Source organism: Theobroma cacao, chromosome 2 (genome assembly GCF_053813885.1).
Source record: "Theobroma cacao isolate CCN51 chromosome 2, ASM5381388v1, whole genome shotgun sequence".
NCBI classification, from domain to species: domain Eukaryota; kingdom Viridiplantae; phylum Streptophyta; class Magnoliopsida; order Malvales; family Malvaceae; genus Theobroma; species Theobroma cacao.
This window is the reverse complement of record NC_142640.1, coordinates 40,351,082-40,423,170: the sequence shown is the minus strand read 5'-3', so window position 1 is coordinate 40,423,170 and position 72,089 is coordinate 40,351,082. Positions and strand designations below refer to the sequence as shown.

Genomic DNA, 72,089 nt, shown 5'->3' with positions numbered 1-72,089 from the left:
AAGGTCTTGAAAAGATCTTTCTAATGGTTTTTATATCATTTTATTCAATTTTATGGTTAAGGGGATATGAGTTTTTGAATTTGGATGGGAAACCCATTTTTAACAATTTTGATGACCAACTTTGGATCACTAGAACTCTACATTCTGATAACATTTTGAGACGATTTTTTAAGGGCTTTTGTAGTATGAAATGTGATTTTTAATTTGGTGCCAATGAGTTTGTTAGGGGCTTTTTTTGTTAAGAGAATCGAAGGCTCAAAGTTGGTTCATTAATACTGAAAACCCAAAAATCTAGGTATGTCTATGATATTTTACTAAATTTTGGCTTCTGTAACATGTAAATTGTTCAATCTTGAGTTTAGTATAACAAATTCTAATCTTATAGTATGATATGAATACTTCAAATTGGTCTTGAGTTTATCACTAGAAATAATATAGGTTAAGACTTACAAAAGCTCAAAGTAGGCCAAATGGTCACCTAGATTCAAGAAATTTCAAAAATTATAAATTTCTTTTTAATTTTTCCAAAATTAGATTTAATTAATGTTTGATAAATTTTGCTGTAAAGTTTCATAAAATTTTGGATATGTGATTTCTATTGTACTTTATATCAAAAGATATATATTTTATAAATTTATTTCTCTTGTTAGTAGATTTTGTTAAAATATCAAAATTAAGGAAAAATTTACAAATATGATTTTTACATGAAATTAATATTAGATTTCTATCAGAAATTAAAAATGTTACTAATTTGATAATTTAAGTTTAATTCTCAATTTTACTTGATTTTATTATCTCTTTGATCAGAACGAAAATTGTTTTATTAAATGGAAATGTTCCTCAACTGCAATAGAGACTGATACACACCTTAAGTGCTTAGGATGGTCAGTGGAAAGTCGCTTTGTTGAATCTGTTTGTAAATTTAGTTATGATTTTTGTATATATTTCTTGAAATATTAGGCAACTAGGAGAATTTTCTTTTTTGGAAGACAACTAAGAGAATTTTCTAATTTATTACTTGAAAGTGAACTTGGCAAACCAAGTAAGTGATTAATATCCCTTCGGTGTTTTTACACCTTAAAAATTAGCCTCAAAGTGAATTTATACTTGGTATATGATATTTAGTCTTATGATTTTTATTTTGGTTTTTGGAATACAATCTCGAATTTGGTTTTGGAATGTGATTTTTATTCAATGTATGCATATATGTTTTAGTGAATACAAACATAACATATTTGGTTTAAAACGAATGTGCTTTTGATGTATTTTGAGAAAGTGAATATACTGTTTGTGAAATTGGGTAATCTAAAAATATGTTTTTGTTTTGTCTCCTAATATGGCTATGCTTTGACTCTTCCAACGGAGGTTAAATGTTGGCCATGTCGATATATATTTTGCGATTAAAGATCCATCTCCAAACCACACAGTCAATTACAAAATAGTGGTATTCGTGATATTTGCCACACCACCGATTATAAAATAGTGGTATTTGTGATATTTGTTCAGTGCGGCCAATGGTTACTTCCAATATATTTTTAACCTATGCCACAAAGGTTAAGTATGGTTGTAGCATGTTACAAGAGACTAATCAAATTTGTTATATTGGTCAAATTATGTTTTGCTCTGGTATATAAAAATGAAGTTTTGGAATGCTATGATTTTTAATGAGATTACCCAAAATTTAGTTTTGATACTTATATAAGTATTAGTAATTTTAGCCTAAATGTTTTAAGCATGCTTAATTCGACTAAAAGGATGTTAGTTACTTGTTGAGTCATTGTACTCACTCATTCTTTCATATTTTTATAGGTTGTGATTTAGTCAACCCAACGAGAATTTCAAAGAATGATGTTTCATAATCTAGTATATGAATTTGGATTGCTTTAGGATTGTTTAAATATTAAGAACTTTGAACTATCTTAAATTAGTTATTTAGACCATTATCTCGCCATGTTATGTAACACCCAACCCTAAATTATCTGTGATATATCATTCACATGCTTTGGATAACATGTTTGTATATTGAATTGCCCCGAAAAACAAGTTAAATGACTGTATTGCCCCTAATGGTACAGTTCAGTTAAATAAGTCTTGAACTAGTTTAAACAGAGAATCGATGATGAATTTGAGAAAACTAAAACCCATGGGTTGATTTAAAATGAGGATTCAGAGTTTGAGGTCCGATATGGAGTTAATCCGGACTTTAAGTATTATACGGGTGAAATGGTAATTTGCCACTTGAGGACGAATATGGAATTTTTTTAATCCCGTTTGATTAAGATTGATTATATTAAACTTATTGGAGTATAATTTGAGGGTTTGGCAGTGAAAAAGGTTAATTTCGGTTATTTCTGGAGTGTAGGGGCAAAATCATAATTTTTCCACCTACGGACAAAATTTGAGATTTTGAGAGAATTTAGATCAAATTTGACAAATTGGAGAATGGTATGAGTATAAGGGATGAAAAATATGTCAATGGGCAATTTTTCAGTTTTTGGGACAAAAATGTAATTTTTGACTTTACGGGGGTAAAAGTGTAAATTTCAAAAATTACTCCACTAAGACTTTGGATAAGTCTGAGAATTTTATCTAAGCTATGGATATGTGGGACAAGTGTATGGTGAAAATTTGGAAATAAATGGATGGCTAGAATTTAAGAAATTAATAAAACAAAAAAATGAATAAAATAATATTATATTATTTTAGCCTTTAAAAATGTCAAAATTCCAGAATTATCATCTTCTTCAGCTGTCCAAACCAGGAGAGAAAAAGGGGGAAAAGAAATAAGAACCCTAGCTGAAAAAAATTTGGGAAAAATCAAGAGAAATCAAGCATTAAAAAGGTAAATTTCATTGATTTTCCTTGTGATTTTCACTACCCATGCATTTTTTTCTCATTTCCATGCAAAATTAGAAAGTGGGTATGGACACCCATGCTGGCCAAACCTCCATGGATGAGTTTTGAGCTTGAGTTTTGGTTGATTTTAATTGAATTAAGTGATTTTAGTTAGGTTATATTGTAATATAGCAAAAATAAGCTAGATAAATAATTTTCTCCCATTGAAACCCATTATGCTGAATTTTTTAGGGGAATATTGGCTTCTGATCTTGATGTTTATTTGAGGAATTATGATGAATAATGATGAATTATGAGCCTAGAAAAATAATGAGAATTTTCAGAGCAAAAATACGAATTTTTACCCACTAGGGGTATTTTCATAATTTGCTACCAGGACTGATAATTTGTACCACACTGAGGAACATTAAGTCAATTTGGGTGCAATTGAGGTATAGAAACTGAAAAAAAATTAATTTGGAGTTTAAACGGACGCGTATATCGATTTATCGAGTAAAAGATCGAAATAGGTTAACATCTCGTTTAGGCAAAATTTAGACATTTTGCACTTCATATCATGCATTAGTAGTATAAATTAGTTTATTTTGGTTTAGTACTAAAGTAGTAAACCTCTTAATTGTACAATTTGTCAAGGTGGTGAATCCTCTAGTAAGGGCAAAGAAATCGCACCCGAGGAGTAATAGTTAGAGTACCCAAATTTAGTTTTCAGAAACTATGAGTAAACTTATTATCGTCTTAATTATCTAGAGTAGTTTTATACAATTGTGTGATTTTATGAAAAATTGGTTTAAATGGTAAATTGCTATGTTTTAAAAGAAATTGTGATTTTATAAAATGATTTTATAAATTTTCTGGAAAATCGAATACTGGTTTTGAAAATAGAGTAATTGGAGACTGCCTGCTTGTGTTGTAAATTTATAATTTTAAATTGAATGGCTTATGACAATAAATGAGCATGAATGGCTAAACTGATTTTGGTGTTAGAATTATTTGTACTGTGTATTTAGCCTTGAGAGGCTAGGTTGCGATAAATTGTCATGTCATGTAGAAAAAAATTTTATAAATCAGGTGGTAGATAAAAGATTAGCTACTGCAGTGGTGGGGGGTTCCGTGGGCCAGCCTATTAGAGGGGCACGGTAAACTCCTTTATATTCTCACCTCGATCGTAGAGGCGCGTAGGGTATCTCTTGAGGTGGGCTTTTTGAGTGCACTTCACGTGGACCACCGCGTGAGAGTGAGACTCAGCCAAGGCCAAGGAACGACTATGTTTCAAAATAAAAATATGATTTTTGCGAAATATGAATTTTTAATAGCCTTGGCGAACTCGATTGGATACCCTTGGTCCAGGTGTCCTCTAGTACAGGATTTGGCATGAGCCAAGTTTTGAGTAATTCACGAGCCATATTGATTATTTGGTTGAAATGAATATTTGTGATGTGAAAAATTTACTGAAATTAATTATTTTTAATTATCTCAATTTACTCGCCTTTAGATAGTTTAGATGGTGTCTGTTTATTCACTGGGATTTTATAATCTCACCACCCTCAATTCTCCACATTTCAGGATCAGGATAGCCGGTAGATAGCCGATTGCATCAAGGATTTCAGTTAGCCTTGCATTGTCAAAATTATAGGTCCACAAACTCGCATCTTATTGGTTAGTTGGGGGCCCACGTGTCATTGCAAAAGTAATTTTATATTTTCGTTATCTGATTTAAAATATGTATGAACATATTTAGCTTTTACACCATGTTTTTGGCGAGTTTCGATGTTATTGAAGAAAAATGACAAAAATGCCTTTGTGAGCCAAAAAATAATATTTTATTATTTTGTTTTGGAAACGACTTACGATTTTTTGAAATGTAAGATTTAATAACTGTCGCTCACTGGGGAGATGCGAAAGCTGATGCTAAGCCTTGCGGGGTTCCGATTGGCATTCGGGGTAATGAGTGCCTATCAGGACGTCGCGACGGTTGTCACGGGCCCGATGGGAGTTCCGGGTCGTAATATGTTAACTTCAAAGTATTGAAAACTTAATTTTTTAACATTATCGATATTGACCTTTTGAATTCTGTTACCAATTCTAGCGTTTATGAACTATTACATTTTTTAAAAATAATGGTCCTTTTAGTTAATTATATAGGATATGTGTACTTGAGCCTTTAGCGTTTATCTTACAAGTGTGCAATGTCTGTTGTGCCTCGAGTTTGGGGCGTTACAAATTTAGTGGTATCGTAGTCGGGTTAGGCATAATTACGTAATCAACTATTTGACACTTATTGATAACTCTATGATATAAAGTTATTTGAGCTTAATTTCAATAATAATTTGGCTAGGTTCTTATAGTAATGCGTAGAAATTAGTAGGTTTTATTTAATTATTTTAAATTAGTTATTTTAGGTGAGTCAATCTAATTTTCGTTAATTTTATGCTTAATTTGGTGTTAATATGATTAAGATAGGTTGCTATTGATTTATTTGTGCTTTTGTAGGTGTGATGAAAGAAGAATTTTAATGGAAGAAGGAGAGTAATTTCGAGGTGCAGACTTTCAATGTATATGCTTCGGTATTTTGCTCATAACTTTCTCTACAGAGCTCCAAATAAAGCGATTCTTGGACCATTGGAAAGCTAAGAAAAGATCTACAACTTTATGGTTACCACTTTACCCAGTTCAGTTTTTAGGATGGTCAAAAATCTTGTCAAATTTAATGCACTGCAGCAGTCCTATAGCAATTACGATTTCTGTTAATTAATTTGGCAAACTTTCAACTTACATAGTCTGATAAGGAAATCCCAACTAAAATTGACTTCTTTCTTCACCCAACTTGGCTTGACTAAAGCTTATAAAAATAACCTTTCAGAGGACTTAAGAGAAGAGAAGAAGAAAAACACCAGATTAATAGCTGAGACTCAAGCTACAGAGTCATTGAAGGAATTTGAAGAATTCAAGGAGATTTGGAGATCAAGAATACATTCCTTGGTTTTTTCTATCTTTTTGTTATTCTTTTATTCCCTTGGTTTTAATGTTTAAATTTTATTCAATGATGATGTATAACTTGATGAGGAACTAAATTTCTAATCTAAGATTATGATTAAACTCGATATATAGTCTAAATTTTTTATCTCTCGTTTACTTATGTTTGATAGATTTAAGTTGTTTATTTTATTTTTTTCTTAATGCTTCTAATTGCTTGATCATCAATTAGATTGAATTGGAAACCTAGGTTAAACCTTAACGAAGGAGATTTAGGTAGACCTTGAATAAAATAACGTATGATCGAATACACTTGGTTGATTAGGTGGTTTGATTTGCATATAGGGTAGACATACACTTATAAGCCATATGTAGCCAAGATTAAAGCATAAACTTAATGAATCTTTCTTTAATTTAATTTGCATAGACATATAGTAAATTAATTGGGAGAGGTATTTTTATAAGAAACTTGACAGAGACTTGTAAATAATTTAGAACTCTAGGTTAGTAATTTAATCCATTAAACTGAGTTAAGAGAGAGAGAGACAATAATCAGATGAAGTATTGAGGGATATTATAATCTTAGGTCTGGTAGTTAAGTGAGATTTATTTAATATTTAATTTTAATTTTAGTTTATTAGTTTTAATTTTTTTTAATTGTTTGGACAAAATTAGGATGTTATAATTTTAGTAGTTAATAGTAAGAATTAAACAATTCTCCGTGGGAACGATACTCTACTTCATTACTATATTACTTGTTAACGATACGTGTACTTGCGTGAGTAGAAAATTCAACAACAAGTTTTTAGCGTCGTTGCTAGGGAATTGATTTTTAATTCTTTTTTGTTAATATTAATACCAAGCATTCTTAATTTTAATCTAGACTTTTCTTTTCTTTAATTTTATTTTTTTTAGGTACTTTTGGTCGTTGTATGCGAAGAGCCCAAAATTTAGAAATTGTTCCTTTTGATCCAGAAATTGAAAAGACTTTTCGAAGACTTCGGAAGAAAAATAAAAAAGGTTTATGCTCCAAGTAAAACAATGGCTTATCAACAAGAGGAAGAGACCAAGTCTTTGAGGGATTATGCAGTCCCACAAGTACAAAATCTCCACTCTAGTATCCGAAGACCTCCTATTCAAGCCAAGAATTTTGAAATTAAGCCATCAATTATTCAGATGATTCAAACTGTTGTTTAGTTTGGGGGTTTACCTAATGATGATCCGAATGCTCATATAATAAATTTTCTGGAAATCTGCGATACATTCAAGGCTAATGGTGTTACTGATGATGCCATAAGATTGAGGCTTTTTACTTTTTCATTGAGAGATAAAGTAAAGAGTTGGTTAAATTCGCTTCCTGTTGGTTCCATTAATACTTGAGATGATTTGGCTCAAAAATTCTTAGCAAAATTTTTCCCACCTGCAAAGTCAGCAAAAATGCGGAATGATATTACTTCTTTTATGCAATTTGATTCTGAATCACTATATGAAGCTTGGGAAAGGTATAAGGATTTGATGAGAAGATGTCCTCACCATGGATTACCTAAGTGGCTGCAAGTTCAGACTTTTTATAATGGTTTGTTGGGACCTTTTAGAACTACCATTGATGCTGCCACTGAAGGTGCACTTATGAATAAATCCATTGATGAGGCTTATGATTTGTTCGAAGAGATAGCGTCTAATAATTATCAATGGCCATCTGAAAGATTGGGTAGAAGAAAAATTGTTGGAATTCATGAATTAGATGTGATAAACACTGTCTCTACACACTTGGCCTCTCTCGCAAAGAAAATAGATAAACTAAGTATTAATGTTGTTCAGAACTCCTTTTATGACATGTGAATTTTGTGGGGAAGGACATTCAAATGAAAATTGTCCCATCTATTCTGAGTCTTGTCAATTTGTTGGAAATATGCAACAGAACAATCCCTATTCCAACACTTATAATCCTGGTTGGAGGAATCATCCTAATTTTTCATGGAATAACAACCAAGGGTCCTCATCAATGGCTAAGTCAAACTTTCCCCTTGGATTTCCATCTAAAGCCCCTATGCTAGAGAAAAAGCCTTCAATGGAGGATATGTTCATGCAATTCATGACAAAGACTGATGCATTCATAACAAAGACTGACGCATTTATGATAAGGACTGATGCCTCCATTCAAAATCAAGCAGCTTTAATTAGAAATCTTGAGATACAAGTAGGCCAACTTGCTAGTGCTTTAAATACTAGACCTCTAGGTACCTTACCAAGTGATATTGAACCTATCCCAAGAAGAGAAAGTAAGGAACATTGCATGGCAATCACTCTCTACAATGGAAAAGAGGTACATAAAAAGGTAAGTAATCAAGCATTAAATCCTAAGATTTCAATTCAATCTGATGAGAAAGAAATTGAAAAAGATGCTAAAAAAGAAATTATGGTTGAAAACTCTGCTGAAAATTCAAAAGAAAAATCACAATCTGCCCCCATACCTCCACTACTTTTTCCTTAACATTTTCAAAAGCAAAAACTTGACAAACAATTCCAAAGATTTCTTGAGGTATTTAAAAAACTGCACATTAATATTCCTTTTGCTGAAGCTTTAGAACAAATGCCAAGTTATCTTAAATTCTTGAAAAACATCTTGACCAAAAAGAAGAAATTGGAAGAGTTTGAGACAGTTGCACTTACTGAAGAGTGCAGTGCCATAATCCAGAATAAGCTTCCACCAAAGCTTAAAGATTCGAGGAGTTTTTCTATTCCATGCATTATTGATAGTTTTAAAATTTCTAAAGCTTTATGTGATTTAAGTGCTAGTGTTTCAATAATCTATTGCCAGGAAACTTAGATTTCAAGCGATACAACCTATTACAGTTACCTTGCAATTAGCAGACAGAACAATCAAGCACCCAGTTGGGATCATAGAGGATGTTTTGCTTAAAGTTGGGCATTTATACATTCCGGTAGACTTCATTGTGCTCGAGATTGGAGATGATGTTGAAATTCTTCTTATTTTAGGAAGACCATTCTTAGCTACAACTGAAGCACTTATTGATGTGACGAATGGCAAAATAACTTTTAGAGTTAGAGAGGAGGAAGTGGCATTTAATTTGTTCCATGCAACTCAATATCCCTATATAGATAGTTGCTATAAAGTGGATTTAGTCAATGAAGGTAAAGGTAAGCCTATTCCACCACCTTCAATAGAGCAGGCACCAATTCTTGAGACAAAACCACCACCACTTTCTAGCTATCTTGATTTTGTGATTGGACAGCGAATAGTACTTTCTGATTCACAACCCCATCTTTTGTCATGGAATGTTAGACCATATTGGGGGAACAAGTTTACAGTAAAAAAAATCCATCCCTATGATGTTGTCGAGATTTATAGTGGACTTATCGGAGCAGTCAAGGTCAATCAAGAAAATCTCGAGCCGTACAAAGTAATGCAGAATGGGGTACCACAGTTAAACTAGTGACTATAAAGAAGCGCTTCTTAGGAGGTAACCCAAGCACTCTAACTTACTTTCTTTTATATTTTTTCTATTATTTATTTTTTATTTATTTAATTATTAAATTTTAACACTTTTTTTATTTTGTGCAGGTTCATAAAAAAATTTTAAAATTTTAAAAAAAAAATTCAAAAAAATAAAATAATTAAAAAAATGGTAAGCTACGGCTTCGCCGAGTGAAGCAACGTGAGCCGTGGCTCCGAAAAAAAAAAACACATGCAAGATCCAAGAAATGGGTAGAATAAAAAAAGATTGAGACATTTTCTATCAATTCATGTTTTATATTGTTTTATAATTGCTTTATATTTGTGTTTGATGGAAAAAAATACTAATGGTAATTTTTCTTGTTATGAACAACCAATATGCCTGCTTGTTTAGACCACTAGCCTAAACTTATCGAACTTATGGCTAGTGTTAGAGTTCTTGATGTTTGGGGGTCTTGCTTTGAGAGACTTCAAAATCCTCTAAACCAAAATCAAGATGATGTTAAGACATCAAATGTTCAACTACTATTAGAAGTAACTAACCTTCTGCCAACCCAATTGAAGGGACACAAGGTGTTGTCACGACTCGATACTCTCTTCGAGCCCGTGACAACAGTCGCGATGTCTCGATAGACATTTATTACCCAGAATGTCAACCAAAATCTCGCAAGGCTCTTGCATCAATTTTATGTTTCCCATGTGAGCAACAGTTACTAAATATGATGTTTTGAAACAATATAGACTATTTTCAAATCAAAACGATCAAAAAGTAATTTCTACTACACAGGGGTATTTTGGTCATTTTACCCAAAAATTTCGAAACCTGTTAAAAATATAATATATAAATGAAAAATATACATTTCATATCTAAAAATAAGTTTAGTTATCTAAATCATCCATTTAAAATAAATTTTTGGCTAATCAAACTAAATAAAAATATTAAATAAAATATTTTATTTTCTTATAAAATAATATTTATAGAACTCTGCGTAAATAATTTTTGTAACATAAAAACAAAATAAATTCATATATATAATAGCACACTAAACCAGGTATACAAAAATATTCTACAATGACATGTGGGCCCTCAAAATAACCGAAAACATACAAGACTGTAGACCTTCAATTTCTAAGGATGCAAATCCAAAAGCAACCCTCGACAAAATCGATTGTCTACAGACTATCCTGAGCCTGAAATGGGTAAAAAAAAGGGGTGAGTTTTTATAAACCTAGTGAGTAAGCAAAATTCATCTATAACATCTAAAGCCGAGTAAATGGAGACAGTTAAATCATCCTATCATAATATAGTTCATTACAATCAAAACTCATTTCAATCCAAGTAAAACAATTACATTTCATCAAAACAATCAGCAAGGCTTATGACTTTCTTAAAACTTAGCTCGTGCCAAAACTCGTACTCAATGACACCTTGGCCCTGGCATCCAATTGAGTCCGTCAAGGTTGTTAAAATGATATATACACATAAAACAAGTTTTTACGTTTTACAAACATAGTTGTTCCTTGGCGTTGGCTGAGTTTCACCTTCACGTGGTGGTTCGACGTGAAGTGAACTCTAACTTTACCATAGGAGATACCCTCCGCACCTCTTGTACCGAGGTAAAATATAACGGGTTTACCGTGCCCCTCTAATAGGCTGGTCTACGAAAACCTGCCCACTGCAGTAAGCTAATCAAATAACCCACCAATTCAATAAAATTTTCGACAGCATGACATGGCTAATATAATATTACCAGCCTGTCAAGGCAAAGCAAAACAGTTCATATATTCCACACAAACACAAATCCAGCCATGCTTGCCATCACATTGTCATAAGCCATCAATTCAAACCATATGTCAAAACATATATATATATATATATATATATATATATATATATATATATAACGAATGTATAGCCTCCACTTACTCTATTTCAAAAATCAACATTTAGTTTCAAAATAATTTATAAATCTCATTTATTTAACCAACATTTAAAATGCAAAACATAATAATTTGCAAATTAAGTGCCTTATTCTTTAAAATATTAAAACAAGTATAAACCACTTTAGATAATTAAGATGAACATTTGATTACTCACAATAGTAGGAGTTTGGAGTACTCCTTTTCTTGGACCTCAAGCACAATATCTTTACCCTTATCCGAGGGCTCACCACCTATACATAATACATGACATGTAATTTAATATATTTTGTGCCAAACTGTTATAAAACTATTTCAGGCTCTATATGAATGCATGACATTGAATGAGAATTGTCCGAATAATCACTTAAAGACGGTGTTCTACATGGGTTCAATTATGATCAGACTGAATTGGCATTCGACCTAACTCGCACTATGCCTTGTTTAATTAGCCAAAACATCCAATTATCTTCATTACACTTTCAATATTCCAAATACACCAAAGTACCTCAATGAGCTTAATTGTGACTTAATTCACCGTAATTGAAATTCATTCATATTTCGATATCCGATGCCATAAATCATCAATTCCTAGCTAAATAACATGATTTACAACCAAATCCATCATCAACATGCCCTATAGAAAATTTGGCCAAATGAGGGTGGTTAAAGAACATGTGATTTTCTTACTTGTTTTTCCTTCCAAACATCACAAAATGACTAAAAACACTAAGATATTATAAAATCTAGCAAAATTCATCACCAAAACTTCTCTCTCTAGATTTGGCCAGCAAAGGTTCCCTCTTGAAAACTTGAATTTCAGCCATAGAGAATGAAAAAGAATGCATGAGAAAGGTAGATCACAGGCTAAAATTAAAAAATCTTACCTTTACTTGCTTGATTCCTTGAAATCCAATAATTTCTCTTGAATTTTTCCTTTCTAGGTTTGTTCTTCTCTTTTTCTTTTTGTTCCCTTGCTTGGCCGGCCATAAAAGTGAAATGGGAGAAGCTTAAGTCGGTTTATAAAGGAAAATCATAAAAATATTAAAGCTTGACACATGTCACCACTTGATTGGTCCATGATTAAAAACTTAACCATTAAGCAATTTCTCAACACCACATGTAATCCCATAATTATCCAAAGTATAAAGTGATAATAGCTGAAATTCATGGGCTTGACAAGTGTCATGGTGGTGTAAAATTTCAATTACATCCTCATGGATACGTGAAATGACCGTGTTGCCCTTTTACTCGAAAAATGTCGAAATTGAAATTTTTTACTCCACAATTTCAAATTATGCTCCAAATAGTCAAAATTGGTCAAAAATCTCATCCAATATTCCAATTTTGCCTTTGAGTGGCAAAATGACCATTTTGCCCCTACGTTATGAAAATTCTTGACTAAACTCCAAATCAACCCTCGAACTCTAAATCACCATATTAAGATATTTTAAGGTTCAATAACTCTTAAATGCATCTTAAAATCTCTATTTGGACTAGTTCGAGGTTCTAATCAACTTAATTGTACCACTAGGTACAGTACTGACTTTTAACGATTTTTCAATACATTTACTTATGCAAACATTCTATCAAGCACATGAATGACATGACAAGTATATAATAGAGTAGGGCTTGATAGGTGTTGTGGTTGAAAATGATGACAAAGTGTTGAATTTGATCCATAAAGTAGCTGGTTTGGTTAGGGAGCAACGACAATGTTTGCAACTGGCCCAACAAGTTGATAAGTTTATTGAGTGGTAAACGTTGGGTGAGTTTAAGAAGCTAGCACCTCTTCTTTTTAAGGGTTTCATAAACCTAGATGATGCTAAATTATGAATTAAGTTGGAAAAAGCTTTTGATGCCATGTGTTCTAATGATCAGGATACGATTAGACATGCATTTTATCTGTTGCAAGGAAGTGTACACAATTGGTGAAAAAAAGTAGCACGCATTCATGAAAATGATCCTGTTTCAATTGGAGAAATTTTTGCACCACCTATTATACAAAATATTTTCCTTAAAGCAAGTTATTATAGTTGGAGAATGAGTTCCTTACTCTGGTTTAAGGCAATATGGCAGTTGATGACTATGAGGCTAAGTTTAATAGGTTGTCAAAGTTTGTCATTTATCTTGCTTTTGATTATGAAAGTAGGGCTAGGAGATTTGAAAACGACTTGAATGCTCACATTTGCAAAGCCTTAGCTCCATTGCATTTGGCCAGCTACGATGAATTAGTTGGGAGAGGTGAAATCCTTAGATTTTGTATGGAGGGAGACCTTGGAGATAATGTGGGATTTTCAGAAAAAAAAAAGGTAAAGATTCAAACTTTCGAAGTAAGAGGATTTTTAATAGCATTTCTAAATTTCAACCTACTAAAAAGTGTCAAGCTTCTAATACTTTTAAGGATAGACTACCTTCTTAGGAAACTTAATTGTACCATGGCAAAACGTCCTAACAAAGGAAGTGTTCAGTGTATGGTGGAGGACATCAAGTTACTGAATGTAAGTGCATTACTAGTGCTTGCTTTGGATGTGGCCAACAGGGCCATCATATTGCTGATTGTCTTTTCATCCCTCAAGAATCTCAATCAGTGCAGAGGGCACAAAATTCTCAAACTTTTGAAACTACAGTGTAAAGAACTTAACCCACTCATGCTATTCAGACTACACCGACACCTTCTACTAGACATCAAAATGTGGGAAAACTTCACACCCAAAGGCGTACTTATGCTATCACTTAATTGGATGCAGAGGCATCTAACACTGTGTGTTAGGAATATTGCCAGTTGCCTCTATTTATGCTCATGTATTGTTTGATACTAGTACATCTCATTTTTTTTGTTTCGTTTATATTTGTTCGAAAGTCTGCCTTGACTTATATGCTTTTGGGTTATGAACTATGTGTAGAAACTCCAATTAAGGATGTCAACGAGTACCGACTTGGTTATACCAAGTTAGAATACTCAATAAACGGGTTCAAGTATCACTTTTTGGGTACCCGTTACCTGAACCTGATTATTTTATATTCGGGTTTCGTAGGTACCCAGCCTGAAGCCAATTATAATACCCATTTAAATAATTGAATAAAATTGATCCAAAATGATTCGAACCCAAGAAAGGAAAGCACTCAAAGTCTGTACCATCTTGACAAACAATTTCTTTTGTTAAATGTTGACAAATATATTAAAAATATAGTTACTCAAATTATTAATGTAATGACATTAATATATATAAATAAAAAAATATTAGATTATTAATTATGTTTAAATAATATGAATATCATATCATATTACAAAGGAATATAATTACTCTTATATACATTTTTAATATAAATCTATTTACTTTTTATTTTGTGTTAAGATTAAAAAAATTATAACTTATAATATACATGCTTAAAGAGAGTCTTTGAGTTTAAAATAGTTTTGGAATCTAACTATTTTTTTAATTTCATGTAATTAAAGACAAACTCATATAGTTAATTAAATTAATTCATTAAACTATAATTATTAATTAACTTGGAATGTTCTTAAATATATATACATTATATATATTGAGTTCATTTATAAGAAATATAATTACTATATTATATATATACTAATACTTTTAGTATATATATACTTTAAATATAATATATTTATTTTTTATTTTATGTTAACATTATAAAAATTATAACTTATAAAATTATTAATTGTAATATATATATATATATATATATATATATATATATATATATATATACATTTTATAGTATATAACTTGTAATGTCTTTTAGCACATACACTTTATATTATATATTATGTTCATTTATAAAGAATATAATTACTATTATATAAATTAATTACTAAATAATATATATACCTTTGTTTATATAAATTTATAATATATAAACTTAATTATCTAAAAAGAAGTTGTGATATTAGAATAGTTTTGAAACTTAGCTATTTTTTTTAAATTTCATGTAACTAAGGACAAATTCATATAATTAATTAAATTAATTAATGAAATTATGATTATAAATTAAATTGTAATGTCTTTTAATATCTATACTTTATATACATTGGGTTCATTTATAAAGAATATAATTACTATTTTGTATATACACTATAATACTTTAAATATAGATCTTTATTTTTTATTTTGTGTTAACATTATAAAAATTATAACTTATATAAATTATAATTTTGGTTATTTAAGTTTATATTATTTGTTTGGATCTTTGTGTTTAGTTATTTAAGTTTATGTTGTTATTTGGATATTTATGTATAGTTATTTAAGTTTATATCGTTGTATCGATATTTATTTTTAGTTATTTAAGTTTATGTTTAAGATCTTTGTTTTTTATTATTTAAATTTAAGTTTTATTATTTTTGTTTTTATTAATTTAATTAGTAGTTAATTTTATGAAATACGTAGAGAAATATTATTGTATATGTATACGGGTTTAGGTTATTAGGTACCTATGAAGAAAATTTTAATAATTTTTTAATCTAATCGGGTTTTTAAAGGGGTTAGGGTAATTATAGGGTAGTAAAAATGTAATAGGGTTAGGGTTAGGGTAGTAATTTTTAAAATTATTTGGGTAGTTAATAGGGCCAAGGTAGTTGACTTTTTATAGGGTTAGGGTTCGAGTACCTCAAAATTAATGGGTACCCTAACTCCAATTAGAGGTGAAATTGTCTCAAACTAGATTTGTAAAATGTGTGTGGTAAAGATTGAAGGTAAAGAATTAGTTTTGCATATTTTAGATATGTAAGTTTTTGATGTAATTCTGGGAATGGATTGGTTATTTGAAAATTTTGCTAAAGCTGATTATCAAGGAAAAAAGGTTGATCTTGAAATTCCTAGAAAAACACTTTTTGTTTTCGTGGAAGTGGTACTTATACTCCTTTGCGAGTTATCTCTGCTTTGAAAGCTAGGCGATTGCTTTGTAAGGGTTGTAGAGGATATTTGGCTTTTGTTTTAGACACTGGAAAGAAAGAATTAAGGATTGAAGAAATTCCTATTGTTAGGTAATTTTTTGATGTTTTATTGAGGATCTACTTGGTTTAACTTTTGATAAGGAGATTGATTTTTCTATTGATTTAGTTTTAGGAAGGCCCTATTTTTAAAGCTTTTTATAAAATGGCTCTTATAGAATTAAAGAGTTGAATGAACAATTACAAGAACTTTTTTATAAGGGTTTATTAGAGCTAATGTATCTTCGTGACGAGCGTCAATGCTATTTGTAAAGAAGAAAGGTGGCAATATAAGATTATGCATTGATTACCGAGAGTTGAATAAGGTAACTGTGAATAATAGGTATCCTTTCTACGAATAGATGATTTATTTGATCAACTAAAAGGCACTCATGTGTTTTCCAAAATTGATTTTCGGTTTGGTTACCACTAGTTTAAAGTGAGAATTGAAGATGTACCTAAAATTATTTTTCGTACCTGCTATGGGCATTATGAGTTCCTTTTTGTGCCTTTTGGGTTGACAAATGCTCCAGCTGCTTTTATGGATTTGATGAATAGATTTTTTAAACCTTATATGGATAAGTTGGTGGTTTTTTTTATCGATGATATTTTGGTGTATTCCCTTAGCTCAACAAATCATGAAGAACATCTAAGAATTGTTTTGGAGATCATGTATTCATGCGAGTTTCCCCTACTAGAAGAATAATTCGATTAGGATTCCATCGAAAGGCTGCTAACCATTATTCTGGGTGGATCTTGCAACAATACCCTTTGCTTAGTCTTTATAGCCAATCCCTGGTTATAGATCTTTTTTAACTAATTCCACTAGGATATAATAAGGCTCTAAGCAAACCATTAAGAACCCTATAGCCCTGGCAGCAAGGCAACTAACCCATCACTTTCTCATTATTCAACCATGTCACTTTTTATTTTAATTTAATTATTAATATATTTTTTTCTTTTGTAAAGACAATGAGAAACTACTTATAATTATAATAAAAGTAAAAAGCTAGAATCTGAGATGACAAGACCCCCTAAGAGTGTCTTGTAAACCAATTATTCGATCTAGAGATCTTGGGGAAAGTTCGTGGTCCAAGGAAATCAAAAGTCTGCATCCTTGATTTCTTCTATATCAAATCTTAATAACATAATAGCTTAAATATTTATGATTTTCTTTAAGTGCACTGAGTTTTTCTTTCTTTCTCATTTTTCGGATCTGATTGGAACAATGGAGATGTAGGAAGACTTTATCGATTCCATAATGGGTATTTAAAATATCTATGTCTCAAAACAACAAATTTGAATAATAAAAACATAAGGATGAGTCAATGACCATAAGTGACATAATAATTTTCCTAATCAACTACTTATCATCATAATGAACATTTTACTTTAAAACTTAAAAAAAAAATGACTCACCAGGTGGTTACCTTTTTTTCATATCTATATTTTCTACTGAAAAAGAAAATGAAAACTAAGACAAAAGTTTCGTAGAACATAGAAAAGCCTTTTTTTTATCGAATTTGAACCGATGACTCACGCCTATTTCTTAAGGCGTTTAAAAAGTGCAACTCTATCGCTTAGTTAAAAGGCCAATTCGATTCAATTCATGAATTAGCCCACTATGAGTTTACTGCATTTATGTTTATAAAGATATATTTTATTATAATAATATAGTATATTGAACTATTAGATGAAGTAGCTCCTGCTTGGAGACCTTTTGGTTCAATTCCTCTCTTGAAAACTTAGTCCTCGTTATGTGGGTCTATTTGAGATTTTGGATAGGGTCGGGGATGTGGCTTATAAACTAACACTTCCACCTGCTTTATTTGGAGCGCATAACATGTTTCATGTTCCTTTGTTCAAGAAATATGTTCAAGATCCTAGTCATGTGGTGGAGTTAGCTCCTTTAAGACTTAAAAAGGATTTGTCTTATGATGAGCATCTTATACTTATTGTGGATAGAAAATAGCAAGTTCCTAAAAGGTGGACTATTCTTTATATTAAGGTCTAGTGAAGCAATCACACAGAATGATAAGTGACTAGGGATTTAGAAGAAAATTTCAAAGAGAAATATCCTTACCTTTTTGAAGACTAAGATAAAAGTTTGAGGATTAAACTCCTTTTAAGAAGGGGATGATGTAATTACCCTCACAAAAAAATATTATACTTAATTATGATAAAAAAAATTTATATTTATTAAGTTATAGTTTTATAAAATATCATGTAATTTTATAATTGCAGTTATAACCTTGGGTTTATTAATAAAGAGAGAAAAGAAGAAAGAACCTTTTAGTCAATAGAGTAGTTTTATTCTAGTTGGTGTCCAATAAAATATCACGTTGAAAAAGAAAAGCAGTCAGTTTTACCTTATCACGTTTAAGGACAACAATCACTTTTATCTTATCTTGTTGTAAAAAGCAAAACAGTCAATTTTATCTTAACACATTTAAAAGAAAAGCAATCAGTTGAAAGAGCAATTAGAAGAAATTAACAATAGTTTTATATCATCGGGCTTAAGCAATAGGCAATAAGAAGAACTTAACCCTAGAAAAGAAGAAGAAAAACAAAGAAAGGGGAAAAATATTAAACGAAGTGCTGATTAAGGTATGGTCATGTTTTGTATTTTTCATAGTTTGGGCACAAAAGTCTTAAGTTATTTTATATTTTTTCAATTTTTATTCAAATCCAGTACTGTTCTAGTGACTTTGGGTTGGCATGATAGGTACCAATGAAAAGGTCTTAAAAAAATCTTTCAAATGGTTTTTGTAGTATCTCATTCAATTTTGTGGTTAGGGGGATATGATTTTTTGAAATTGGTTGGGAAACCCATTTTTAACAATTTTGATGACCTAACTTTGGGTTACTAAAACTCCAAATTTCGGTAACATTTTGAGTCGATTCTTTAAGGGTTTTATAGTATGAAATGTGATCTTTAATTTGGTGTTAATGGCTTTGTTCGGGCTTTTTTTGTTAAGAGAATCAAAGGCTCAGAGTTGGTTTGTTAATACTGAAAACTTAGAAATCTAGGTATGTCTATGATAATTTTCAAACTTTTGGCTACTGTAACTTGTGAATTTTTCAATCTTTTTCATCTAAATAAATTCAAATGTTATAGTATGATATGAATGATACAAATTAGTCTTGAGTTTATCATTGGAAATAATTTGGCTTAAGAGTTACAAGAGCTTAAAGTAAGCCAAATGGGCGTCCAGATTTTGAAATTTTCAAAAATTAGAAAATCTTTTTTTAAAAAACTTTCCAAAATTAGATTTTAATTAATGTTTGATAAATTTTGTGATACAATTTCATAAAATTTTGGATATGTGATTTCTATTGTACTTTCATATCAAAAGATATATATTTTGTAAATTTATTTCTCATGTTAATAGATTTTGTTAAAATATTGAAATTAAGAAAAATTTTACAAAAATGATTTTTACATGAAATTAATATTAGATTTCTATCATAAATTAAATATGTTATGATTTTATAATTTAAGTTTTATTCTCAACTTTACTTGATTTTATTATCTCTTTGATAAAAAGGAAGATTGCTTTATTAATTGGAAATGTTTCTTAAATGCAATAGATGTTAGTACGAACCCTAAGTGCTTAGGATGGTTAACAAAAAGTCACCTTGTTGAATCTTTTTGTAAATTCAGTTCTATTTTTTGTATATATTTTCTTGAAGTATTAGGCAACTAGGATAATTTTTTGATTTGTTGCTTGAAAATAAACTTGGCAAACTAGGTAAGTAACTGATATCTCTTCAATGTTTTCACACCTTAAAAATTAGCTTCAATGTGAATTTGTACTTGGTATATGATATGTAGTCATATGGTTTGTTAAACTGGATGAGCATGCTAATATATGTAAGTAAATATGATATTTGTTCTGTTTTTTGGAATATGATTTTGATTTTGGTTTTAGAATGTGATTTTTATTCAATGTATGCATATATGTTTTTTTGAATACCAACATAAAACATTTAGCCTGAACCGAATGTCCTTTTGATGTGCATAAGTTGTGTTTTAGGAAAGTGAATATACTATTTTGTGAAACTGGGTAATCTAAAAATTTTTTTTTTTGTCTACTTGTATGGCTATGCTTTGACCTTGCCAATGAAGGTTAAATGTTGGCCATGTTCACATATATTTTGTGATTAAAGATCAATCTCCAAACTACACCATCAGTTACAAATAGTGATATTTGTATTATCTACCACATTATTGATTACAAAATAGTGATATTTGTAATATCTATCGCACTATCAATTACAAAATAATGGTATTTGTGATGTTTGCTTACACAATTGATTACAAAATAGTGGTATTTATGATATTTGTTCAATGCAGCCAATGATTGCTTTTAATATATTTCTAACCTATGCCCCAAAGGTTAAGTGTGGTCTTAACATGTTACAAGAGACCAATAAAATTTATTATATTGGTCAAATTATGTTTTGCTTCGCCATATGAAAACGAAGTTTTGGAATGATATGATTTTGAATGAGATTATCCAAAATTCAGTTTTGATACCTATACGAGTATTAGTAATTTTGGCTTAAATGTTTTGAGTATGCTTAATCCAACTGAAGGGATGTTAGTTATCTGCTGAGTCATTATACTCATATTCATTTTTTCAATTTTTACAAGTTGCGATTTAGTCAACCACGCGAGAATTCCAAAAAGTGACGTTTCATAATCTAGTATATGAATTTGGATTGCCTTAGGGTTGTTTAAATGTTATGAACTTTGAACTATCTTAAATTAGTTATTCAAGCCATTATCTCGACATGTTAACTTCAAAGTATTAGAAACTTAATTTCGAATATTGTTGAATTATGACTCTTTGAATTTTGTTGACAACTTTAGCTTTATGAATAATTATATTCTTTAAATATATTGACCTTTTTGGTTAGTTATATAGGATATATGTATTTGAGCCTTGCATGTTTGTAAGATTATATCTTACAAGTGTGTGGTGTCTTTGTGCCTCTAATCTGTGGCGTTACATTTCAACAAAGCATATATTAATTGCTCATCCGTAACTCATTCAATGTGTGGAATTATCATCACATACATATGACAATTGAGCATACTTATGTATTATATACACAATTCTTTGAAGGGAGATTTTGGGTTTAAAATGATTGAAAGGATTTGTCCTCCTTTGTTGAAAACTAATATGTAGTAGAATATTTACTTACATATATAGACAGAAAAGTCTTTTCAAAAGATGGGTTCATCACAAACACATGTACGCTTATAAAATAGTGATAAGAAAACATATTCATCAACAAACCATCAAACCATGTCTTAGCTTTACATATTAAAATAGTTTTGAAAATGGTGTATCCACTCATCTTGACAAAAGTGTGCTTCTAAGCCTTGCTTCATCAAACCTTGCTCGTTCTACAATGCTTGAGCTCAACATAACATATCAAAATAATTTCTAGCATGAATTTCCTAATTTTCCAACAATCCATTTAATTTGAAACCAGTTGAATCTTTCAATAATTTCCATTAAGTCTCAAATAATTTCTAAACTTCAAACCCAACCAGTAAAATGAACAATCTTAATCATCTTTACCTTCATTACCTCTTTGAAGAGCGAAAACCCCTAAATTCTTAGCCCAAAAACAAATTTAATGAGCTGAAATTTACAAAATCCTAGAGTTAGGTTGAAACTTTGAGATTAAAACTGAAAAATGCCAAATCTTACCTTAAAATCAAGAATGGAGGGTTGAATCCCTGCCAAATGGGGTTTTGAGGGGTTGAAGAATGATTTGGATGCTGTTAGAGATGACTTGGAGGTTGCAAGAGTGAAAAATAAAATCTAAGGCTTGAGCTAGGTTTTATATTTTTTTCCACGTTAGAGCTTAGGGATCAACCTCTTAACGTTTGGGGTCGATCCCTAGGCTTATATTATTCTACTCAAAGCTACTGGGATCAACCCTTTGACCTTAGAGGGTCGATCTTAGTGAATTTTAGAAGATGATTTTGAGTTGTCAACTTATAGGGATTGACCCTTTAGCTATTGGGGGTTGATCCTGGTGCTTCCAAAATTCTTTTAAGTGTTTTTCTCCTATAAGGATCGACCTTCTCTTTTATGAGGGTTGATCTTAGCTATTCCAGAAGCTATTTCAAGTCTTTCACTTATAAGGATCAACCATCCCCTTCATTGGGGTTGATCTTGGACATTTCAAGTACCTAACTTAGACATCTAGTGATACATGGATTAACACTCCCTTCCATAGAGCTCGATCCTAGGTTAATTCCAATAGCTATGTAAGGATTAAAACCTTTAGGGATCGACCCTCCTTGCCCATGGGATCGACCCTTCAAGCACAGTTTTGCAAAAATTACCTTTCTTAGGCCTTCATTTCTTATCATTTTATCATCCATCAATACCACATTAATTCAACAGTCATCATAGTAAGAATTTCATGTCAATCTAGTTGGAAAAACTCATCTAACTTCCAAAGTTATATTAACATAAAAATTCATTCACGTAATTCATGCAAACATACACAATATCATACTTAAGTTAAATAACATCTTTGCATGAAAGGTTGGGGTTTCACAGTCTTGTTTCTAGAAGATTGCTCATATTGTATTTAACGACATGTGAGAAGTCCATCGGATACATGTTGGGATAGCATGATGAAACGAGTAAAAAAGAACATGCCATGTATTACTTAAGCAAGAAATTCACCAAGTACGAATGTAGATACTTATGGCTTAAGAAAATGTGCAGTGCGTTGGCATGGATGGCTCATAGACTTGGACCGTACATGTCATCAAAGTAAGTAGGATATTGGAAGAAATTCATGATGGGACTTGTAAGACCCATGCTAACAGTCATATCCTGACAAAGCAAATCATAAGGGTGAATTATTATTGGTTGACCATGGAGATTGACTACATCAACTATGCTAAGAAATGTCACAAATGCCAAATATGCTATGAACTTTGTAATACATTTCAAGGTGGAATCATTCAACCGTTCAATCTTTAGAAGCATATCTTTTCAAAATTGTCCAATATTGTCTTTTGAACTTTGGTGTTAAAATGTAATTCCTATGGATATGTGATTAATTTCTTGCAAGGCAAGTACACCTTGTGATTAGCCCTTTTAGATCATTGATTCTTTTCTTTTAAAGAAATATGGAATTAGGAAAATAAAACTAGAAAATGATTTCAAAATTAAATAAATTTAACTCCCATTTCTAATCTTAGCCAAAATGGGCTTAAAAAACTTTCAATTTCCACCCATTCAAACATAGTTAAATTGGACCCCTGACCCTAATAGCATGTTTGGTACAGGGAATAGCTAAGCTATTCCCTTTTTGTTCTAATTATTTTTGTTCCTTTGTTTGGTAAGCAATTGCCTAAAGAAATAGTTATTATTTAGTATTAGTTATTCCTCAAAAATAGTTAAAACTCAAGCTTAATTAAACCTAAGCCCCCCTATGGTATTTTTTATTCCATGGTTGGTGAATAGCTTTCAAATTTGATAAGACTAAAATACTCTTATAACTATGAAATATTATAACCTTAGACATATAAATACGTCTTTTTCTTTTCATTTTTCCTTCTTCTTTCTCTCTCTTCTCATATTCTTACCTTTCTCATTCTTTCTTACTTACACTCATCACTAGAGATGATGACGACAATGATGGATGGCGACGGTCATGGCGAGTCTACAACCGAATATGGTCAAAAAGCGTCAATTTAGTACTTTCCGATAATATGTAACCAAGGAGTTGCCAGATTTGAGATCCACGACTTGATCTGGCTGCTAAAACACTAGATCTGGTATTGCTCGACTAGATCCCCACAGCTGGATTAGGCACTTCACGGGCATATTCAGCTGCAGGGAAACACTAATCTAGTGCCCTAATGGCCAGATCCAGCCACATGGTGCTCCAGATTAACGTTTCTTTACATCGACCACATTTCTGGTGACTGGCCAAGGGAGAAAAAGAAAGGAAAAAGCGAAAAAAGAAAAAAATTTAAAATAAAAAGTTAAAATTTTATTTATAAATTATAAAAAATTAATATTTTAATCATAATAATGTTTTAATTATAAATAAAATATTAATATTTTAAAAATATTAATGTTTACTATATTAAATTATTAATATATTAAATTTTAATTAAAGTATACATAAAACATATAAATACAAATAAAAGAAAAAATTATTCTATCATTTTAATAATAAATTTTTAAATTTTTAAAAATTTAAAATTTTAATGACCTTAAAAATTAAATAATTAAAAAAGAAAAATTTTACTTAATTGTCTTTTGGTATAAATTTTACTAAATTATATAAAGGGTATTTTTGTTGTTTTAAAAAATAAATCTTATTATAATAAAAAGTTTAACTTTTTAATTATATATTATAGAAATTCATATTTTAAATTTGGAAATTAATTAAAATTAATGATACTTTAATCATGATAATTTTGAATTATAAATAAAATATTAGTCTTTTAAAATAATAATAATTAAATTATAATAAAATATTAATATTTAAATTATTAATTATTAATATTTTAAATAAATTATAAATTAATATATTTAAAAAATAAAATAAAAATAAATTATCATATATATAATAAAATATATTTTTTAATTTTTTTTATTTTAAAATTATTATAACCAATCAAACATTACAATAGATTATAATAATTATTTTTACTTTTGTTTCATTAATCTTACTTAATAATTACTCTATTATGTACCCAATTCGTTACATTAAAAACCAATCCAATCCTTTCTTCTTTCAACCCGCCAAAAACCAGAAAGCCGAAGGCCAAAACCCAAGCGCATCTCTCCTTCTCTTCCTCACTCTTTCGCTGTCTCACCGGCGCGAATATCGACAGAGGAAGGCTCCCTTCGTCTCCGATTCCAGCTGCTTCACTGGTATGTTTTAACTATATATCTGACTGATTGGGCCTTTTCCCTTTGTCTTTCTTTTCATTCTCAATTTTTTACCTAGGGTTTCCAGCTACTACCTTTGGTCAACTATTGCCTCCAATGCTTGCTGAGAAAAAAACAGAACAAAATCACTTTCTTTTCTTTTTTGGGATTTTATTTGGGCTTAGACAATACAAACAATAAAAAACAAATGCTACAAAAGGTTTGTTATGGCATTAGAAACTTATATTTTTGTTTACCTCTTAGAAATTTAGGCAATCTGGTGAAATTTACTCTCTGATGAACTGCTTGTCACACGTGCGTGCTTACGGTTCAGCTATATTTAGAAAGGCTGGTCATTTCATTGAAACTAGTACGTGCAACCAATGCCGTTTTCCCTCATGGAAAAGAAATTTTCAGCACGCGGGTGTTAAGACTGTTGATTTAGAGTTTCTGTTGACACGGTTTCACGCTCGGTGCTACTCTGCTCGAAAGAGTAGTAGTGGGAAAAAAGCACCTAGGACCAAGAAAGTCGATCCTGAACCGGTGATGGAAAATGAGAAAGATGCATTCTTTGTGGTGAGAAAGGGAGATGTTGTTGGTGTTTACAAGAGTTTTGCTGATTGCCGGGCCCAAGTTGGATCCTCGGTAATCCTTCTTACCTTTTTTTTTTATTGTTTCCTTAAATTGATTTCTTTGCGGGCTAATAGTTGTGCTTAATCTGTTATTGCAATATTGATATTTATATGCTTTTTGAAAATTTAAAATAACATAATATTTAAAACGTAGATGCCTCCTCTCCCCTTTCTCAACTCTTCTTTTAACTTTGACATTGACTTGTTCTTGTTCTTTTTGGAGTAGATATGTGATCCTCCTGTCAGTGTGTACAAAGGCTACTCTTTGACGAAGGACACCAAGGAATATCTCGTCTCATGTGGGCTTAAGAATGCTCTCTACACTGTTAGAGCTGCAGATGTGAAAGAGGATCTTTTTGGCTTACTTATGCCGTGCTCTTTTCAAGTGAGACCTTAAGCATGACACATTATGCAGATTGAAAATTTTCTATTTCTTTAGAGAAGTGTGTGCTCAAAAAAGATTGACTTTGTCTCCCTCTTTCTGCACATGCACCATTTCTCTGTTTACTTGAATGTGCTCTTGTGCAGCAATTTCACCTATAAGTTGAATATACATCTCCCTGGTAATCTGGTCTGCTTGCAATTTGAGGTTTGAACACAGCATCAATCTATATGTAACTGTGCCACAATTCACAAAGACTGTTTTGTGTCATTCGCAGAAGCTGAAGGTATTGGCTCTTATAGTTTGGAAGGTTAATGTTCCCTTTTTTTTCTGTGTTTTAGGAGCCAGCTTCTTCAAAGGGTGAAACGTCTCATATGGATGCAGCCAAAAAGAGATCACAAGATATGCTTAAATCAGAGTATGGGGTAGGTTAGCAGTTGTAATATTTCCTGAGCTACAACATCATTATTAATACACATACACACACATATGATTGGATGTGATATTATTTTGAGAATTGTTATACCTTTTACCTTTTTCAGGGACTGGGAGCACTTGGTTCAATAGCTGTAGCTGATCCTGTGAGCAAGCATATCAAGTTGGATCCTTATGCTGAGGTTCAAATAGCATCCTCTAATTGTGTAAGTAGATTTGATGGTAACATCCGATGTATGCAGGTGAATATAGGCATCATCTTAGTTGACAGAATTGAGCCAATGCAATAAAAGATAGTCAGTGAAGGCCATTGTCTTTTTTTATTTAATTTATTTTTCAAGTCAATAGTTGAATCTAGTTCCTAAAACTAGAGGACTTTGCTCTCCAATATCTGGTTATTAGATTTTTTTCATTCATCAGATAGAAGAGGGTTTCCTTTGAGCAAAGAGAGAGAGAGAGAGAGGATAGAAACGGGTTTCCGAGTTCATTTCCCTGGATAACTGATGAGTTTTATGCTCCAAAAATAGCTGTGATGCCTGTGCTTATGTCTTTATGGCAGCAGTCCTGTATTCTTGAGTTTGATGGTGCATCAAAAGGAAATCCTGGACCAGCTGGTGCAGCAGCTGTGTTGAGAACTGATACTGGAAAAGTGGTATGCAATTAACCATCCAGAAATTGTATCTTGACCGCACCTATATCTCTGCATGATATGCTATTTGAACAGATTTGCAAATTGCGTGAGGGTTTGGGCATAGCAACCTGTAACGCTGCTGAATATCGCGCCGTAATTTTAGGGTTGAAACATGCTCTTAGAAAAGGTTATTCAAGCATTTGTGTTCGAGGTGACTCGAAGCTCGTATGTATGCAGGTAATCTAAACTTTGATCTGTTTATTGTTGCTTTGTTGATGATATTTCTCAGAAAGAAAATTCTGGTGACAATGCTGGACTAGGTTAAGACTTTAGAACAAATGCAGAATGCCAATCCTTTTCACCCTGTTCTAGGACTTTGATTTCAGAGGACATACTAATTGCAATAGTTTTTGCTCAGCTAGTAGACATACTAATTGCAATACTAACTGTAATAGATGTTTTGATTCATAGCCTCTAAACTGTTGGGTGTAAAGAACAATCCCCTCCCCTCCCTTTTCCCCAAAAACTTTTAAAATAAGAGAGAGACATAACTTTCCTTCTGAACTTGGTTCTACTGGAAGAGTATTTAATCTGATTACAAGTCTTTCCTGTTAGAACACCCCCCTTCTCTACGTTTGTCTCTCTTCCTACACTAAATCTTTTCTCCCCCAAAATAAGGAAATCTATCTTCTTCTTCTTTTATTTTTTAATCTGGCCTGTTACCTGAGGAAAAACCAAATTGTCTCTGGACAAACCTATAGCTCAAGGGTTGCTGTTTCTGGCCCTTCAAATGAAGGCCTAAATCTTAGAGCCATGTAGTTTATTTTTCCATCTATTGAAGTATTATCATTTCAAGTTAAGCAGATTAGCTTCTTGTCAGCTTCTCTTTTTTCAAGTATTCTTATACCTGGTATTTCTTTGAACAGATGCAGGGCTTATGGAAAGTCAAACATGAGCACATGTCTGAGTTGTATGAGCAGGCAAAGAAACTGAAAAATAAGTTTCTTTCATTCCAGATCAATCATGTTTTAAGGGTATGACAAGTTTTTATGCTTGATGGCACTTTAATTTTAGAATAACAGTTTTTTTTTTTTTTTGTTATCACCACTCACCACAATCTCCTCTTTGCAAAATAGTTTATAATTCTGATTTGTAAGTTATACCATCATTACTAAGTGTTAAAAGCTTGAAGTCTTGCCTGTGTCTAAAACTTTATGACTAAATACAAGTCCATTGTAAACTATTTATGCTCTTTTGTGGCATGCATACTTTGGCTATTGTAGTGTGTTTTTTGCCGGAAACCAGTATATGAGAAACTGTTGGCCTATGTTTTTAATGGCATTTTGGTGCTAGATAGTGCAGAATGAAGAATTAGATCTTGCTTGTAAAAATTTGCAGTATTAGGACATCAGTTTAAGAGTAGTTTTACTGGTAGGTCTCAACTCTAAACTATCTCAGACTTGCATCTGCAATAAGTTATTTTTTTGTTGTTTCTTTGCCTCTGGTGCCTTCAAGTTAAACCAAACCACTGTTCTGCAGAAGTGCATTTTTATCTAATGATGTTAATAAGACTATTTTTGTTTTCAGTTCATGAATAAGATTCTTTCTCTGCCACTTTTGTCTTCTTATTGCATTCCAAGATTTTAACCTTTTCTTGCTCACCTCTAAAAGGAACTGAACGCTGAGGCTGATGCCCAAGCAAACTTGGCTGTCAATCTTGCTGGTGAGGCTTGCAGGATTTAGTTTTAACCTTTCTGCAGTTTCATTAATCATTTAATTCCTGGGTGTTTATGAGATCTTTCTACCGTTGCAGAAGGTCAAATCCAGGAGGAGTTAGCATAATACATAAAATTGATTGCAGGCAGAAGTTTGTCAGGTTTGTTGTAGAATACATTTATAAAGTACAAATTAGGTAAAAAATTGTCACTGTGTGGGCTAAAGTTTGTTCCTGGGTAGGTGCAAAATTTTAAGAAGTTTAAACCCCTGGAGATCATATGATTGTTGGCCTTCTAGCTCATGTCTGCAAGGAACAATGCGAATGCCGTGTTTTTTTTTATGGCAGAGGAATGTTAACAGCAGCTCAATTAAGTCTGAAATTTGCACCTAAAGGCATATATTTTGGTTTTATTTTAAAGCCTTGTACAACAGATGGTGGGAACCTAAGATCATCCACACTGACAGCAGTGAATGCCTTTTGAGTAATCTATATAAATGGCATAGATTTTTCTTTGCCATAAGACAACTCTTGGGTGTTATTTTGGATCAGTCTTCTTCACCAGGCAAGCAATTTCATTTTATCCAAATATAGAAAGATAAGACACGTAATTTGGGTGAAATAGTTCAAGATTGAATCTTTGTTCCTTGTTTTATAGGGGTTCCACATTCTTGTCTCCTTCATGGGACTCAGTTTTTACATTTGAAGTGTATGTTACCAGTAATTGATGGTTAAAAAGAGTGGCATTGCAACTTTTTTGAGTACAGTGAACACCAAAGTACTAGTGTCTCCTCTCACTTATGCCCGATCTGTTGTCATTTGCATGGATTAGATCTAGTCAATTAACAATGTTGTTGTCAGAAACGTATATGATTTATTCCCAATTTTCCCAAGATTAACGGTTCTGTTGCTGCTTCAAGAATGTATATTGTAGTGACCCCAGTTGAAAACCAGTCTCCGGGTATTTATAACCGGAATTCCTGCCATTTTTCTTTATTTTGGTGCTTGATTTATTGCAGCTGAAACTCCAACTACAATTTTTTTTTAGCAATTATTATTTTGTCCGAACCCGACTCTTAATATCATTGAGCCACTTCAATTTCTGAAATGCTTCCAAAGCAACACTTCAATCAAGTATCCCCATACAAGAGTATATAAAAAGCAGAGAGAGATTAGGTGGAAGGGACTAGGAGAGAGATTGAAATGGATTTTTTAAGAAAAATTAATAATATTTATTTTTAAATCTCTCAAATTTTAAATTTGTTTTTAGTGAAATTATGTGATTCGATAGTCTAACCGTGTATGAATCAAATATAAGCTCTCTTTGTTTTTGGACCTAAGTTTTAATTATAAGGTTGTCTTATATTCATTTCATTTCTTTTATCCATCTTTTTAAATTTTAATTTTTCAAAATTGAATTGTTTTTTGAACACCTAAAATATTTTTATTTTTCATATTCAAAATTTATATTTCTTTTTAGAGAAAAGGGTCTCGAATCCAAACTCTTTAAATAAAGGGATCATGAATTAATCAATACAAAATTTATATTTTATTTATAAAATAATTTGAAATATGAATTTATAAAAATTTAAAATTTTAATATAAAATATATTAAAATTAAAGTTTTTTCTTATATTTCATAAAATTAAATAAAAATCTTGAAATAAGACAAAAGGAATATTATTTAAACTTAATATTAATGTAAGTCAAACATTTCAAAAAAGTAAGTAGTATGTTTCAATCTCATATTGGACATATAAATATTTTGAAAAGTTTATAAACATGAATACTACACAATTTATCATATGAGCCTTTTCAAAAGTGAATAACAATTTTGCGACAAAATGGTGTCATAGTGAACTTGATTAAAATTCGACTCACATTAAGCATTTTTAAAGAAAAGATAATATGAGTAACAATGAGGACGTTATTAGATTAAATGAAAAAAAATGTCATGTCAATTGCTTTTGAAAAATATCATACAAGTAGAGGATGTTAAAAAATGTATAAAAATAAAAATTTTGAAAAGTTTATAAATATGGGTTAATATTTTTAAGAAAATATAATGGCCTTGTAGCACATTGAGTCTTAGATAGACTTGTCAATATGGGTCGACTTGGCCCAGCTTGGTCCTGACCCTTGTGGGCTGAAAAAATATGAGTTGGGCTGGGCCAACTCATATAAAATATGGGCTGGCAAATCTCCAACTCAGCCCCAACCTTTGCTAGCCCATGGGTCGAGCTAAACCAGTCCATATTTTCTCAAAAAAAATTTTTTACTTTTTATTAATAAAATTATGCAATGATTTAATACATAAATTGAATAATAAAAATATGTTAGAAGCAAATAATTTACACCAAACATAAATAAGCAAATACACTACATCAAATATAAATAAAATTTCAATATTTAACACAATTACATAAACTACAATTCCATTAACATAACTACATAAGTACATAATCAAATATTTATAAACTTCAAGACTAATTTATATTCTTCTCAATCTTCATCCTCAATCAAAACATTTGAGTCTTGTTTGAACAGCAATGATGTCTCCAACTCTGAATCATTATTATCTAATATTCATTGTCATAAAAAAAAAAGATATAGTGAGTTTCGATTTTAACTAAAATTATTAATTTAACAAATAAAGATTAAAGACATTGAAATATATAAAATAAATAATGCCATCGGCAACTAAAGAAAAGCCATGCAACCAATTTTTATGTGCAAATAAGCATTTAAACATTTTTATGGTGGAAGGAACTTTTAAACTTGGTGAGAACATGACCACCAATACTAAAAGCAGACTCTGATGCTACTGTAGTAACCGGAATACTCAATACATCTCGTACCATAATAGAAAGATCAGGAAAGCGCTTAGCATTATCCTTCCAATAATTAAGCACATCCAAATCTTCAAACACTTCATAATCAAGCTTTGCCTCATCTAAATAAATATCCAACTCAAACTTTCCAGCGATAGAAATTGTTTCATTTTGAAACATTTTGAACTCCTACAATTTTTAAATACATAGACAAAAAAAAAATAATTATCATAACATAAATAAAGTAACATAAATTCTCATGTAATAAGATGAAGGAAAAAAACAGAACTTACACTAAAGATCTTTGATCCCTTCGGTTTAGTTCCCCATCCAGCTTGTTTAGGCAACTTACTCGTTGAGCGAGAAGATATACTTGATGCACAAGTGTTGCTTGCATATTGTTCAAAGAGCTCGTACAACTTTGTCTTCACATTTTCTAACTTTTTATCATAAGTAGAAGCATCAATCTTAAAATAGCAAAATCTTAAGAAATCAAGCTTCATCCTTGGGTCAAGAACAGCTCCAAATGCAAGCACTACACTATAATCTTTTCAATATTTATCAAATTTCAATTTCATCCTTTAACATATATCCTTGATAAACTCATCTTCATTATGCAAATTCTTATTTAAAATCGATTCAATTTTCCAAACTTGCATGAAATACAAATTGTAAGTTGGATAAGATGAACCGGATATCAAATTTGTGGTCTCATAAAAGGGCTCCAAGAATTCACAAATTATCATTGCTCTCCCCTATTCCTAATCAGATGGATTATATTTATAAGTTCTATCAACAAATTGGAGGCTAGCCAAAGCCTTTTGATATTTGATTGCATTTTCAAGCATTAAATATGTTAAATTCCATCTAGTTGACACATCCAAATGCAACCCAACACCTGCATCAATACCAACATGTTGAACACATTCTTGAAATTTTTTCATCCTCCCATCCGATGCCTTTACATATTTCACACTCTCCTTAATTTTAAACAATGCTTCATTGACTGCTTTCAAGCCCTTTTGAACAATCAAATTTAATATATGAGCACAACAACGTACATGAAAAAATTCACTATCACAAATCAAGCTACTTTGCAAATGAAGATGGCCTTTCAAGATACCTTGCATGTTATCATTAGCAAAAGCATTATCCAAAGTAAGAGAGAAAACTTTTCTATCTATTCCCCATTCTTTCAAACAATCAAATATAGTAGCAGCTAATTCAACTCCAGTATGTGGAGGAGGCATATGACAAAAGTTGAGTAACTTGCTACATAACTTTCAATTTTCATTGACAAAGTGGGCAGTCAAACAAATATAGCCCTCAGAAGTAGATGCTATCCATACATCAAAAGTCAAACAAATTCTATTAGGTACCTTGGCCATGGCTTGTTTAAGTTTCTCTTTCTCTCTCAAATGAATTATCTGCACATCAGATGCAATAGTGTTTCTAGAAGGCATCACCACATTTGAATTTACATACTTAGCCCAAGCTCTAATCTTATCATATTCAACAAAAGTATAAGGCAATTCATGCTTAATTATGGCTTCAGCAAGCATGTCACGTGAAATCCTAGGATTAAACTTTCTAGCCTTTACTTTCCCTTCATAATCCATTAGCATGTGGATTAAAATAGGAAATGAATTTACAAGTGTCAATGTGACGACACAAATGTGAAATGCCATAATTAGAGCCACCAAGTTTAGGGCCAACCTTCTACTCCGTTTTACAACCGTTACAAGTTGCCATTTCTACTCCATCTTGCTTTTTGCCTATTTTAGTGAAATAATTTTAAACATTTGAAGTTTTTTTTTTTGGCCCTTTTATTCATTTGTTCAGATTCAGATATATGAGATTGAGAAGGAATTTCATCCTCATTCAAAATGTTCACTTCATCATCCACATTTATACGATTTTCAACTGATTGATCCATCACCGTTACCTTCAAATAACATAAACATGAATAAAAATTATTAAAAATTTACATAAACTATCATATTCATCTTGTAGGTTTAATTTTATCCATTCTCTAGTAAAATTATAAAGCTAATATAATTTGTAGGAACTGCAAACAGAGATAATCATTTAAAACTAAAATCTCATTTTGTTTTTTATAGTATGCAAAAAGAAATGCAAGAAACAATCATATTCAATTTTACTGTTTCAGTCTATGAAGGAGATACAAATACTTAAGATCATATCTTACATTTTCCAACAAACAAGTTACAAAAAAATTTACCAGAATACTAGGGCTAGTTTCCCCAAGGTTCCACTCCACCCTCAAAAATCGAAAAAGACTGTATAAATCATACAGCTCGTTCCGTGACAATAAAATTTACAGATTAAAAAAATATTTACAAACAACTTCAAGCAATAAAATAGAGAATTCATTTCATTTTTTCCTATATATGCAGTTTTGTTGTAAAAGAGATAAATATAAATGAAATTACAAGTTTAATTTAAATGCCCACAATTATAGTTAATAAATATGAAGATTGGGAAAATAGTGCAAATAATTATGTTTCTTGATTAGATATGTTATAGTTCTTATTCATTTTCTTTGTTGTTTAATGGGTTGGAACTTGGAAGTAGCTCATCATGCGATACTAAATTGAGTAGTACATTTCTCGGACTTTTCTAGAATCCTCAAATATTAGATAACATGTGTCATGTGACCTATCACATGAGACCAAATCAGTTGCATCATTTGTCTGCCTTACCTTGTTTATTAAATTAGTAATCAATTTTTTGTATCTGTATTAAGTGTTAACAAAAACAGCTAAAGTTAGCTGGGTAATCCTGCTTTCTACAAACATTTATCTTCTAGGAAAATGCTCTGTTTACTCTTCTAGTTTTACCATCTAAGATTTGGGGTTCTACCAAGGATCTACATCTTTTCTCATCAGTGACTTTTCTCACACATAAAAGTAATCTTTTTCCTTGATTAAGTTTAGCAGGAACATGGATTCAAGTTGGTGACAATTTAAAGTATACAACTGCCAGACATTATTAACAAACTAAAAGCATGTTGTTTGTGTTCATTATTTTTAGTATACTATGTAATCGAGGGTATGAATATGATTAACGGGTATTCTATAAAACATTTGTTTTTATAAATATCAATTAACAAGTATTGTAGGCATTCATTTGGTTAGTTATTACTGTCATCAAGTTGAGACCGAGAAACAATGGCAACGGAATGAAGATAAAGGGCAAAAGGTAAGTGTGGGAGTTTAATTTGATGAAAGAGTTAAAGACTAATAAAAGTAGTGTTAAGTGAGTGAGGGCATTGAGGCAAGAGAACGTGCAGTATTTGAAGCATAGATCTGGATCCACTCGAATCACCCCATCTCCCCACACAATGAAAAAAAGATTAATTTTCTGGCAAAAGAAAAAAAGAAACAACAATGATACTAAACAAATTCATTGAAAATGAAAACTATTATATACTCAAGTAATGTTAAATATGATGCCAGATTGGAGAAAAGATTATCTAAATCGATTCGACAAGCAAGAAGGCGAGAATTGAGAAGTGACTCACTTGGGTTGTTGGGAGATGCACCACCGATGCCAATGGGTGATGGCCGAATGCCGGATGGGAGCAATGAAATCGACAGGTGACACTGCGACAAGCGAGAAGGCGAGATGGCTAATGCTAGATGCGTCGTCGATTCTGATGGACGATGGTTGGATGCCGGATGCCGGATGCCAGATGCTAGATGGGAGGAAAGATGCCGAATGGTCGGATGGGACGATGGTCGATCGGATGTCGGATGCAGAGAGTCGAGACTCGGGTGTTAGGCTTTGGCAGGCAGGCGGTTAGAAGAAGAAGAACCCAGAAGGATTAGTCATTTTACCTACAACCTGTAGGTTTTTTTTTTTTGGTCTATCGAGCTGGCCCGTCCCAACCCGGGTCAGCCCCCTAAGGTGGGTTAGCCCATCTAGGCTCGATTTAAATATGGGTCAAATTTTTTCGACCTAATCCACTTCATATTTAATAAAAAATGAGCTGACTCAATGGATCAGGTCCATTTTGACAGATCTAGTCTTAAGGCTAAGCAAAGAATTTGATGTTTCGTGATGAATGAGTGCCATATCGACGGCTAAAATTATTCTGTTTTATAAACGGACTTGGATGCCAAGAAAGGAACTCAAATAAAATTTAAAGATGAAAAACGAAATTAAAGAAGAAGAAAATGAAAGTCCAAAAGTTTCGATCTATCGTAGAAAAGGGGAAAACAATGGGAATGCTGATGAAAAGAATTGCAAACTTGACCGAAACCACAGCAAATCCTGCCCTTCCTTTTTCTTGGAAAATATTATTTTCCCCTTCTTTCACCCATCGCTCACTTTTCTCTACTTCAACGAAAACTGACGTCGTCGAGGGCACTGCCGCTGATGTAGACGCCATCTCTGGCGGAGACGATCTGGTCTACTCTGACCCACCTGTATCAACCACCGTGAAGCCACTTTTGCCCAACGTCCTTCAACCACGTGTCGTCATCTACGATGGGGTCTGCCATCTTTGCCACCAAGGTTTTTTGTTTCTTGTTTCTTTTTTCACATTCTTTTATCAAAAATGAATATTTTGAGTTTTTGGGTTTTGTTGCCGTTAAGTCTTTTCTTACTTTTTCTGGTGTTTTGTCATTTTAAAGGGGTGAAGTGGGTGATTAAAGCGGACAAATACAGGAAGATCAAGTTCTGCTGTGTTCAGTCAAAGGCTGCTGAACCATACTTGAGAGTTTGTGGTGTTGATCGAGAGGATGTTCTTCGTCGGTTTGTCTTCATTGAAGGCCTTGGTGTCTATCACCAAGCTTCCACTGGTTAGTTCTCTCACAACTTATTTTCTTCCAGAATTAATGGCTTTCTATTTGCATTCTTTTGTTTGACATAAAAACATGTTTTGCCCAAATTTGTTGTGTTATTCTGTATATTCTGTGGTGGGTTTGTCTTGGAAATTGGTGTTTAATGCCATCTCAAAAGTTCTTTAGTTGTATTCCTCCTGTGGAATAGATGCCATTCAGAAGGATTATTGTTTGAAACTCAGAATTCTTTTGCATTTTTTTTCAAGGAGAATGTCTTTGTAGACTAGGAGACAATGGTTTGCTAGTACAATGAGGAAGTAATTGGATCAGTCAAAGATGGCAGTTGAAAATTTGTTGAATGTAAAAAATTTCTGGCATTTAGCACCACTTTACTATAGATTATTGTGTCTACATTGTGTATATTTTGCATTTAGCTGCATAGACTTGCATCAACTAGTTAGCAGAGCAGTAAAGAGCAGGTGAGGGCCATTATTTTTTTATCATGAGGTTACAGTTACAAGTAAAAATTTCAATTACAATTAAATAACTTTCATATAAATCACATATTACATACATGGAAGAAATCAATAAATAAACCATGCACTAAACCCACATAAGGTTGGACTTAAACTTGGGACCTTAGGTTCTTGGGTCTCCTCTCTGCAATTCAGACAAGGCCTCCTCCATGCCATTGAGACAAGGACTCATTGACAGCCATTATTTTAGTTAAAAGGCTGGACTTAATTTCCGGAAAGCCACTTGGGAGAACTGCAAAAGTTGAATTGATAGCAAGGCAATAGCTTGGAAGGGAATTATCATTCCATATAGGGGAACTCCAAATAGCTTTTGGGCCAGTAAAGATCTTCTCTTACTAATTCAATGCACTTGCATTTGAAACATGAAAATTGGACAATATTTCTTAGTAAAAGCATTTTACTGTCTGCTGAAATTTAATTTCTAGATGGTTACCAGATTGAGAATTTTATTATTTGCTCTTGCTGTCTCTCTGTTTGCTGCCTTCTAATCCCTATGAAATTTAACATTTGGCTATAACTGTGTTTTGCAGCTGCATTGAGAGTATTGTCATACTTGCCACTTCCGTACTCTGCTTTAAGTGCATTTTTGATAATTCCAACTCCATTGAGAGACGCAGTTTATGACCATGTTGCCAAGAGGCGTTATGACTGGTTCGGAAAGAGTGAAGACTGCCTAGTTTTGCAAGAGAATGAGCTCTTGGAGCGTTTCATAGATAGGGAAGAAATGATGGATCGTAGTCAATCAAATTTGTAACTCAGCTCCCTCCAATGCAATTAGACAAGTTTAATTTTGGTTGTAAATGTTGCAAGTTGTCAAAGAGTATTTTCACCTGCTTGCAGTAAATTTCAAAGCTTTATTATCTTATGATGCGATCCAACCATTTTCTCAATCACCGAAAAAATTAAATCTTGCAAGATGCAGTCCTCGCCAAGGAACAAAAAAACAGAAAGTGGAAAGGAAGGAAATGAATGAAAAAGATGGTGCCCAAATATTTATCTCCGGGTGTTGAAACAAATATTTTCACAGAGTCGGGTTTTCCATATAACCAAACTGAGCAGTAAAAAAAAGCTCTAAAACATGGGGACCCTGGAAAAGTTTGTCTTAAACCGTAGGCCGTGAAGAAAGCCCTGTAAAATTACAAATGCCCGTTACGGACGGGGATGACCAACCTCCATGGTGCGATGTGTCACGAATCACAGCATCCTACAACGTATTATTTGTTTTAGTTCATTTTTAGTTGAAGATGGTATGAATACTTAAATATTTAATCTCGCTCTAGTATATAATTGATGTGAGATTTACGATTCTTTTCTAAAACCTTAACACGAGGCATATACTATTAGGTGGCATTTGGTACTTTACAATGCAATATAATTATAGGTAATGTGATTGTAAGTAATGTAATTGCAAGAAACATAATATTACAGTGTTTGGTATACAAGTAAAATAATGATTAAAATGCAAGGAAGATAACATTACAGTGTTTGGTTTACAAATACTTTGCTGGGAATATAATGTTAATTTTCAAAATTATCCTTATTTATTAAAATGTAAATTTAATATATTTGTATTTTTTATTGTTAATTTTTATATAATATCAACTCTTACATATATTTTTAATGTCATATATTTTATTTTCATTTCTTGTTATAATTTTATATATTTTATTTTTATTTCTTTGATATAATTTTTTATATTATATATTTATTTTAATTTCTTTTACCTATATTATATAAATTTTAATTTCTTATATTTTATTTTCTAATTCTTATATTATATATTTTATTTTAATGTTTTTTATTTTAATTATAACATTTCAAAATATTTTTAATAAAATAATAAAATTGAAGGGTAAAAATGTCTTTGATAATATTACAGAGTGCAATGTAATGTGATTGTATTGGTTTGGACTGCAATCACATTACATTCCTTGGTTGTAATGTGATTGCATTGCAATGGTCTGTTGCAAAACAAATACTGCAATGTAATTTAATTGGATACATTGCAGGGAATGTACTTTCACTTCCCTCATACCAAACGTTATCTTAGAGTTGAAGGATAAATTTTACTTTTTGATAAGTTTATCATGTTAAAAATAAATAAAAAATTTTATTAGAAAGAGAATTTGAGAAAGAAAAGTGATGATGAAGAACAACTTATTGATTTATTTTCATCAAAAGTCTGCCTTATTAAAAGCAACAATTAGTTATCATATGGTTATAAAGAAAAACCATTGGATAAAAACTAACAATCTAAAACAATTGGAAAATGAAACGTGGGTTTTATAACTGCTATTATGGCAGATACAAAGTACTCTTTTTAACCCTAACACAAACAATGAACGGGGTCTTTCAAAAAGCCACGGTTTCTTGTAATACTAAAAATGATACTGCATGGTTTAATGAATCATGTGACTCACTTACATGTGATTGTCTTTCTCCTTGCAACAAGGGACTACCTGGCGTGAACAACAATGAAAAACATTTCCGTGCACAGACATAATTCATTTTCTAACATTTCATTGAGTTTGGTCTTGCATAAAGCTAGCTTTCATTTGAAAGTAAGATATTTATCTTTGCCTAATCCCTTGGTGAAGATATCTACAACTTGTTCATTTGTACTGCAATATTTCACATTGATTTATTAATTCTTTATAGCATTTCTTATTGCATGATTCTTGACTTTTATATGCTTGCTACGACCATATTGTGTTAGGTTCTTCGCAATGGTTATTGTGAATTGGTTGTCAAGCTAAATTGTTGTTCCACTAACTTGTTTAAAACTCAAGTCATTTAGAATTTTTCTTAACTAAAGTGCATGGTTGGCAGCCGAGATAGCAGCCACATATTCGGCTTCAATAGAAGATTAAGCCATTATTTCTTGTTTCTTTTAAATTCCATGCAAATACCAAGTGAAAAACATAAACTAATGGTGCTTTTGGCATCATTTGTACAACCGGCCTCATTACTATCACAAAATCCCATAAGTTTTTCACTTTCATGATGGATATACTTGAGTCCATATTTTATAGTTTCTTGGATGTATCGTGAGACTCGTTTTGCAACTATCATATGAGTTTTGAAAGGCTTTTGCATGTATTTTGACAGAACATTTGTTGCATGCACTATGTTAGGTCTAGATGCTGTTAAATACATCAAATAGCCCACCAAACTTCTATATTGAGACATGTTTGCAACTAGAGCATCTTCTTTTGTAAATAACTTATTTTCAGAAGCCATATGAGTATCAACTAGTTTACAAGACTCCATATGAAACATTTTGAAAAGTTTTAGGGCATATTTGCTTTGGTGAAGACAAATATATTCACGTGCTTATATGATTTCAAAACCTAAGAAGTAATGCATTTTTCCAAGATCACTCATATCCAATTTTTGTTTCATTTGGGTCTTGAAATTTTTCAACTTAAAACTGTTGGGTCTTGTCACCAAAATATCATCAACATAAAGGGAAATTATTAGACTTGGTCATGTGAGCTCTTGACATAATAAGTTAGTTCATTAAAGTTATGTTTGAATCTTTTCTTGAGCAAGTAGCCATTAATTCTTTCATACCAAGCTCTTGGAACCTGTCTTAAGCCATACAAGGCTTTAATGAGTTTAGAAGCATTGTCTTCATTTCCTTGCTCCACAAACTGGTTGCTCAATATAAACTTCTTCCTCAATTAAGCTATTAAGAAAAGCAAACTTTACATTCAAGGGCCATATAAACCATTTTTCTTTTGCAGTCAAAGCACATAATAATCGAATTGTACAATGTCGAGCTACTGGTGCAAAACTCTCGATGAAATTTATCCCATACATTTGTGAATAACCTTTGGCTACAAGTCTATCCTTGAGTTTATTCACTGAACTATATGTATTTAGCTTGGTTCGATATACCCACTTGACACCTATGGTTTTCTTAATTTCTAGTTTGTCAACTAATACCCATGTGCAATTTTTCTTGATTACATCCATTTTGGTAAGCATTGCTTATTGCCTAACTTGCTTTTTGCTACATCAAGGTTGGTAATGGGTTCAACAATGGTGTTGCACTTTTCATAAATTTCTTGCAGACTTCTCGTTCCTCTTATAGCATAATCATCATTGTTTTTTTCATTAGTCTACTTGGCATTCTCGACTTCACCATTGTTTGTACTATGAAAATCTTCAACTTGGTTAATGTTTTAGTTCCCTTTCATGTCTTTTTCAAACCTTACATCTCTTGACAAAAATTCCTTGTTTGTGTGCACATTGTAAAGTCGATAACCTTTAGATGCCTCACTAAAACCCAAATGGACAATAACCTTAAATTTTATGTCAAGCTTTGTGTGTTTTTCATTAGGAATTTTTGCATAACAGAGACATCCAAATACATGTAGATGAGAGATTCAAGGTCTGGTTCCATGCCATTCTTCAAATTGGCTCTTCATGTTTATTGCTCTTATTAGGAGAATATTGAGCAATTGAGTCTCAACATTTGTGGCTTCTACCCAAAAGGTTTTAGGCATTTCTTTCTCTTGAAGAAGACATCTAGCCATCTCAATCAAGGTTTTGTTTCTCCTTTCACAAACCCCATTATATTGAAGGTTGTATGGTATAGTGGTGAAGTGTTTGATGCCATTTGTACTTAAATAATTTTTAAATTCATTTAAGTTATGAAGGGAGAAGGTAGGCCATGCATCTCAATGCAACAAAAATAAAACAATGCAGTGGAAAAAAAATAAAACATAGAAAACCAATCTCACCCATCCAAAGTCACTTTTCAATAGCTTCTTGAATGTCATTAAGCAATTTTACGATAAACATATGATCATAAATCATTACCTTAGAGATAAAGGAAGCTGGATCTTTTATTTAAATACCTGAACAGCCTTTTGATCGACTTCACACCGAGCTTGGTTGTAGCCAACCCAAGCTATTCAAGAGGTTCTTATGCAACCTCAAATGAAAGTCCACAACAATGATCTCCAAAAATCCTTCACAAAGATCGGGATTACTCTAGCCTTTACAATGTGCTAACTAGGTGATTACAAGAATCAAACATTCTCAAGTGCAAACACATTCCTTGGCCGAATGTTTTAAAGAAGAGAACTATTTTCTTTCTCTTACTAGGGGCGGTTATGAAGTGCCTAAGGTTTTGTGTTTTTCACCCTATTAGAAAGTGAGGCTTAAGTTAAGTTTATATAGTTAGGGTTAATTTCAGCCCATGCACAGGAAACTACATAACTCTTATGTAATTATGAATTAACCGCTCACTTATTTAAACAATTTTAATTAAGCGCTTAGTAGCTTATGACTACTAACTTGATTAAGTCTTACTTAATCACCCATCCCATTTTATTTCTGAATTTCATTTTAGGTGTGTGACCCATTAGGTTTCCAACATGTTGGCAATGATTTTAGGATGTAATCCATAAGTTTATTTTAAAATTAGATAAATTCAAACTAACTTGAATTTATCATTGATCATATCCTATCATGGCCATCCAAATGTTATAAGAGTCAAGATGATTTGACTTAACCTTTTAGTGATGAGTCTTTTAGTTTAATTTAATCCTTTCATCATGTATCCTATAAAGACTAAAAGCATGGTGCAATGTTTACTCCTTAAGCCTTTCCATAATCATTCTAGACTAAGTATAACTTTGAATGAAATTTGAAAAACTCTTTTCTTTGAAACTTCATTCCACTATAGCTAGAAACTTACATAAGTTATTGCTTATCAAAGACACAAATAAGATATGCCTTTTCATTTAAGGTGATGAATCCTTTCTAGACCACTCATTTCCCTTCACATGTCTCATGCTATACCCAATGACTATTACTTTGGGCATTTATGGTTAGCACCTTGTAAAATGTTATCAAAATATAGCAATCCTTATACAAGACAACTTGGTGTCACAAGTCGAGGGATCACTTACACGACCAACACATGAGGATATATTCCATAGACATTAGATTGAAATACCAAATGGAATCCTCACGATGGGTCATGTTCAATGAACTCCTTCCTAAACAAACACTTACATTAGAGTTCCAAGTAACTTTATAATTCAACCTATGAGATTGGTTGCTACTTATTGTCAAGCCCGACCTTATAAAATACTTTCCATGTCATTCATATGATTGACAATATGCTTGCATACTTGGAAAGCCCCGAAAGAAAAATCGTTAAAAGACGACAATGTACCAAATGGTACAATTAAGTTAATTTAAGCCTCAAACTAGATCAAATAGAGAATTTAAAATGAAATTAAGAATATTAAAGTCCCAGAATGGTTTAATATGGTGATTTGGAGTTCGAGGATCAATTTGGAGTCAAACTAAAATTTTTACTGTCCAATGGCAAAATGGTCATTTGCCACCTAGGGACACAATGGGAATTTTTAGAAAAAAATTTTTTTTTGGCCCCATTTAACTTATTGGAGTATAATTTGAGGGTTTGGCAGTGAAAAAGTTTAATTCCGGTGATTTCTAGAGTGTAGGGGTAAAATCGTAATTTTACCACCCGCGGACAAAATTTGAGATTTTGAGAGAATTTAGATCAAATTTGACAAATTGGAGAATGGTATGAGTATAAGGGATGAAAAATATGTCTATGGGCAATTTTTCAGTTTTTGGGGTAAAAATGTAATTTTTGACTTTTACGAGGGCAAAAGTGTAAATTTTAAAAATTACTCCACCAAGACTTTGGATAAGTCTGAGAATTTTATCTAAACTATGTATATGTGGGACAAGTGTATGGTGAAAATTTGGAAACAAATGGATGGCTAGAATTTAAGGAATTAATAAAACATTAAAAAAATGAATAAAATAATATTATATTATTTTAGCCTTTAAAAAGGTAAAAATTTCAGAATTCTCATCTTCTTCAGCTGTCCAAACCAGGGGAGAAAAGGGGAAAAAAACAAATAAGAACCCTACCTGAAAATTTAGGGAAAATCAAGAGAAATCAAGAAATCAAGCATTGAAAAGGTAAATTTCATTGATTTTCCTTGTGATTTTCACTACCCATGCATTTGTTTCTCATTTCCATGCAAAATTAGAAAGTGGGTATGGACACCCATGCTGGCCAAACCTTCATGGATGAGTTTTGAGCTTGATTTTTGGTTGATTTTAATTGAATTAAGTGATTTTAGTTAAGTTATATTGAAATATAGCAAAAATAAACTAGAGATATAATTTTCTCCCATTGAAACCCATTATGCCGAATTTCTAGGGGAATATTAGCTGCTGATCTTGATGTTTATTTGAGGAATTATGATGAATAATGATTAATTATGAGCCTAGAAAAATAATGAGAATTTTCGAAGCAAAAATACAAATTTTTACTCACTAGGGGTATTTTCATAATTTGCTATCGGGACTGATAATTTGCACTACACTGAGGGACATTAAGTCAATTTGGGTGCAATTGAGGTATAGAAACTGAAAAAAATTAATTTGGAGTTTAAACGGACGCGTATATCGATTTATCGGGTAAAAGATCGAAATAGGCTAACACCGCATTTAGGCAAAAATTTAGACATTTTTGCATTCCATATCAAGCATTAGTAGTCTAAATTAGTTTAATTTCAATTTAGTACCAATGTGGTGAATTTCTCGATTTTGTACTGTGTCAAGGTGGTGAGTCCTCCGATAAAGGCAAGGGAATTGCACCTAAGGACCAGTAGTCTGAGTATTTTGAAAATCCCCACTCTAGACACGGTGAGTAACCTTACAATCATTTTAATTATCTAAAGTATGTTTTTATTCGATTTTGGTGAATTTTATGAAAATGAGTTCAAATGGTAAATTTTTATGTTTTGCAAACAAACTGAGTTTAAATGAAAATATTTTATAAATTGTCTTGAAACGAAATAACGATTTTGAAAATAGAGTAATTGGAGACCACTGATATGTTGTAAATTTAAAATTGAATTAATGGCTTATGTTATTGTATTGGCATGACTGGCTGGGCTGTGTTTTTTATGAATTGTATGAATTGCTTTATTTTACCCTTGCAGGCTGGGTAGTAATATATTAGCCCTGTCATGCTGTCAAAATTTTATTGTATGGTGGGTTTGACCTGCTGCAGTGGGCTGGGTTCTGTGGACTAGGCTATTAGAGGGGCACAGAATCTTGTTATATTTTTACCTCGGTTGGAGAGGCGAGTAGGGTAACTCCCGAGGTATAACTTTTAGAGTTCACTTTACGCCAAACCACCACGTGAAGGGGAACTCGGCCAACGCCAAGGAACGACTATATTTTCAAAATAAAAACATGACTTTCTAATAGCCTTGGCGGACTCAGTTGGGATAGCCCTCGGCCAAGGTATCCCAGATAACTGAGTATGATAATAATTTTTGGCATAAGCCAAGCTTTTTAAGAAATTCATAAGCCATACTGATTACTTGCTTTAAATAAATTGATTTCATTTGGTTGAAATAAGTTGAAAGATGATAAATTACAGTTTGATGAAATGTTTTAATAGTCTCCTTTTACTCGACTTTAGATATTTTGAGTGATGTTTGTTTACTCATTGGGATTTTATAATCTCACCACCCTCATTTCCACCCATTTCAGGCTCAGAATAGATTGTAGATAACTGATATCGGCGAGGATTATAGTTGAACTTGCCACATCCAAAGACTGTAGGTTCATTTCTTTTGATACTTTTGGTCATTCGTGGGCCCACATGTCACTGTAAATTAAATTCTATACTTTGGTTATCTGTATTACGGTATGTAAAAATTTATTTTGCTTTTACGCTATAAAAATTATTTATGCAGTATTCTTCAAATATCGTTTTATGTGAAAATTGAATATTTTATTTAATATTTTTATTTTATTATAACAGTCATAATTCCATTTTAAACGAATATTTTAGACATCCAAAATTATTTTTGATTATGAAATATGTGTTTTCCACTCACATACTATATTTTTAGATGATTTTGAGATTTTTGGGATAAATGACCAAAATACCCATGTGAGATGAAAATTATTATTTTATTTGTTTAAATTGGAAACAATTTAAAATCTTTTAGAATGTGGTATTTGGAAACAGTTACCCACAGGGGAAATGAGAAGCTGATATTAAAACCTTGCGGGGTTCCGATTGATATTCCGGGTAATGAATGTCGATTGAGACGTCGCGACGATTGTCATGGGCTCGATGGGAGTTCCGGGTCGTGACACTTATCATGTAAGGAACATAGAATGTATCAGTCTCTAAGCATCATTGGTGTCTAGTCTTAATGACAAATTAACTAGGAACAATTTAAAGATTATGCTTTGATGCATAGGGATCTCATAATTGTAACACTTTACAATTTCCTTGCAAGGCATATTAATCTCATGGACTTCATTCAATAAACTTGAGAAGCATAGTTTATTGATGAAGGAAAACCTTTAACCATTTATTATGAATGATATGATTGCATGATTGTGATTTAAGCCTTAACCAATCTGATTGGTTGTAGGGCTCATTCCCAACAAGTCACCCTCATTAATTGTTTTGATGTCTTTTATTTTGCAATTTGCTTCATTCTCTACCAGGACTTTAAACCTCTTAAACCTTGTCTAACACATTGACTTTTCTTTTTAGAAAATAAACACAATTGTACCTAATAAAGTCATCAATAATCAACAGGTAATAGAGGTTTCCATTAAGAGATTTGGTTGTCATGAGACCTCCCACGTCTGTATGAAGGAGATGTCACTTGTAATGGGCACGTGAATCACTCCTTTTTGGGAATGGTGTCTTTAATTGTTTTCCAAGTTGGCATGTCTTGCAAACTTTTCCTAATATTATGACTATTGGCAACCCATCCAGCACGTTTGAAGTGGCCATGTGACTTAGTGAGTCATGGTTCACATGACCCAATCTTCTATGCCACAGTTCAGTGTAAGATAAAATGCATTTATCTGTTTGCTATCTTATTTTCATCAAGTTCACAAGAAAGCATTTATTTTGCATTTCAACCGTGAACAATTCATTTCCATTTGCATTAGATATCTTACAACATCTATCTTTAAATATTAAAATATAATTACTTTCCACCAATTGGCCCACACTAAGAAGGTTTTGGCTTACCTTTGACGAGTACATGATGTTTGCCATTGACTTACTGCTAGCCACGGTTTGCACTCCCACTTTTTTAATACTTTCAATTTTTAAGCAATCATCATTTCCTATCTCAACCTGTGACTTATAGCTATTGTCAAGGTTAATAAAATTTTCTTCTCTCCTTGTTATATGATTGGAGCAAGCACTATTTTTATTAGGTTTCCTCACTATAGACACTTATTTTTTTAAAATATATATATATAAATTAATAAAAAATAAAAAAAAGAAAATCAAAAGAATGAAAAAATAAAAGAAAAATAAAGTAAAAGGAAAAATAAAAAAATAAAAAATGAAAATAATAAATAAGACATTAAGGGTAATATGGTCAAATATGCAACCTAGGCTACCCTAAGTATAAAAACCTCTTTTTCCCATCAGCTCAAAGGAGCTCTCCAACCACAAGAATTAGCCGTTCACCTCTATATTTCTTCTTACTCCCTGCATTTCTCTTGTTCTCTTTCCTTGATTCCACCATTAAAGCATCATTTGCATTCCAAATTTAATGTTATTCAGTTCATTCTCTTTCTTTTTCCATAACCTCTCAAAACTTTACATTTTTATGGATGAAAAACTCCATTTTAGCTGTTAAAAAACTTTATTTTTCTGCTGTTAGAAGCCATAATCAAACCTCTAGAAATGGGAGAGCTTTTCATCAAATTTCTTGAAACCAGCTCCAAAGCCACCTTTTAGAGCCATTTTCCTCCATTTTTAGACCTTAACCAAGTCCAAAAAATTGAGGCTTAAGGTGAGCTCAAACAAGGTGAGATTTTTTTAGCCATTACATTTTATTTTGTTTGGTTTTTTTTGTTGTTGCTTATATGTTATTTCAACTTATTTTACTGGTAATTTTAGTTTGTATGGAATGTAGGAATAAATTTACTTTGACAAAAAAAATAATAATGGAAAATAGATTAGTATATGAAAACGTATATAGGTACATGAAAAGTAAAAATAAGTATATAGCTCAATAAAAAAATAAATAATATCTAGAATTAATTAATGCAAAAAAGATATATAATGTTGATGCTCAAAAGTAGGTTATTCACTTTTTTTTTTTAAAAATAGTAATATAGGAAAAATATTATTTGGGTTACATTGATAATGGAATGTTTATTTGGAACGCGAGAAGTTGCAATTCCTATTAAATTTTTCTAAATTAGAGATTTTGATTAAAACCCCACCAATATGATAGAAAGGTTTTAATTTTGAATCTTGATGTTTGCAATTTTAAGTAGAGGCATTTTCAAAAATAACTCTTAAAGATAAGATGTTTTCAAAATTAACCCTCTTTATAATTTTAACTATTTTTAGCCAAGTTAGACAAAATTACCCTTAATGAAATTACACGTTATGATGTTATACGTCATGTACAAAAATATGTTACACGTCATGGTTAGGTTGTTATACACCATGTACAAAAACATGTTATACACCATGTACAAAAAAATGTTACACGCCATGATTAGGTTGTTACACGCCATGTTAAAAAACAAACTGTTGTTACACGCCATGTACAAAAACATATTACACGTCATGGTCAAAAAAGGTTATTACACGTCATATTGAAAAAAAAATATTGTCGTTATACTCCATGTTAAAAAAATATTATTGCTACACGTCATATTTAAAAACATTTTATTACACTTTAATGCCTGAAATGTTGTTATTACTTACGAACCAAAACTTCAAATCTTCTCAACTCTCTTCATTTCATTTTTTTTTGACAATTTGGCATCCATTAAAGTGTTTCTAACATGTTTTCATAAATCAAAACACAAATTTTCTTATCTAAAACACCTATTTCGACTAAAATTGAAAAAAAAATTCTTTAAAAACCTAAGTTTATAAATTTCAAATTCTTGAGTTTATTAGTGTCTAGGTCCCGAATTGATCAAATTAAAAACTATTTCAAATATCTGTAATCATTTTTACTGTTTTAGTTTTATCCAAAATACCTAAAAATCAAATTTTCCAAATAGCCACCCACCAAAGCACATCAAAACCATCGCTTAGTGTCTTAAAAACGCAGAAAAGAAAAATCTAAAATTGCGGGAGAAAGAAATTTGGAGCATAGCAAATGAATGCTGAAAAGAGAAATCAATAAAATTAGAGAGAGCGAGATGGTGAGAGAAAGATATCGGAAGCACAAATATGGAGAAATTGTGATGAATGGTTTAATTCATTGGAAATAGTTTCAAGGGTATTTTTGTCAAGTTATAACTAATATGGCTACAAACAGTTAAATTCATTTTGATGGTTATTTTTGAAATGCCCTAATCAAGGAAGGTTATTCCTCATAATTTTCTCTTTTTAAGTAAATGAACAAATGTATTAATTTAATTACTAATCAAACAAAAAACTATAAAAAACAAAAATAAATAATGAAATAATAATAATAGTAAATACGAGAGAGAATTAATAAAATATATATAGTTTTGAAATATAGAATTATATAAAATAATGATATTCATGATAAATAAATAAATAGTAATAATAAAAAAATTTTAAAGATAGTAAGATTATAATAATAATGAATATAGAGAATAATTAATAGCGAACATAGGAGTTGGTAGCACATTATACATCATCACTGCATTGTTAAATATCATGACATGTAGACGTATTGTGTGCACAAGTCAAAGCCCCAATGATGGGACTTTTCAAGGGAACTTGAGAAGGTGAGCTTTTTCGAAAAATTTTCTAGATGAAAAGATACTTCTGAGTCCCACCAGTATGATGGGAGGGTTTAGGGAAATATCCTTAATAAAGGCTTCTGCTTGTATTAGGTTTTGTATTCATGAAAAATACTATTTTCAAATGCGAACAACTAACTTGATGATAGGATTTACTCATTAAGCTTGTGAAGGCGAGTTTCTCGAGTATTTCCCTAAGTAAGAGAATATCTCAGGATCCCACCAATATGATGGGTGGATTTGGAAAATATCCTCAATAAAAGGTTTTCGTTTAGTACTATCTAGATTTTATGCCATGCATTTCATGACTGCATCATTTGCACAATGCAATAATAAGTTGTAACTCGATTTAATAAAATAAATAAATGATAATTAAGGAAGCACAATGAAATAAATTTAAAAATTTAGGCTATAATAGGATAACATATTATTAAATGGTATCGTTCGTGGAACGGGCGTCACGGGGGTGCTAATCCTTCCCCGTGCGTAATCGTACTCTCGAACCCAACTCTAAAAATTCACAAACAAGTTTATTGTTCTTTAAACTGACTTAAAATCAATTTAGAACTCCGTTGAATAAAACAAATTTAACAGGTGGCCAATTACACATAAATAAAAAAGATTAGTGGCGACTCCTAAGTTTTTCACATCTAGAGGTCGAGTTTCTGGATCCGCATGTTACGACACTCACCATGAACAAGAGTCCATTTTCTTCTTTAAGTTGTTCCACCTCCATTGTTTTCTCTTCATTACACATGCCTTTGTCTTTACAAACCTTTTCAATGTGATCCATTTGGTTGCATAATTTGCACCTAACATTGGTAATAAAATTTTTCTGAATGATTTTTCTGTTTGCAATGAGGACAGGGAAGAAACTTTACTTTGCCTTTTCCTAGTCTTCCATCAGTGCCTTTCTTTTCTTTATTTTTTTTTGTCATAATCATTTTTCTTGAAATGACTGATACTGCTACTCTTCTCTTTTGCTCTAGCAACTAGTACTTTTTCAATGGAATCTTCTTGTCTCAATGCTCTTCATTACTCTTGGGCTTGAAGAACATTAATCAACTTAGTTACTGAAAGTTGTGAGATATCTTTGGAGTCTTCCAAAGAAGAAATTTTGACTTCAAATTTCTTTGGTAGACTCACAAGAATTTTATGAACAATCATTTTTTCAGTCAAGTTTTCTCCCAACAATCTTAGTTGGTTCATAAGTTTCATAATTTTATCTATATAATCTTTGACACTTTCATCCTTTTTCATTCTTAATACTTCAAATGCTTTACGTAAATTAAGAATTTGAATTTGTCTAGTCTTGTCACGTCCATGAAATTCCTCCTTCAATTTGTCTTATGCCTTTTTAGCTATCTCACAAGCCATAATCCTGGTGAAAATCGTGTCTGACACAGCAAAGTAAATGTACGATAGTGCTTTGAGTCTTTTAGAAACTTCTTCATGATGGGTTTGGCTATGGACGACATGCTCAAAATACACAGTAGAAAGAAAATTAGAACATTATAACTAAACAACCAAAACATGCCTCCACGCATGGATCACCTTGGTGATATTTAACACATAAAAACATAAAATAAATTATTATTTAAAAAGTTACCTTACCAAGTAATTTTGTAATCATAATGGCACTCCCTGAAGCAATCATGAGAACACCACAAGGAGCAAAAACCCTAGTCAATTAAGTGCTTGGCCTCCAACGGTAGTACACACGATTGCACTTGAACCATCAACAAATAAGGGAGTTTTTAACTATACTTTGTGCTAACAAAGAGGACAACAATTGTCCTTTTCTTCTTTTTCACAATCTTAGCCGAACCTCTCTTTAAAATCACTTCATAAGCAAATTTTTCTTTCACACAAAGGAAGTGGTGATAAAGAAAGAAAACGCCTTTCTTTTTCTGACAAAAATTAGGTTATCTTCAAGTGTGAAAAACTCTCATATGAAAAATAGTTAAAATGTGACTTATATAGTTAGGTTAAAATAACTTTAATTTTGCAATTAAGCTGCCAATATTATAACACCTTATAATATTAGGCCCATTACTTAATTAAACTCTTTTAATTAAGTCCTTGGAAATTAAAATCAAAATTAATTTTCTTTATATTTTGCAATCAAGGCCTTATAATTATAACTATTTATAATTATGTCTAAAACTTAGTTAAACTCTTTTAATTAAGTTTATAGAAGTTAATTATGTAGCATGTGATTTAAGTCTAACTTAAATCATCACTCTTCCAATTTAATTTAATTCAAATACAATCATTGTGTGTGACCCATTAGGTTCCCAACACGTTAGCAATGGAATTGATTAATGACTTAATTGATTAATATAAATTTCAATCAATTAATTTATAATCAATTCCATAGACCAATATTGGCATCTAGCAATGCATCATGGTCACCCAATTGTTAAAAGAGTCAAAGTGTTCTTTGACAACCTTTCAGTGTACAGTCTATCAGTGAATTCATTCCCTCATCATATATCTCAGAGAGGATAAGAGCTTGGTATAGTGTATACTCTTATTGACCTCCATATTTGTTCCTGTAGTTATAGCATTAGCTTTATAGAGAGTTATGAAACTTTTTTCATGTCGCCTTGGTCAAGGACTTCAATAAGCTAATGTTAACCAAAAACTGATAGGATATGTCTTCTAAAACACTTGAGGTGATGATTTCTATCTTGACCATTCATTTACCTTCACATGCTTCATACTATTCTCAAAAGCATCCTATTTTGGTATCCTTGGTTAGGCACCCGTAAGGATGAAATAAAAGCATAGCACTCCACATATAAGACAACTTGGTGTCTTAAGTCTAGGGAGTATTTACACGACTGACACATGAGAAGTGTTGCACAGACACTGGAGTGTATTACCAAATGCTCTTCTCATGGCGGGTCATGTTCAGTGAACTTGCTCTCCTAGGTAAGCACCTATATTCTAATTCTAAGTATCTCTATGCTTCAATCTATGAGATCGATTACTTACTTCCAAAGTAAGAAATATAGAATATACCAATCTCTAAGCATCATTGATGTCCAATCTCAATGATACATTAACTAGGAACATTTTGAGATTATGCTTTGATGTATAAGGATCTCATAACTACAACTCATTACAGTTCTTTTGCAAGGCATATTAATCTCATGGACTTCATCTAATTAAACTTATAACTCATTATAATTGATATCTTATTGATGAAGGAAAACCTTTAATCATTCAACATGAATGATACTGTTGCATAATTGGATTCAAGCCTTAACCAATCTCAATTGACTGCAAGGCTCATCCCAACACTTCACTATATTGTTTTAATTGGACTATGGTTGGTTTTGTTGTCTTAATTTCAGAAATTTGCCTATTTTCAGTACCCTAGAGATCGAAAGATAAGTTTTCATTTTAACAATCCAAATTAAATAATTTTCACTTGATAATTTTGTGGGTGCAACAACACAAAAATTTGAGAGATTTTGGTTGGTAATATTGTCTGGAAGGCTAGATATTTATTTGAGACTACTAATAATGCTTAAAAAATTTAGGAAATCGAACTGGGAAACCCGGATTGCACCCCCAAACTTTAAACTAAATTGCAAGGCTCATCCCGTGAAGGAGAGCCCCCCAAAAATTGGCGTATGCCGCTGTCTGCGGCGAGCACACGGTATTCTTTAGTAAAAGGCGAAAGAATAGTTCGCTCTGTGCTCACCGTGCGGCTGCTTGCTTTGCTACGAGGTGCACGTGGACTTTAAGGCTGCCCTTGGCCTGTTACCTTGTCTCGCATAACCAATGTGGAAATCTTGGGGTTGCTCTTAGCTAGCTCTCGGCATTTTTCTCCTGACTTCATGTCCTCCATGATCTTCCCTTTCTGCCTTTTGGATCTAATGTGGAACAATGATATAGCAACATATTTGTATCATATAGTCCATACCAGACACCATCTGAGCTCTGAAAAGCCAAGAGATGAAGAGCAAGAAGTGCTTGAATTCAAGGTGGAATAAGAACACGAATGGCAAGATGATTGATGGCACTGCATTTTGGTTTTGGAGCTAATTGGGCGATGCCTAACAGAATGGGAGCTATAACTGCTGACTGGAATGAGCTGGTATATTACTCCAGCTTGTACCAATACGGCCATGATTGAACCATTTAAGTAACTCATGTCAATCATTCAATAATAATTTTTCCAGTTCTGCTTGGATATGAAAACTTACCAGCTTCTTCTTAATGAGATTTCACTTCACGTTTTTTTGTTCACACGACAGTATAACATCTTCTCCCTTTTTACCTCATGAAATTAATCCGACTGGAATTTGTAATTGGATCAAGATATCTCAAGGAACTTCTATCTCTCAAATGCCTGTTACGGTAACTGGAACAAAGTATCGTCTCAAAACTTTATCTTACTATTTGTGGATGGAAATATGGGGCTATAATTGGTTTTGATTTACTCCAACGATGATGCAGTGCAGGAACAAATATTGATGTGAAAGGTAATGGGTATGAATTGTTTAGTGCTCAAGTTTGTGAAGCAGAGACAATGAGATAATCTTCAAAACGGTTTCTGCTTTAAAATATCAGCTGCTTCTGATCATTAACTCTATTTCAGAAAAATTGTCCAAGGATCATATTCTCATTATAAAGTTCTAATACAATGCTTACTCCAAAACTACTATCATAACATCTTCTCAGACGTCAATTTACACTTGCCACCTTCACAAATCACAAGGACTTCTCAGTTTCGAGGGCAAGCAGAGTAAGAATGAAAGCTTTTTCAATACCTGACTAGCTCTTACAACATACATTACACATGAAAATTATATTCCCCCAGATAAGGAGGCTTTTCCATTAATTGCAGCCAGTCCATTCTTTCCAGTCCTTGTCTACATGATCCTGTGCCCATTTAACCGCAGCACGTGCAGCTTGCGGTCCTCCAGGCAAACCCCGCTCATTAAGAGTATCAGCCATGTCAATAAAAGGTATGACCAAGAGCATCCCAGGACCACCATACTCGGTGCGTAAGAAAGTGCTAAATATCTGTTTATGCTTAGAACAATCAGAAGCAACATCGTTGACTGCTTGTATAATTAGATAGATAACCACAATGAAAAAATGTATATCAGCACAAACATGACATAATAATCTACGGCCCAGAGCATGCTTGGGAAGAACGGGCTTAATATGGACAATATGGCAGTGGACTTAAGGACAAAGGAAATGTTTATTTGAATTACTGCAAACCAATTAGAAGTACTGGTTTAGTAGATTGCGCTTTGCCATAAGATATAAAAAGGCTTGTCTTTTTTTTTTTCCCTCTTTCCAACAATCAGTCTTAAATGAAAGCAACAAAGACAAACAGGGCATGTTCATCATTGTTCATTCCTTCTCCATGAATAATTCATTCCATTGGTTTAAACTCTTCTAAATACATCCCAAGATTTTCTCTTCAAGAAGATATATATCTAAGTGATCAATGACACCAAATTACCTCAATTTTAAAGAATTCTGCTCAATGAATGACAAACAGCACCAATTTTACTACTGCTCTGACCCTTGTACAAACAAAGTCCATGAGGTTCTCCCTTATGTGTCCATGGCATTCCTAGAGTGGCTCATCCTAAGGCGATTCTAAGCGAGTTTATGATTCAATAGAATAATGACCATTTAGACTCATCCAAATTATCAAGCTACCCGGCTGCTCTTCCATACAACATGAGGTGGAATGGGCATTATACACTATATAATTCTTTGATCTTGTGATCTAATGTGATCTAATATACACCAAAATAATTTAGGACATGCATACTGTAGGATCCATATGAAACAAGGTGTTTCCTGGATGCATATCTGCCACTGTTAGGATTAACTGAGTCTTTTATGGACAATGGATTACTAATGACTGGACGGGGGGTCCAAGCATTATCCGACCGGCTATGAAGAGACTAATGAATAAGAGAAAAAATGTCAAAACATTGGGATGATGTTCAGCTTATCTATTCTACTAAAATTTTAAATTTATGAATTATAAGTGTCAAAATGTTTAGGTTTGCTGAAGCTCAAATGTTGCTTTCATTTTCCAAGACAACCACAAAATTAGACCAATTAGAACTAATATAAACAGGCACCTCGATAATACAAGCCTTTCCCATACACTATCCTCTGATTTGAAGTTAAAAGCCTTCTGACAGAATTTTTGTTTTAGCTGATTAACAAGTGATCTTCATGGAAAAATGTGGTATTTGGGTTCATCAATTGGATATTCTGAAATATGATATATCTAATCCAATCAACCAGCAATGTTCAAATTTAATTCAAACAACAATTGTACGCTCAACCAACCATCAAAATAAGCAAAAGGTAAACAATTTTCCAACAAAACTGAAAGACAATCACCTGAGTACAGATTCCTACGACTTCTTCAACAGAGTCTCCGAAGATATCCTTCTTGGACAGTTTATTGAGCAGATGCTTTCTAAACTTATCCGTTTCCTGAACCCAAAAAGAGAAGAAAACCCAAGAGGTGAATTCTCCATCAACACAATACATACCAAGATAACGGAGCCATAAATATGTAAGAGCAAGAAAAGGGAACTCACAGCATCAGCGAATTCGGGAATTGGGTCAGGGAATTTGTACTCAGCAGCTTTGCAAACGAACTTGGTGGATGAGAATGACGGGGAAAAAGGTGTTGGTTTCCTGCTAGTTATTAGAGGGTAAGCGGAGGAGTTGTTTAGTTTGATGACGGCGGAGGTTTTGAATGCAAAAAAAAGTGAATACCGAATGAAAGAAGGAGAAGAAGAAAAAGAGTTGCTGCAAAAGGAAAGGCGGGGTGTGGAAGAAGAAGGAACGGAGGGATGTGGTTCAAGCCTGAAAGAGAGAAGAGCTTTGCTCCATGAAGCCATCTCTTTGTTGCCTCCCTTATCTGCTATTCGTCTTCCGTGTAGCTTGTGGGGTTTTACGTTTTTGCTAAACCCCCCCACAACCCACATCCTTTCTAAATTTCCTTATAGCGAAAAAATAAGTACTCTCAGGTGTTATCTTCTTCAATTAAAAAAATAAATACATTTTTTTTAGAATAGCTTAAATTCATTTAAGGGAAAGTTACCAGTTTTTTTGACTTGGAAATAGTTTACCATTACTATTGCTCTATGTTGAACAAGAAATTTCTAATTCATAAATGGGTATATGTTAGTAAAAGAGAAAATACTCCTACCCACCCGCAAGTTTTGATTCACTTTTATTTTATACAAAATAGACTCATGCTTTCTTGTAATAATACATTTTTTTAACTGTTGACAGTGATAAGCTTGTCTATTACGATTACTTGTTTGCTGTAAAATCATTGTCACAATGGTAAGTGAAAACATTTTACTTTTTGATAGAGACAAATGTGAACTTTAAACATATTGTCACATTTATAGTTTAGAACAATTTTGATAAATAAGAAATTGAACCTTCATAAACTATTAATATAGTCTTTTTATTTATAATATTACTGAATAATTAATGGTCATATCATATATATCATAAATAAATAAATAAATAAATAAAACATTTAAAATATAATACGTGTAAAATAATAATTTATTTATCTAATAAATAAAAAATAATAATAACATTGGCTTTTAAACACTCGTATGAGTAGGATAGGAAATTTAACTCCATAAGAGTTCTTATGGTAGAATGCTTTCAAGTGTACCCTGTATCACAAGTTGTGTTTAAAATCAGCACCAATGAGAATATAATGCAAGGAAGGCCACTTCATTAGCTATGCCACACAAATGTTAAAAATAAAAGTACTCCGATACAGTCTTGGGAACGGTGAGTTTCATCGTTCTGAATCGAGCCTTGTTCGCATACAACTTGTTTATCTTGTTCCAAGCATCACAGGAACAACTCCTTCAGAAAAACGTTCAAGTCTTGGCGGGTCCAGTGTTCATAAGCTGCTGGGTTGGAGCCTTCTTTTTGGATCCCAGGCCATAGCAGAGGGACAAGGGGTAGAGCCATGGACATAGCCTAAAACAAGAAAAGTTGACAGGAGATAGTTTCATAGGCAAATGAGCTACACCATTAAGGGAGTTGGCTGATTGGGACAAATGGTTGGGGCATTGGTGATACTGTTACAAGTAGAAGAGGCCATTGTTAGCAGAAAACAGAGAGCAAGATAAATAATAAAAAGAAGAAAACGAATATCCAACGAAATTGAACGGAAGGCTTTTATCATTCTGTTGTATTCAAGACTACTAATAATATAAAGTTTCCAGGATAAGGGTACATGACGTTTATATACAAACTAAGATTTGAAATATAAGCTAAAATATACAGAATTGAATTCAAAACTAGCTTGATCAAGATTTTGAGTTTGAATTACTATTCCCTCCAATACATGCAACTATGTTTTTCACAAATTCCTTTCATAAGGTTCAAGCCATGGAAATCCCAGAAAATCAAACACCTCCTTCTCAGTCTCCAATTTCAAACTCGTGGTACCTCTTGCGCCCTACAACAGAAATTTTACATGACTAACATTAATTGATCCGTAAATAGTGGTTTAGCTGAAGGCTACATGCAGCAAAACCAATAAATTACCCGTTTACCGCCTGAACCATGAGTAGCTGGAAACAGCCCTGTATCATCAAGTCGGAATCCTTTAGATTCTGCTAGCAGTCTCAACCTGCACTAAAGGATCAATGTCAGTGTCTACATCTTTGCTCTATAGCAACACAGACAGACATTCATATTTTGCAGTTTAGAAAACAAAGAAAAATACAACTGAACCATAACTCATCAATCCTCAATAATGCCATAAAGAAATATCATCCATCGTATAAATAGTAACATAACTATAATTCATATTTATGTTTGGAATGGAAGCTGAACAATGATATGGTTCTCAAAAACTTTTTTGTCAGCTACATATGAAAAAAGAAAATTCTGTAATCCAGATAGATTCCTATATAAGAGACAAGTACAATAAAGAGGTTTTGGGTAATTTGTCTAAGGGATCAAATTGACAACTCCTTTCTGATAATTGCTCAGTCAGAAGGTATTCAACAATCTACAAAAGCACCACACTATATTATTGAATCAGATTATTTCAGTAGCATCTGTTGACGACACAATCACTCACTATCAGCAAAACAAAGTAAAAAAACTAATATACACAACTATCAAAGTACTACCAACTAGCAACACAATGAAACTAACACGTCACATCCAACAACAAATACTCTCCTTTCTTGTTCCACCTAGACTGTAAATGTATTGCCTTGCACATATATTATGTTCACATGCAAACTAGTAACATTAACACAATGTACATGCTCCAAGCTGCAAAAACCAACAGCAGTCAAATCTTCGTACTAATTGCATACTATTGATAATTAATAAACATACCTTCTATTTAGCACATCATTCCCAGTCCATGCTATTAGTCCGAATGCATATATGTCCCTTGGATATACCTACAAAAATAGAAGTAGCATACAGGCAAATTAATCACATTTAACATGCAAGTCTGCAACCTATCACATGAAAATAACATGTGCAGAAAATCAAACGTGGCATGGTAAGACTGGTAAGAAGATAAATTTGAGAATGGGAACATCACGTCGGGTTAGAACATGAAGGAACATAAAGCATGCTCGATAGGGATGCCATGACAACATTCTAATAAAATGAAAGAGATAAGGTTGTTGATAACCATCTTTTCCTTCTATTTCCCTCATGATACAATATTCTGATTACCATCTAAATATCATCAAGTTACCTTAAAGTCTATGCGGTGCCTAAGCTTTCGTCCAGGATAAGTGCAAAGACCAAAATATGTGTCAACACCTGAATCAGTACCCTATTCACATAACATAGAAAAGTAAAAGTCCAATAAAATTTAAAGAGAGAAACGTAAGAGCAGGAGTCAAGAAAATTCACCAAATGCATCTTACAGGTCGGACATCAAGTATTTAGTACTATAATCAAGCAAGAAAGAGCAACTACTGTATCGGAAAAGCTTGACTAATGATGGAGAAGAAAATGGTTACATACTCTGTTAGTATCTATAAAACATTACAGAATTGGATAGACAAGAAAGGCAAACAAGCAACTTAAAATTATCACCTAATCAAGTCAGCACATTTCTCTTTAGCCAATTACTGGTAAAAGATTGAATTTGTCATAGAAAGTACAAGTTCAAAAGCTTCTCCTTCAGCATTTCCTTTAAGTTTTGTTCTCATTGGTCTATGCACAATCAAAGTCCACAAAAGAAGCATTGAACAACCTGCACATGAACTCAGCTATCTATGAATTGTTAATTCTACATGTCTTACAAAAATAGGTATATGTTGGCTATTGAACACTAATAAAAGATGATGCAATACCATTCTGTAACCTTGCACAAACCAAATAGCAGCAATAATGCTTTGCCAAAATTGCTTAGTCATAGCATGTTCTACTTGTATGCTACCGACAAAATTTTGGGCCAAAAACTATAAGCATATATCACCCCACCATGCATAACCACCCTCTTCATCAGTATAGCATGAGTAAAAACAAACAAGATAACAAACATTTACCTCCTCACTGTGGGTACTGAAAACCAAATCTTCTCTTACGAACTTCATCTCTTTTAAACGCTTGACATATTTTTGCAGAAAACCTTTATGGCTGAAATCATAGAGCGGTCAATCCCATTTCTAGAAACTGAAATCATAGAGCGGTCAATCCCATTTCTAGAAACTAATACCACAAATTGTTAAGCAGAGAGCAGGAAGACCACAATAGGTGACACAACACATATATATGAGGGTGGGAGGAAAATGAAGAACAAAAATAGATCACATTCTATTCAAAAGTGATTAACATTGGCAGATAAACATCTCAGGAAACTGAAGAATGCAGCTACAAACTGGAAATCAAACAAAGAAAGTAGTTGTGCTTCTTAATATGCACCATAAGATAAAGGGTTATCTAATCCTGCCTAAACCACTAGATATTTTATGAACCTGGAGTCTTCCTGACACAACCCTTTTCTCAGCTACCAAGACCAACTTGTATAATAGCAGAGAATCCAAAGCAATGATAGATCGGAACAATGGCTTGGGTTTTACTTTATAGTTGATTACTGGCATTAACATCTTAAATATGTAATAATTTACAGCTTTCCTTTTTCTTCTATGATAAGCAGAATACATGTAAAAGCAGATAAGTAGAAGAAGATAAGCTGATCCCTCTCAGATTAGGAGGTATGGACGAAGCCAATTATCTAGTGAAAAATAAGGACAGAAACTGAAGGAGTTGGGTTTTAAACCTTTTTCCATCAGGATGTGTGATTACTATGTCTAAATCTCCACAGGAAGCTTTTCCACGTCTATATGATCCCCCACATACAACAACCACCTTCAAGAGAAATATCAGAAAAAATTAGACTATGGTCCACATAGACATTATTTAACCAATGATATCTCAGAAACATTAATTTTAAGTCATTGCTTTAATGTCTAATCATACGAAGACCTCTGCATGAGGTATGGCTGTAAAAGTATATCTTGATACATATTAGGTCAAATAACAGCAGATCCCCTTGCAATAATGAACCAGAGTCCAGATGGTGCAAACAGCATTAAACACCAATAATATCTGTCCAGAATCCAATCCTGGTAGAACCCTACTCCCTAATTCCAATCCCATGACACATTAAAGGAAAATGCTAGATTTGCACCTACTAGAATTCCCTTTCGAAGTGTAAACTAAAAAAACCCAATAATAAAAATTACTTAATATTCAGTTGTAGGCCTATTGCATAAACACGTTGGTACTGGAAACAAGCACTCAAAAAACAGTGCTTCAGCTAAAAATTAATTATATGCTACATGCCTTGTGAATTTCTCTTGTGCTGACTGCTGAGCTACAAACTTAAAAAGTACCTTAGAATAGTAAAAAATAATAGAAGTAATAGCCAACTGCACCATTACTGGAATGTAAATCGCAAATGAACAACTGACCAAAGCACTTTAGTTCTCAGTTAGCATATAGTGGTCAAAGCATCCATATATAAAGTTAATTGTTATTAATTTCATAAGTTTCTTTTTATACTAGACTTTTTCTTTGAGAGAGGAAAAGCAAAAGTAGAAAAGGGTGAAAAATCAGTTTAATCTGTGAGACATACACATTATATGTCCAACTCATTATAGCACATCATTAGAAAATTTTTCTGACAGCAGAATACATCTTCACCACATTCAATTTTTAAAGTATTCCGGGTGCTCACCCCAGGCACGATATCATCTGCAACTTTCTGTAGAAGAGATTCCATCTCTTGAGCCTATACAACCAGAAACGCATCAAGCATTTCATAAAAAGTAGGGGTAAATCTAAAAACTTTCAGTTAGGAAAGTCCTAGTCAGGAGCACAGTAGTCAGACCTCATGCCGTGGAATCCTTGTCTTAATATCATCAAAATATTTCAACCCAAGCTTTTGTGCATTTGTTAGAGAATCCTCATTCTTTAAGTCATCTAGTGTGCGGTGTCCTTTCTCATATAATTTCAGGGCTGTAGCTGGTCCAATTCCCCAAACTTCCCCAAATAAACTTATTGTCCTTACCTGCAAAAGATTGAAAGAAAATGTTGAAAGATAGACCAAATATTAGAAAAGCATTTTCTTTTCCATAAACTTACTACCAAACATATATATGAGCAAGCACTCAGATGCAAAGAGCATCTATACTTAAGGTAAATCTCCTGGTTCCTTTTTCTATCCCCTAAGTGGATTATGTGTTCATCCAACAGCATGGAACGAGCCCAATGGCCTTTTAAGAATATGTCTTTCCTCAAACTAGTTACAATGAAACTTCAAAAAACACTGAAATGCCGAAGGCAAAAAAGTCAGTCACATTATAGCCTGTATAGTTGCATTCTCAAATTCAGTTAAAAGATACTACAGTGCTCAAGGGAGAAATTTATAGCATGTGGAGAAAAGATGGTAGGGAGTAGGAAACAAAACTACAATCCTGGTACAAGAAAACTTCTTTTTCAAACAAATAAGTCCAAATAACAGAAAAGAAAAAGATAGTCCAAATTCAATTAAAGAAGAACCTTTATGTTACCTTTTCATCAGCTTCAAAGTGCTCCAACTTGGATAACTTTCCAGTGGTCACTATCTCCTGAATCTGCATAAATATTCCAAGGGCACTGATAAATTTTAGAAGACTGACAAGTCTGTATGTGTTTTGCAGACTCACTTAGAAGGTACATTTTCTGGTAATCAAAATTATGCCCTCTGTCCCAAATTACTGTCTTTTGAAATTTTAAGGTAAAATCTTTTCATGCTGCATGTCTTGATTGGATGCAGCTAGAAGACAGAGCTACACATGCCAGCAACATTAGTGAACCCTAAATGTGAAAATTAAAACAAGTCAACCAAACTAGGCAACAAATGCCACATGTAAAATTCAAACAAGAACATGTTTACTTACATGATCTTGCATTGACTTTCCAATTCCAGGCAGATTTTTGACCTGATTTGAACTTTCAATTTTAAAAGGCAACTTCTCAACAGCTGCAATAGCCTTGTAGTAGCTAAATGATCTGCGGTCATCACCCAGTGCTTTCGGTAGAAATTAATTATATCATATTAGATCCTTAGACAGCAATAAGTGCAATTGGTAGCAATGAATATATGTGAGGCAAAATCAAGTCTCACCTCTGTATATGTTTATAAGTTTCCCAAATATCTCTGTAATGTCCTTGTTTAAATCTGGCACGCTGTGTGGCAAAGATGATGACAGTGTGCCAACCTAATTATCAAACGGTATACGTTTATGAGCATTAGTAGCATGAAGACTTAAAAGCATACACATCAATGGCCTGACCTTTTCTTAAGGCAACTAATAGCATTACGCACACAAAACCAGATGGACAACAAAATAGACAATTTTTATATGTGGTGACACCTTAACTTACATCCTTATCTGGAGTACCAGGGATTTCAGGACAGCTAGATAAGGAGCTGGGAGAGTGGGGTTCAGTATTCGATGCCCCTGATAGAGTGTTAATTTCTAGTTCTCCTTTCCTTCCTTCATTAGTGTGTTTAGTATGCTCAGGTGAGGATTTGATCTTTTTGCAATGCGATTGTTCCTCATGGCTAGAAGAATTTCCGTTGGCTGGTTCAAGTTTCAGATTCTTGTCAGGTGTACCCACCCTTTCCAGATCCACTTTCAGAACGTAGAAATCCTCAGAAACCTTTTCCCCGGCTGCCAAGCTGTCCTCCAACCACTGATACATGAGAACATGCTGCGACAGGTAGTTATTGCAAACCACTTACTCTTCAAATGTGGCACTTCAGAGATAAATCTCAAAATGAACACCAGTAATTTGAAACGGTTTTTTCAATTTTTGGTGTAAATTAAATTAGTATATTCAAAAAATAGATGAATATATATGAATTATTCCAACACTAATCTAGTAAACGGATTTACAAGCCAAGATTCTTAATCAGAAAGGTTGTAATTTGGCCCTAGCAAAAGTTATAACTATTACAGCAAGTTGAAAACAACAAATGTACTTCCAATATTTGATATATATATAACGCTATTGAATTAAAAGATGAAAGGAGAAAAAAAGAAGTAAAAAAAATAGTAGAGAGTACTCACTCCTCCGAAGCGAGCCAATTGTTCCTTATCGACATCGTGAAAAAGAGCATCTGAACTCATAGCAAAAACATGACTCACTTTTTTGGACAAGTGAGTCTCAATCTTAGCTCCCATTTGCACCAGTTTTTGCTTCCAAATCTATAATTTACCCAAACAATTATGAAAAAAAATAAAACGCTGCCAAGTAAATGAGTTGTTCTGGTAATGGAGAGACCTGTAAACGGCGAGACTGGACGCCGTTTTCGATTAAGAAAACCACCAAACCGGCAAAGATTCCATGTGGATCGGAGGAAGGAGCCTTGTTTCTGGTTCGCTTTGGCGCCATTTTTCTTTCTTCTGGTTGCTAAAGCTTGTTTCAGCCTGAGCCAGAGAGGACTTTCGGCTCATGTAACCGAATAAGAGGAAGGCTCATGTGCGCTCCCAGACATCGAGCCTTTGACCTGCCAATGGCTGTAAATCGGCTCCATATAGTGACACGTTGTGGTGATAAAGAGCCTTACGCCACGAGGCATGTTTTTACCACGTAAGCCAACAAAGTACAAGTCAAGTCAAGGGTATAGAATCCGCATACCGGTTAGCGGGTCGAAACAGGATGTTAGCGGTTAGGTAGCTGAATCCGAACTTTATTAAGTTTTAGGGTATTTAAAGTTTATAATTGTCTGAATATTTATAAAATTTCTTATTTTAATTTAAATTTTAATATATACTTACTATTTGATAATTATTTGAATTTGTTAAAACTTTAATATATATTATAAATTTATATAAATAAAGGTATATATTTATAATTAATAATTTTATAAGTTATAATTTTTGTAACATTAACATATAATAGAAAATAAACATTTTTATATAAAAAATAAATATATAATAGTACTTATATTCTTTATAAATTAACACAATATATAAAGTACATATCTTAAAAGACATTATAAATTAATCAATAATCATACTTTCATAAATTAATTTAATTAACTTTATAAGTTTGTCCTTAATTACATGAAATTAAAAAAGTAAGTTGTAAAACTATTTTAATCTCACAATCTCTTTTTAAGTATATATATTATAATAAATTTACATAAATAAAGGTATATATATTATAACTAATAATTTTATAAATTATAATTTTTGTAAAATATAAAATAAAAAGTAAATATGTTTATATTAAAAGTATATATTTAATAGTAATTATATTCTTTATTATATGATATGATATTCATATTATTTAAACATAATTAATAATCTAACAATTTTTTAAATTAAATATATTAATAACATCACATTAATAATTTGACTAACAATCATATATCATTAATTCATCTATCAATTTCTATCAAAATAAATTATTTGCAAAGTTGGTAAAAATGAGGAGTGTTTCTCATTCTTACATAAGTTCAAATCCAAACATCAACAAAATTTTTACATATTTAATTTAATTATCTATTATATATCTAATATATATTATATAAATAATAAAATATTACATAAATGGTGGATGTAGGGTTCAAGTTTGGAGCTGATACTCGCCTAAACTTGGATATCAATATAATCGGGTTTGGATAGCGAGTACCCAATGGGTGGTACCTGAGCCTTACTCGAACTTGATACAAGTAGTAAAATTACTACCCAACCCATCTCAAACCAAATTATAAAGTATTTAACCCGATTAGGTAGGTACCCAAGGGTTAGCTCTCGAGCCCTACTTGAACCCAATACAAGTAGTAAAATTACTACCCGAATCCATTCCAAACCTCAATAATAGAATACCCTAACCCTAAATAATAAAGTTGAGTACCCGTGAATATCTTGTAACAATTATAGGATGCCCATTGACATCCTTAAGTCATAATCGTCTTTGATAAAGCTTTACGTATAACACGTAACATTTGTTGCAGGAGTTACACACATGGCACATTTATTTCATAGCTTACATATATAGCATAGGATTCTCATTTTGTTTGGATCTTTATTTTTAATAATTTTTTTAAAAAAATTGAATTATATTATTTTTTGTATAGAATTCATTTTTTAGATTAATTCAAATCTTGATTAACTTGGTTGAGCTAATAAATGTATTAGATTAGGAAATGAACCTTATAGCCACTTACATTATTTTTTTTCTTACATAATTAACTTGTTCTTATTCTTGATATCTACCTTTTAATTAATTAAGATCCGGTTGATTTGAGTGAACTTAACAATAGATTTTACCTTGTAGTCTTGAATGAAATAAATTAAATACAATAAGTCAAAGAAAAAATTATCCACAAATTACAATAAAAGTTTCTAGAATTAATTATTACAAAAATATTTTTAAAAAAATTAAAAAAAAAATTTCAACCCTAGCCATGGTCGCATCCCATCATTTTTGAAGCCCTAGTCTTAAAACCCCTAAACCCTAGTTAAATAGGAAAAAGTAGATAATTCATCGAAAAGAAAAATAGAGTAGAAAAATTCACTAAGAGAAAGAAACAGAGCATTTGTTAACAACCAACCTAAATCAGCCAATCTAAGTTCTTATTCTTTTGATCAAGTAGTCTTTAAAGCTCTTTTTGTATCCCAAAACATTGTGTAGTAGTTGGTAGGATCACGATACAAATGGTAGCAAGTGTAATTGTCCCAAGGGGATTGGTCATATTAGGATTTTCGATGGCAACCACATCAACAATATTTTCTCTTTTTCCTCTATTTTCATTTATATTTACAACTATGGGAATGGCTCTGTCAAGCATATTCTCATTACCATTAAGATGTGCGAGTTGAACTTGAGAGATGGTGACAGTAGATGATACAAGTGCTAGACATATGCCCTTAAAAGTTAATTTTATTATTTATTTATTAGATAAATAAATTGTTGCATCAATTATTTTTTTGAAAGGTATTGTTGCATCAATTATTGATTTCGTATATATTATATTTTAATAGATATTTTATTTATTTATAACATATATGATACGATCATAAATTTTTTGATAACATTGTAGAAAATTTATGCTAATAGTTGATGAACTATTAAGTAAAGAGTTATAGTTCTTTAATTTTTGGTTGTCAAAATTATTCTAAGCTAAATGTGACAAATTGTTTAAAACCTACACATGTTATACCTCTATAAAAAAGGATAAAATGTTCTAACTCTAGCATTGGGGTATTGTTTTTAAAGCAAACAAGTGGGTGTAGTGTATGAAATACATACATCGAACAGGCATCTAAATAGTCTTTTTACTGACTCATGTTCAGGGATGGTTTTTCCAAGTTGATTGAGCTTATTTGTAATATTAGTAAACCTATCGAACATGGTAGTGATATCTTCACCTGGTTCTATTTTGAACATTTCATAATTATAGGTGAGTAAGGTGATTTTGGACTCTTTTATTTGTGAAGTCCCTTCATGAATGACTTTAAATTTTTCCCAAATCTCTTTGGTTGTAGTACAACTAGAGATTTTGTTGAATTATAAAAGGATTAGTGCATAGTGAAAGGTGTTGATAGCTTTAAAATGTGTTTAGACCTTTTTAACTTCAGCTTCAATTCACTCAGTTTTTGGCCTAAGCATTCTCTCACTTGTGACAAAACTAAATAAAGTGAGAACATAAGGTCCTCCTGTAATTACATCTCATGTTTCATAATCATGGGCTCTAATATATATATATACACATCTTAATGCTTCAATAAGTATACTTTGATCTATCAAATAGAGGAGGCCTATTGGTGAATTGACCCTCAACAACAATAGACTTTTGCAAAGCCATATAGATATCCCTTAAGGATGTTAAGTCTTAAATTTGAGGGTATAGCTCTAATACCACTTGTTGGTCTTGTTGAAGTGTTAAAAGGGGTAAATAGCACTAAAAATTTTTCATTCAGCCCTTTAGAGCTCATAGAGCTATTAATAAACTAGATGAAACGAAGGACTAAAACTTGTTAGAATTACAAGACACTAAGTAAAGAAGAGTAAAGAGAAATGAACAATGAAAAAGCAATTATAGTGGTTCGATTTTTTTGACCTACATCCACTACCTTGATCTTTCAATCAAGGATTTTCAACCCAACTTTACTATACCAATGAAATTAACAGCTTTCACTAAGCTTTTACAAGGTAAACTTCTAACCCAAACTCTGATCCCTGGCAACAAGCTTTAGAGTGCTTCCCACACTCTAATTTTCCAAGAAATAGAAGAAAAAAACGTACAACAAAAATCTTAACAAATTTGGAAATATTACAATCAAGTTCAAACATTTTTTCTAGAATAAGAGTGAAGAACAAGCGTTTTTGGTGAAGGTTTTTTGGCTTTTTGCTCAAAATGGCTTATTGTTGCTTCAATCTACTTTCTTTCATCGTTGGAGCTTCAATTTATACTTAGGGAGTTAGATTTTTCTGTTAAAGATATTTCTTAGCCATTAGAAATAACTTTGATGCCATTTTAACTATTATTTTGTTCTCTAGTGTTTAAATTCAAAACAATAGACAGAGTTCGACTCCCTGGTTACAAGTACCTCTAACTGATTACAACTTCTCTGCCTTACATTATCTTACTGCTGTGTGCCCTACATTAATCGATTATAGGAGATTCTAACCGATTAAGGGATCTCTGTCTTCAGGCTTCTCTACTTCAGCAAACTTCCTTTAACTATTTATCTCCCCCTTTAACTAATTAAAGCTTTACTTCCTTCAACTTTAATTGATTAACATAAGCTCTAATCAATTAAAAATTCTTCGAATTCGCACTTCTTCATGTTGACTCCCTTAAACAGTCAACTTCACTTTAAATTTGAATTTTGGCATTTGGAGGATCTACAAGTCTGGTGCTCTAACTGATTAACCCCATACCTTAACTGATTAGCACATCTCTGTTTTCCTTTGTCTAGCATTTTTTTAATCAGTTAAGCTTAGTACTAACTGATTAAGATTTTTTTGTTTCGCTTTAACTTGTAGCCTAGCCATTCCTTAACTGATTAAGGCCTTTTGATAATCAGTTACAAAAGCCCTATTTTTACTAACTCTTTCCATTTTTCCCACTTTAACTGATTAGCCTATATATCATATGATTTTACTTTTAATTAAGCATTTCATTAAGGGAATTTACTTTATCCTGCACACTTAAATAATAAAGTTTGACATTAATGAATGAGGAATGTTTTATTGTCATAAAAAACAAATGGAGTCAATAATAAAGCTATCACCATACTTGCATAGATTTTTCATCAAATAAACTTTTCTCATCAAATTTCCTATAAGAACAATAAGAGAAATCAATAATAACTATATTTAAAGTAATTTAAAACAAAATAAAATAAAATTAATTAAAAATACTTAAATCAAACTAATCAACTTATAATTAACCTTAGCTAAGAAACACACCTAAAATACTAAAATTTGAACCTAAAATCTAAAAATCTTAGTTACTTAAGTCCCCAAAATATGTCAAATTAACTCTATGTAATAAAGTTATCACACCCCCAAACTTAAAGATTTTGCTAGTCCTCAAGCAAAACATAAACTAAAATGCAATAACATAAATGAAGAAAACAATTTAACTAGAACTAAATTGCAGCAACTTAGCAATCATCTTTAATATCTTCATAAGTTAATTCATAAACTCAACTCTAAGCAACACAAAAATATTATTCAGGTTCATGTTTTAATTCAAATGCAAGCTTATCGTCAAATGTGTTGGCTCCATTAGTTTTTGATGATAATAAAATATTCTCATTTATTTGTGTCTAACATCTTACTTGAGTGTGCAGGAAATTAATATATGAAATTAATTTATTAGATCTTCAAAGAGTATTTTTGATAGAAAAAGAGGGATAAAATCAACAAGATGTAACTGAATAACATGGAGGAAGCTTATTGGTGAAACAAAGAAGAACGTTGATTGATCAAAGTTTCAAACTGAAGAAATAGCGGGCTGAAGAGTTTGAGAAACAGAATCAACTTAGTCGACCAAAACAGTCGACTAACTACTCTCTGCCAAGATCTGCAAACCAAAAACAGAATCAACTTAGTTGACCAAGTCAGTCGACTAAGAGCTCTCTGTCTGCAATTTGAACCAGAGCACTACAAGACAGATTAATGGCTAGAACTCATCATCAATTGTTTTCAACGGATATAAACTGCCAAATTGCCATCAGAGGTGCATCTCCAAGTATAAAAGGATCTTCCAACAATGAGAAACAAGTTTTTGAGAAGCCTTGAATGAAATTTTAGCTATAGAAAGTAGAAAAAACTAGAAAAGCTTCACTGCACTTATCTGCATTTAAACGCCTACTCTTTGCAATTGTATTTAGCACTCAATCTTGTACCACTCAGATCAACTAGTGATCATAGGTACCTTCTTTTACTACTTCTCTTGTATTCTTAGAGTGAGGGAGTCACTCTAAGGGGTTGTTTAAGCTTGGGATAGCTTGATTGTTGAAGGTTATGGTTGAGCCTTGGAAAACCACTTTGGGTTTTAGTTGAGCCCATGAAAAACTAGTGTAAAAGGTTATGGCTGAATCTGGTAAAAGCCATTGTAAAGCTTGGTGAAAGCTTGTGAATTTCACCGGTGTTTAGTGAATTTGTGGGAAAATCCTTAGTTGAATAATCAAGGTAGTGGATGTAGGTCTTGGACCGAACCATTCTAAATTACTGTGCATTTTATACTTTATTTTTATTTTCTTAAGTTTTGGAAATTAGTTTTCAATATTGTTAAGAGCCAAATTGTGCTATTCACCCCCCCTCTAGCACATATTATAAGGACAAACAATTGGTATAAGAACTAGTACCCTGTTATTAAGGCTTAACATCCTTTGGAAGGATCCAAATGGCTCAACAAAAATCAGTAGCGGCTGAGGGACAATCAACAAATAGACCACCTCTGTTTGATGGCTCTAATTACCTTATTGGAGCACTAGAATGTCAATTTATATTAGGGCTACAAATTATGAAATGTGAGACGTCATAACTGATGGACCCTTTATGCCCTCAACCGTGAATGTAATGACAAATGAGTTGATGCCCAAGCCAAGGTCTGAATGGACTAAGGTTGAAACTAAGAAAGTTCAAATAAATTTTAAGGCCATCAACACATTACATTGTGCCTTGACCCCCATTGAATTTAACAAAGTCTCAAGCTGTACAACAGCTAAATAAGTGTGCGAGAAACTTAGAATAATCCATGAAGGCAATTCCCAAGTCAAGGAGTCCAAAATTGCTCTCTTAACACATAGTTATGAAATGTTTAAAATGGAGCCTGGTGAAAACATCATCAGCATGTTTAATAGGTTTACAAACATCACAAATAAATTAAGTTAGCTAGGCAAGCCTATCCCTGAACATGAATTAGTTAAGAGACTACTTAGAAGCCTACCAAAATCTTGAAAGCCAAAAGTGACTGCCATTAGAAAGGCTAAAGATCTGAACATCTTCACACTTGATGAGATTTTTTGTTCTCTTCTTACTCATGAGCTGGAGCTTAAGGAAGAAGAAGAAGAAGACCGAAGTGAAGCAAAGGAAAAGAAAAAGAGTATTGCACTCAAAGCCATCATCATTGAAGAAGAGCTAGAAGAGTT

At 32.2% G+C, this 72,089-nt stretch overlaps 4 protein-coding genes and 2 non-coding genes across 14 annotated transcripts; 2 read left to right on the top strand and 4 right to left on the bottom strand.

The window, feature by feature from the left end:
• Positions 1–7,263: 7,263 nt before the first annotated feature.
• LOC148764277 (small nucleolar RNA R71) lies at positions 7,264–7,370 on the bottom strand. The gene has a single exon (XR_016025003.1). It is a non-coding gene; the product is annotated as a small nucleolar RNA R71 (small nucleolar RNA).
• A 17,579-nt stretch (positions 7,371–24,949) lies between these two features.
• On the top strand, positions 24,950–29,671 carry LOC18609381 (uncharacterized). Of its 5 annotated transcripts, XM_088803763.1 has the most exons (11): positions 24,979–25,114; positions 25,376–25,756; positions 25,970–26,128; positions 26,467–26,550; positions 26,668–26,766; positions 27,120–27,212; positions 27,285–27,428; positions 28,118–28,225; positions 28,863–28,914; positions 29,005–29,067; positions 29,148–29,671. In XM_088803763.1, exons 2-10 carry the CDS (start codon positions 25,409–25,411, stop codon positions 29,031–29,033), a joined length of 1,116 nt encoding a protein of 371 aa, XP_088659889.1. In that variant the 5' UTR covers positions 24,979–25,114; positions 25,376–25,408; the 3' UTR covers positions 29,034–29,067; positions 29,148–29,671. The 5 variants fall into 5 exon arrangements, with proteins under 5 accessions (XP_088659892.1, XP_088659891.1, XP_088659889.1 ...); XM_088803766.1 differs by having other exon boundaries at positions 24,950–25,114; positions 25,446–25,756; positions 29,005–29,671; XM_088803765.1 differs by having other exon boundaries at positions 24,978–25,114; positions 25,529–25,756; positions 29,005–29,671.
• Positions 29,672–35,900: 6,229 nt separating this feature from the next.
• LOC148764276 (Putative thiol-disulfide oxidoreductase DCC) lies at positions 35,901–37,945 on the top strand. Its single transcript, XM_088803767.1, has 3 exons — positions 35,901–36,275; positions 36,395–36,562; positions 37,611–37,945. Exons 1-3 carry the CDS (start codon positions 35,936–35,938, stop codon positions 37,832–37,834), a joined length of 732 nt encoding a protein of 243 aa, XP_088659893.1. The 5' UTR covers positions 35,901–35,935; the 3' UTR covers positions 37,835–37,945.
• Positions 37,946–53,493: 15,548 nt separating this feature from the next.
• Positions 53,494–53,611, bottom strand: LOC148764275 (U5 spliceosomal RNA). The gene has a single exon (XR_016024894.1). It is a non-coding gene; the product is annotated as a U5 spliceosomal RNA (small nuclear RNA).
• An 885-nt stretch (positions 53,612–54,496) lies between these two features.
• On the bottom strand, positions 54,497–56,909 carry PRIN2 (Serine/Threonine-kinase). The gene is made up of 3 exons (XM_007044463.3): positions 56,490–56,909; positions 56,287–56,382; positions 54,497–54,930 (listed from the first exon to the last, which is right to left on the bottom strand). Exons 1-3 carry the CDS (start codon positions 56,880–56,882, stop codon positions 54,742–54,744), a joined length of 678 nt encoding a protein of 225 aa, XP_007044525.2. The 5' UTR covers positions 56,883–56,909; the 3' UTR covers positions 54,497–54,741.
• Positions 56,910–58,095: 1,186 nt separating this feature from the next.
• On the bottom strand, positions 58,096–64,977 carry POL{LAMBDA} (DNA polymerase lambda (POLL)). Of its 5 annotated transcripts, none has more exons than XM_018116453.2 (14): positions 64,753–64,977; positions 64,539–64,676; positions 63,850–64,179; positions 63,590–63,683; positions 63,363–63,493; positions 62,994–63,056; positions 62,312–62,491; positions 62,159–62,212; positions 61,199–61,287; positions 60,465–60,555; positions 59,663–59,743; positions 59,290–59,357; positions 58,483–58,567; positions 58,096–58,393 (listed from the first exon to the last, which is right to left on the bottom strand). In XM_018116453.2, exons 1-14 carry the CDS (start codon positions 64,861–64,863, stop codon positions 58,295–58,297), a joined length of 1,614 nt encoding a protein of 537 aa, XP_017971942.1. In that variant the 5' UTR covers positions 64,864–64,977; the 3' UTR covers positions 58,096–58,294. The 5 variants fall into 5 exon arrangements, 3 of the variants coding, with proteins under 3 accessions (XP_017971942.1, XP_017971943.1, XP_017971946.1); XM_018116454.2 differs by having other exon boundaries at positions 63,850–64,161; XR_016024429.1 differs by having other exon boundaries at positions 58,345–58,393; positions 58,483–58,572.
• Between the last annotated feature and the right edge of the window lie 7,112 nt (positions 64,978–72,089).

What these genes read in the sequence shown, in the direction of transcription:
- LOC18609381 (XM_088803763.1), top strand. Translation starts at nt 25,409, where the DNA reads ATGAACTGCTTGTCACACGTGCGTGCTTACGGTTCAGCTATATTTAGA. An exon ending in TGCTTAAATCAGAGTATGGG is followed by an intron (nt 26,551 to 26,667) that starts GTAGGTTAGCAG and finishes TACCTTTTTCAG; the next exon opens with GGACTGGGAGCACTTGGTTC. An exon ending in CGAAGCTCGTATGTATGCAG is followed by an intron (nt 27,429 to 28,117) that starts GTAATCTAAACT and finishes TTCTTTGAACAG; the next exon opens with ATGCAGGGCTTATGGAAAGT.
- LOC148764276 (XM_088803767.1), top strand. Translation starts at nt 35,936, where the DNA reads ATGAAAGTCCAAAAGTTTCGATCTATCGTAGAAAAGGGGAAAACAATG. An exon ending in CTGCCATCTTTGCCACCAAG is followed by an intron (nt 36,276 to 36,394) that starts GTTTTTTGTTTC and finishes GTCATTTTAAAG; the next exon opens with GGGTGAAGTGGGTGATTAAA. An exon ending in CTATCACCAAGCTTCCACTG is followed by an intron (nt 36,563 to 37,610) that starts GTTAGTTCTCTC and finishes TGTGTTTTGCAG; the next exon opens with CTGCATTGAGAGTATTGTCA.
- PRIN2 (XM_007044463.3), bottom strand. Translation starts at nt 56,882, where the DNA reads ATGTGGGTTGTGGGGGGGTTTAGCAAAAACGTAAAACCCCACAAGCTA. An exon ending in TTCCCGAATTCGCTGATGCT is followed by an intron (nt 56,383 to 56,489) that starts GTGAGTTCCCTT and finishes TTTTGGGTTCAG; the next exon opens with GAAACGGATAAGTTTAGAAA. An exon ending in TCGTAGGAATCTGTACTCAG is followed by an intron (nt 54,931 to 56,286) that starts GTGATTGTCTTT and finishes AAGCATAAACAG; the next exon opens with ATATTTAGCACTTTCTTACG.